Source organism: Lissotriton vulgaris, chromosome 9 (assembly GCF_964263255.1).
Source record: "Lissotriton vulgaris chromosome 9, aLisVul1.2, whole genome shotgun sequence".
Classification (NCBI taxonomy): Eukaryota; Metazoa; Chordata; class Amphibia; order Caudata; family Salamandridae; genus Lissotriton; species Lissotriton vulgaris.
Window position 1 is genome coordinate 188,612,168 of NC_141697.1, and position 72,089 is coordinate 188,684,256.

Here is a 72,089-nt window from a genome sequence, read left to right on the forward strand (position 1 = left end):
TCCAGGCTGAATCTGGGATGCTCTTAAAGATCTGCTGATGGAACATTGGACCTAGGCTTGCTCCTACCCTAAAATCAGAATCATGTACACCGTTTTCTATACATTTATGTGTTTTCACCCATATGAATGCATTGTGCCTATCCGCGCACAACTGTAAGTTAGTTTGCAAACATTGAAAATTCATAAGAAAGTAAGTACTTAACTGTGAACTATGTTTGTGGTCTGAAAAATTATATAAAATTAAGAGTTATTTTTGTAAATTGGTCTTGATTTATTCTTTGAGTGTACTCCTTATCTATTGCCTCTGTGACTACAACAAGTGCTTAGCACTACCCTTTGATAAGCCTAACTGCTCCCCCAAATAGAGCATTAGTATTATCTACTTTTCCCTCTGTGTACTAATCTAGGACTCACTGACCTCTCAGTGAGTCCTAGCACAGTGTACTTCTTTTTAGTGCATTATATTGAGAGACAGCTTCCTACATTGATGGATCAGCGGTGGGGTCTACGACTTTGCGCTCGCTGATCCAATCTGTCAATAAGTGACCACATGAATAAATCCAAAAATTATCTTTAGCTAGTTGTATTTTTCAATTGGTCTATTTTATCAATTTCTAACATTAACTGCTAGGGCCTTGGTTAGTTCCCTGAAACCAGATGTTGGAATTTAAAAGACTTTACTTTAGTGAGGACAAAAGGTATTGGTTAAAGTTTTTTATCTCTCCCAAAAAGGCCCCAACTTTAATGCTACATTAAGTAACCCAGAGAACCAGGCTCAGGAGCTTGACCTGACCCCTTATCTGGAGTTTTTCTACCCTCAGTTAAGGGCCCTCAGTAAAGGTTAAAATATTCAAATTGGCTCTCCTGCTACCATTGATAAGCTTAGAAGGCTTTTGGCAGAATATGAGAGAGATCATCCAGTGGATGAAGATGTGTCCCCTGAGGATCAGATTGAAGATAACCCTTCTGATGAGGTAGTAGGATGCCTTTATTCAGAAACAGATGAGGAGCCCTCAGAGGAGGAGCTTGCACTAGAATGATTGGAAAGGAGATTTGCTCTAGAAGCCCAACTCCTATATATAGAGAAACAGAGAAAGTAGATAGGCCCAGGACCTATCTCTGGTGGCAGCAATACAATTATTAGGGACAGAGAGGAGCCCTTTGACCCTAAAATCCCCAAATGGATTGTTCCTAAATACACAGATGCTGATGATATCACAAAATGGTAGAGAGCTTGCATCAGTAGATAAGTGCCAAAAACAATTGGGGCTACTGTTCTCAGATAAATGTAAGGATAGACTCCTGACATTGAATGAGACAGATGCTGAGTCTTATGACCTTATGAAATGTACCCTGATTGAGGGCTTTGTATTCACCACTGAAGAGTACAGAATCAAATTCAAGTAGACTCGAAAAACAGAGTCAGTCCTGGGTAGATTTTGTAGACTTTTCAGTAAAAACACTAGGTGGCTGGTTGGAAAGGTAACAATGTGCATAACTATGATGGGCTTTACAATTTGATCATGACAGAGTATCTGTTGAGTAATTGTTATCAGGAGAAATTACACCAGTTCCTGGTAGACCTAGGGCCACTTTCTCCTCAAGAGTTGGGGAAGAAGACAGACCACTGGGTCACAACAAGTATGAACAAAACTACCACTGGTGGGTGTGACCAAATCAAAGAGGCCAAAAAGGCCCCCCAAGTGAAAGATGGTGAGGATAAAAACAAAGTCTTGTAAAGGCCCTCAAAACCTGCTCCGGAGGGGTGGGGGGTGGGGGGGGGCATAAACTCTTCACAGACTAAGGGTGGGTACCAGTATAAGAACTGGGATCCCAAAAAGGCTTGGTGTCATAACTGTAGAGCTCTTGGACACCAAACGGAAGACCCTTGCTTTAACAACAAAAAGAATGCCCCTAGTGCACCTGCAGTAAATGCAGTGGTTAGCCTCCAGAAGGGATCACAGGTGGGCTCTGACCATGTCAAGGTGCTCATTGAGGCAACTCTAGTCTCAGAGGTTGAGGTGGATGTAACTACTCTGGCTCTCTGGCCCAGTAATCTGGAACAATACAGACAACAGCCACAAATTAATGGGGTTAGAGTTAAAGTTCTGAGAGATACTGGTGCCAGTGTTACCATGGTGACTGAGCAACTAGTGTCCTCAAACCTGTACCTGCCCGGGGAGACCTATACAGTCCTTAAAGCTTATAATCAGGCTAAGGTGCATTCTATGAAGTTGGTGTGGTTACAATGGGTAGGGGTTACTAACCACAAAAGGGTGGTGGTATCGTCTGCAATTCCTGTACAGTGTCTGCTTGGCAATGATTTGTAATCCTCATTATGGGTTGAGGTAGAAAGAAAAATCCATGCAGCCATGCTGGGTATACCTGAATGGGTGTGTGAAAAGAACAGAGCACAGTGTAGAACCCAGGGTGAACAAGAAGAGTTGGAGGCTGAAATGATCGGCCAACCTTCCAAGAGAAAGGGCAAGAAGTCTGGGAAACCAGTTTTCAAACAGACCCCAGATCAAGTCACATCTCCTCAGGGAGAAGACTTGTCAGCCCCAGAGGGAACTGAGCCCCATGAGCTTGGGCCTTACTTGGAAGAGCTCTTGGGTCCAGGGGGACCTTCTAGGAAGATCTGTGCCAGGGCCCAGGACTTGTCCCACTGAAAACCGGAGGCAGCAAGCTGCTGATAAAGAAAGGGGAGATGTAAGTGGCTCCCACAGGACCTATTGGGAGGAGGGACTTCTTTAGCCTAGGAAAGTGGTAGTGCCTCAGCTGTTTAGAGAGATTCTCCTCACATTGGCCCATGACCTCCCCCTAGGTAGGCATCTTCGCCAGACCAAAACTTGGAGTAGATTGGTGAACCACTTCTACTGGCTAGGCTGGCCACTGACGATCTGCTGGTAGAACATTGGACCTGGGCTTGATACTATCCTAAAAGCAGAAGGTAAAGCTTGAGAGCAGACTACACCATTTTCCATACATTTGTGTTTTCTCCCATAGGAATGCATTGTGTGTAATTGCACGCAACTGTGAGTTATTTTCCAAACTTTGAAAATTCATAACAAAATAAGTACTTACCTGTGAACAAAGTTCTTGGTCTATAAATTATATAAAATTAAGTGTTATTTTTGCACATTAGACTCAATTAATTCTTTGAGTGTGGCTCAATGGTTAGAGCGGCAGACTCTGATGCAGAGGTCTGGCCCGGGACCAGGGTTAAAATCCCCGCCTCGGCGGGTCTTGGGCTCAAAATTCCACGGACCTGATAATTCTCGACTCGGTGCCTATTCAAATCATGGAGTCCCACTCTGCAACTCTTGGCAATAGCTTGCTTAATCTCCACAACGGCCCCCACAACGCTAAGGATGCCTAGCCCCCACCTTGGGGGTGCCCAGGAGTGGACGCCTCACAGGGAAAGCCAGGATGGGTTCCACAGCGGTATTCGTACAAGCGCCTTGAGACCCTTGCGGGTGAGTAGTGCGCTATACAAGTATCAAATTACAAATTACATTACCTCATTTATTGCCTCTCTGAGTACAACAAATGTTTAGCACTACCCTCTGATAAGCATAACTGCTGACCCACACTACCACAAATAAAGCGTTAGTATTATCTACTTTTGAGAAGCATCCTTTACATCGCGGTGATTACACTGTGATGCATTTAGAACGCTGGCATTACAATGCAAGCGTTACATCGAATTCCACTGGAGGGCGCTGCAACCTAAGGAATAGTTAGATTTACTATTACAACACCTTCGCTACTGTACGTAGACTAGTGTTGGAATAGTAAATCTTTCTGCTCCTAAGTCCAGCGCCCTCCAGCGCAAGTCGTTGTAACAACTTGCATTGTAAAAACTGCGATGTTATATACCGCGATCATTTTGATCGCGTTGTAACATCACATATTCTCTACTTTTGCCTCTGTGTACCAATCTGGGACTCATTGGACTGTCCATGCAGTGTACTTCCTTTTAGTGTACTACATAGAAAGCCACCTTCCCACAGTCTGTAAGTGGGTGTGAGGGTGTCTGAGTGGGTCAGTGAGTGGGTGTGTGAGTGTCTGAGTGGGTCTGTGAGTTGGTGTGTGAGTGTCAGAGTGGGTCTGTGAGTGGGTGGGTGTGTGAGTGTCTCAGTGGGACTGTAACTGGGTTCATAATTGGGTCTGTGAGTGGGAGTGTCTGAGTTGGTCTGTGAGTGGGTGTGTCAGTATTTGTGTGGGTGTGTGAGTTGGTATGTAAATGTCTATGTGGGTAGGTAAGCGTGTATCAGAGTGTCTCGGTGGGTCTGAGAGTGGGTGTGTGAGTGTATGCCTGGGCATTTGAGTGTCTGAATGGGTCTGTGAGAGGATATGAGTGTCTGAGTGGGTCTATGAGTGGGTGAGTGAGTGGGTCTGTGAGTGGGTGTGTCTGAGTGGGTCTGTGAGTGGCAGTTTGAGTGTCTGTGTGGGTCTGAGTGGGTGTGTGAAGGTCTGGGTCTGTGAGCAGTCAATCACCTCAGCTTCTTCCTGGAAATTTTGGACTTGATCCACCAAGCAGGGCTGAAAAAAAGGGGGAGGTCCCAAAATGTGTTTTCCCTATTCATTTTTCTATACAAAAATTAGACACAGCTACAGCCAATATGCCTGAACCGAATGACCCCACTCCCCATGGATGATAAACATATATAATAGGGATGGGGCATGTGACCTGCCCCATCCTAGAGCCTTCAACAGGCCCCTGAGATCCCATCCACTGGGGCTAAAGTTTCAAGCAAGGGGGGGGGGCATCAGGCCCCCTCCTCTAGCTTTAGATTGGCACAAGAACCCCACCCCATGGGCCCAATAGGGCTGCATTGTCCTGGGGACCCTATCCCCCAGGGCACTGCTGTTTGGTGCCCAAGAGAGTATAGACATACACTGCCCACACTCTGCTGGGTAGAAAACACAACTTTTGTTCTCTCTGGGTTAGGTATAGTTACTTTAGAGCACCAGTTATAGTTATCTGAGATAACTATAAATGGTGAATTTCAGTGTTTTTTAAATTGAAAATGGTATTTATTGACTGATATTTTCACTGAACTATAACATCCCTCCAACCGTTGTTTTTTCAGTGAATATATATATATTCACAAAAAAGTTATAGTTATCTGAGCTAACTATAACTTACACCCCCCACAATGCACTCCTCATGACCTCACCTGGTACATCACTCATAACATGGTTAGTGACAGCACTGACGAGATCCCTGATTACATCACATGCTGACATCATCCAGGAAAGTAAACTTCAATATACGTCATAAAATATCATTTAGATTTAATAAGAGTAAGAAGAATACACAGGCAAGTGGGTGTGTGAGTAGCTGTATGGGTGAGTGAGTGACTGACTGTGTGAGCGGCTGTATGGGTAACTAAGTGGCTGTGTGAGTGGCTGAGTAGATGTATGTTTGGGTGTTTGAGTGGTTGTATGAGCGATTGAGTGGCTGTGTGAGTTGCTCTATTGGTGAGTGACTGGATATGCAAGTGTGTGTATGAGTGAGTGAGAGGCTCTTCAAGAGGGTGTATGAGTAAGTGAGTGGATGTATAGCACACCCAGTGTCTGTGTGAGCGGCTGTAAAGGTGAGTGACTGCTTGTATGAATATGAATATGTATATAAGTGGTTGTGTCAGTGAGTGAGTGGCAGGGTGATTAGCTATATGGGTGAGTAAGTGGGTAGATGAGTGGCTGTATGGGTGAGTGAGTGGTTGTATGAGTGAGTGTGTAATTGCCTGTATGTATGAGTGAGTGGCTATGTGAGTGGCTGTAAGGATATGTGAGTGGCTGTATGAGTGACTGAGTGGCTATGTGGGTGAGTGACTTGCTGTGTAAGGGACTGTATGGGTGAGCGAGTGACTGTTTGAGTGGGTATTTGGGTAAGTGAGTGGGTAGGTGAGTAGCTGTATTGGAGAGTAAATGTATTTGTGAGTGGTTGCATGGGTGAGTAAGTGGGTGTTCGGTTGTATAGATGTGTGAATGGATATGTAAGGGTGAGTGAAAGGTATGTGAGTGGCTGTATGGGTGAGTGAATAGCTCTGTTATCAGCTGCATGGATGACTAGCTGGCTGCATAAGTGGATGAGTGAGTGAATGGATGTGTGAGTGACTGGGTGAGTGAGTAGATGTGTGAGTACCTGTATAGGTGAGTGAGTGGATGTATGGCTGAGTGGGTGTGTGAGTGGTTCTATGGGTCTGTGAATGGGTATGTGACTGATTCTGCAGGTGTATGTGTAGATGTTTGTGAGGATGATTGGAGATATGAGTGGGTGTGGGAGTGGTTCTGTGGATGATGTCACCAGTGATATCATTTGAGATGTCCTTAGTGATGTCACTGACCATGTCAGGAGCGATGTAATATGTAAGGTCATAAGCAGTGCATTGCAGGGACATAAGTTATAGTTATGTCAAGTAACTATGACGGCGGAATTTCACTGGTTTTGTACCCGTGAAATATAAGTCTAATTATAACAACTATAATGACCCTGTAGCCTTTGTATTTTTCAGTGAATTTTTAATATTTTTTTAAAATTCTATCACCTAACTATAAGGTACCTGTAACCTTTGGTTTTATAGTGAATTTCTACCATTTTAATGCTATTTCATAACTATGCTGGTTATCAAAAATAGAAACGGACACTAGTTACACCTTATGACCATTGGTATAAGGGATAAAGGTCAGAGTAGCCTCAAAAAACTCTATGTTTTTTTTGTTGGAAGAAGGTGCGGTATATCTGGTTCGTCCGCCCCACATTAGAGTTGTGGCAGTTATCATTGGCTACTCCGAAGTGAATGTGCCAGCCTCACCCGAGGCACCTCTGGTCTAGGGTGCAGTGTCCAGAGATTTGAAGTGAAAAAAGGTGCAAAGTAAAGTGTGCAAAAAAGGAAGAAAATGGTCATAAGGTGTAACTAGTGTCCGTTTCTATTTTTGATAACCAGCAATTAACCTTGGGGAACGAAACGGAGACCTCGATCCCTCATCCCTCTTTCTGATTACTCATTGTATAAGCAGCGCACAGCTGCGGGATTACATTTACTTCTACATATATTACTGAATATATAAGGAAGTAATGGAAGGCATCCCTGGATTGAGTTTTGATCCTAAGGAAATAGATGAAATACTGGCAGGACAATCATTGTTACAAAACACAGAACTTATAGAAGCCCTAGAAAAAACCAACGATTGGGATAATCTGACAGATAAAAAGAGAGAACAGATTCGGACCTCCATTCATGGAATAATAATGACAGAATACTTAAGAGTAAAAACAGCACCTAGAGGCCTTTGGGTCAATAATGCACCCAGGATCTTTCTGCATGACCTAGCTTTCAGGATGGATTGGTCGTCCATTTCCTGGAAGTGTACTTTAGACTACCTTGTACTAATTGTCAAGACTGCAAAGAGATTGTCGGATGCCTTATTAAAGGAAATAGAAGAATGTGAGAATGAATTAAAAAAAGGCATGAATCCCGCTATCGTCAAAAAGAGACTGGATGAAATAAATAAAGAAATGGATGAGACCCGTGAATTCATTATGCAGAGTAAACTACAAAAAATCGGCAAAGATCTCAAGAAATTCAGCCGACAAAAAATGCATCCATATATATCAGATGAATATACCACACCGGATACTGGCTCCGACAATGAATCGACAGGGACCAACTCCTCCAATAATTCTGTCACGAGTGCGGATGAGTACACTACGAAAAGAGGACGTAACAACTACAGGAATCAACGCCCGAGAAGGGGGAACAGATGGCAGAGACCATTCTACCCGGGCTTCAACATGCCCTTCTACCCGCCTTTTGTACCACAATATGGAGGGTGGATGGACCCATTCAATCGAGGCATGCACCAGATGCCACAGCCGGGTGAACAACAAATGGCCACGAATCCTAACCTACACCAGCAAGAGGCGCCTTTTTTATCCAGGGGCCAAAACCAAACAAGAGGCCGAAAAAAGTCTATAAGATGGCAGGATCAACAGAGAAACGTCCAGACCAGAAGCATGGCAGCAACATCAACCAACAAGACCAATCCCTCGTAGTGAATCTCTCCGAGTTACAATTGACCCAAGACCAAATAGGAGTCCTAAATAAGGGCCTAAGCTTCGTGCCAACACCTCGACTGGATACTTTCAAATTGAAAAGCGAATTAGCAGAATTCTGTAGAACTCTTAAGCTCAAAGCATTCTTCAACAACACCATGAACAGCCAAACAGCAGGTGATACATCGCTACGCAAAAAATCCACATTCAATCCGCCATACGCCAGTGTCCCTCCTGAATTGCATACCTTTGAACAGTCCTTAATGAAAGGTGTGGACCTTCTAGATAAGAACAAAAAAACCTACCAAAACCTCTCAAAACGAGAGCGAGCCGCACTGGATTCATTGAGAGAGAATGATACAATAGTGGTGAAACCTGCTGACAAGGGGGGTGGCATTGTAATCTTAAGTAAAGACGGCTACAATGACCAATGCCTTTCCCTCCTGTCGGACACAAGATTCTACAAAAAACTAACTTCAGATCCAACAGAAAGATTGCAGAACATAATATCCAGTATGGTCCACGAAGCAGAGACCAAGAATTGGATAACCAAGAAGGAAGCTGAATATCTCATAACCTCGGATCCCAAAATTCCCTATTTTTACTCACTTCCGAAAACACACAAAAACAGGTCCCCCCCCCCAGGGAGACCTATAGTGTCTGGAATAGGGTCAGTCCTCGAGCCGCTCTCAAAATTTGCGGACGAATTTTTAAAACCACTTGTACAACATACACCATCCTACCTAAAAGACACCCGCGATTTGTTGGTACAGATCCAAGCAAAATCATTTGACCCAGCAACAATGACCTTAGTGGGTTTGGATGTGGAATCTTTGTTCACTAGTCTGCCACAAATTGACACACTGCAAGTACTGGAAGATATACTTTACTCTGAAGACTGGCAATACAAAACACCGAGACACTTCATTCTCGAATGTTGTAAACTGGCTCTGACAGAAAACTTTTTTGCCTATGAGGAAGATCTTTATTTACAGACCCATGGGACATCGATGGGCAGTGCCTTTGCTCCATCGGTGGCAGGGCTGTATGTGAGCAACTTTGAGAGTAAGTTTATTCACAATGCAGCTAACATGTTCTCCACTAGCATCCTTTACTGGAAGAGGTATATAGATGACGTGATCCTAATCTGGGACACGTCATCCGACCTAGAACAATTTATCCATTGGCTTAACCATCTAGACCCCTGGCTAAAATTCACGCATACCTCCAGTAATAGGAGTTTGGATTTCTTGGATCTGACAATTTTTGTAGAAAATAACATCCTAAACACAAAAACCTATACAAAACCCACTGCCAAAAACAGTTTGCTCTCGTATCAGAGCTACCACCCAAAGCCACTCAGAGACAATCTTCCTTTTAGCCAGTTCCTCCGGCTAAAACGTAACTGCAGCAAAAAAGAAGACTATCGGATCCAGGCGCAAGAGCTAAGTCAAAAACTGTCAAAAAGGAATTACAGTGCAAGAACAATAAAGTACTGCAAAAAAAGAGCGGACAACCAGCCCAGGGAGTGTCTTCTACAAAGTTACCCAAAAGCACAAGTACAGGACTTGACGACCTGCGTCACTACCTTTTGCCCATCAACTTACGAGGTAAACAAGCTGATAAACAAAAATTGGCATATCCTAAACACTGGAATTTTCAACTGGCCAAAGCCGAGGTTCGCCAATCGCAGAACAAAGAATATCAAAGACGTCCTAGTCCATACCCGCCCCTTGAAAAAACAACAACAATCCGTCACGAGAGATGTGACTATGAACCCTGTGACAGGCCACTACCCCTGCGGGTCCTGTGTAGCCTGTAAAACAACCACAGTATCTAAAACACTACAGCTAACGGAGACACTGGTATGGACACAACGTCAGCATACGAACTGTAATTCATCACACGTCATATATATGATCACCTGCAAGTGTAAAAAAAGATACATTGGTATGACTTGTCGCAAAATAAAGCTAAGGATTGGCGAGCATAAAAGTAATATTCGCTTAAAGAAAAACACCACAAGACTTTGTGCTCACTTCATAGAGATGGGTCACTCATGCGAAGAACTCCACTGGACAGTACTTGAAATGCTCACTGATAAAAGCACCAATTGTGAGCGCCGTCTGTTCGAAAAAGAACAAAGGTGGGTGGAACGCCTTAAAACCTGTGAACAAGGACTGAACGATGCCATCCCCTGGCACCGTTTTGCCTATTAAAAAACATTAGGTATTCTGATGTATTAGTGTCTAGAAACAGCCAACAATGTTATTACAGCTTCGTGTGGTTCAATAAAGCTACCAGAGATGCGATACACTGAAAACCCAAAAAACGCAAAAAACGCAGTAATTGACACGTCCGAGTGACGTTCTAGGCACCTTTAAAAATCTCAGTGCTCTCAACTCAAGCCACACCCCGGGGCAGAGTCAGCACAAGGCGGAATTCTCCTTACACGCGGGTAATGGCGCCGGCAAAACAAGACCTCCAGATACTCCGGTAAGACAAGCTACTCTCTTTAAACTAACGGAGTCCCTTTTATAAACAGCTCTGAGCTCCTCACTGTCTAAAAAGCGATACCCCGGAAAAGCAAAGCTCTCTTGGCCACAGGTAGGCGAATTCGTCTTTCAAACATATCAGCCATGTACTGTTCGCAGCGTTTTAACTAAAATGTAAAAAAGTCTTGCCCGCCCTGCTATATTGATAAGCGCTATATACTAACCATGCAGTGTTTGGATTAAGTTAACAAAACAGCTACGCACTGTCTACAGCGCCTGCCCGCCCCGCCCCCGCCATATTGATAAGCGCTACGATGCAACGCTGACAAGGGCTATATAATACAGCGTGTCTTACTAGTTCCTGCCTAAGAATCCCTACTTAACCTTAGAGATAACCCAGGTTCACCACTCCTACTCTCCTTTTTTGCCTTCTGAATATTAAAGCATATTTTTGGTAAAGAAAAATGTTACTTAACCAAATTAAAGAGAAATGTGATACATTAACGAAATAAGGTGTATGTGTGCATGTTATGTATGGGCAATTTTCGTCTCATTTCAGATTAAGAAGGAAAATTTCCCCAATTGTGTAACCAAAATAAGAGTGTTTGCACGCCAAATTAAGACTACACAAATTGTGTAAGTACCATACCTATATGTTTGTGAGTCCTGACGAAAGCTCCGCAGACCCTTCCTGGCCTAACGGAGCTGAAACATGTCGACGTATTTTAAGAAATCATACTATCAGACCTAGTAACTCGGTCTAACATCGTACCACTCAATTTTTAATGTGGTAGAAACAACCCCCATTAAAGAACTTTCGGGCTGTTTTTCCCCTTTTAACTATTTTCTTCCTTTTTTGCACACTTTACTTTGCACCTTTTTTCACTTCAAATCTCTGGACACTGCACCCTAGACCAGAGGTGCCTCGGGTGAGGCTGGCACATTCACTTCGGAGTAGCCAATGATAACTGCCACAACTCTAATGTGGGGCGGACGAACCAGATATACCGCACCTTCTTCCAACAAAAAAAACATAGAGTTTTTTGAGGCTACTCTGACCTTTATCCCTTATACCAATGGTCATAAGGTGTAACTAGTGTCCGTTTCTATTTTTGATAACCAGCAATTAACCTTGGGGAACGAAACGGAGACCTCGATCCCTCATCCCTCTTTCTGATTACTTATTTCATAACTATAACAACCCTGTAAAATTATTGTTTTACATTAATTTACAGTTTTTTTTAATCAAAACTGTATTACCTAACGTTCCAGTACCTTTGTTTAGTTAGTGAATTTCTACCATTTTTCAAAATGTTATTTTCTAAATTTAACATCCCTGTAACCTTTGTTTTCTTTAGTGAATTTCAAAGGTTTTACAGTTTGTATTTCCTAACTGTAACCTGTAACTTTTAAGAGTGTGTATGTGTGGGTGTATGGGTCAGTGAGTGAGTGTGTGAGTAGATCTGTGGGTCTGTGAGTGCCTGTGTGGGTGTGTGAGTATCTGTGTGAGTCTGTGAATTGGTCTATGTGTGCCTGTGTGGACCTGTGAGGGCCTGTGTGGGTCTGTGTGTGGGTCTATGAGGGACTGTGTACGTCTGTGAGTAGATGCATGAGTCTTCGAGTTGGTCAATAAGTGGGTGCATGAGTATCTGAGTACGTCTATCAGTGGGTGCATGAGTGTCTGAGTTGATCTGTAAGTGAATGTAAGAATGTCTGTGTGAGTCTGTGACTGGGTGCATGAGTGCCTAAATGGGTGTGTGAGTGGGTGTCTGAGTATCTTTGTGGTTGTGTCAGCAGCTGTGTGAGCGACTGGGTCAGAACGGAACCTCACTTTCCCCTTTATCCAACAAGAGTCCACAGTTTTGCACAAAATATCTACCCAACTTGAGTACGTTTTTCTGGTTAATTACCAAAACAGGTCCCTGGATGTTTGTTTCCTGTTCGGGGAAGACCTAGCTTGGCAGTTCGGGCTGGACTGTTTCCATGAGGCACAGGGTCAAGACTAATTTGCATATAGCTGGGTCTGAACTGAGGTGGCAAATTGAGCTAAAGAACAATGATGGATTCAACCCAGATCTGTGACTGGGGTGAGGGTCTGAAATGTTTCAGCACACTGTCCATCATCTCCTTGAGTTTGCTTTGTTCACCCTAAGTTGGCAGGGTATGCCCATACGTGGCTCCCTTGCTCACTTTGCAACTGCATTCAAGCTAGCCTGGCTGATGAGGGGTCTTACCCCGAAACCGGTCCCAAGATGCTTGTTTCCAGTTCAGGGAAGACCTGGCTTGGCAGTTCGGACTGGACTGTTCCCATGAGGCACTGGGTCAATACTGACTTTCATATAGATGGGTCTGAGTTAAGGTGGCGAAGTGAGCCAAAGAACGATGATGGATTCAACCCAGACCTGTGACTGGGAGTGAGTGTCTGAAAAGTTTCAGGGCTCCGTTCATCATCTCCCTATGTTTGCTTAATTACTAACTTCTACCTCGTTGGGTAAATGTACAGTGCGTATTCTACATTACATCTACATAATGGACACGAGGGAATGTCTCTAGTGATCTTGTGTGTGCTTTAGTAATGTAACAGAACATAACATACCATAATATAACATGTGTATTTGTAAAGCACATGTTTACCCGTAGGTATTAAGGCACTGAATAACAGATGTTCATTGTTACCCCACTAAATGGTACTCATTTTGTTAACCTCAGATGGATGAAAGGCTGAGTGGACCCGCCGGGATTTAAACCTGTGTCCATGAGGTCACAGGTTAAACAATGAGGTCGAAGACAGGCCCCTGGAATGAACGTATTAGTCCACTGAGCCACCAGACAAGGATACTTCCTCTCAACTATATGCAGTGCTTCTTTTTTTGGTTGAGATGTCATCATATTCTTCGGCATCAAGAAGGCATCACCAAAACCATCAGGAAATGCACTGGGGGATCTTTTGGTAAGCTGCCTATCATCCTGGCAAAATACGGGAAGACCTTTGCATACTACTAAGTTGGACAGGTTTGGGCTAAATGAGCACGGCTTCCAGATGATGTTGCACTCTTTCATACTTGTAGTAATTTAAAGGGAGAACCATGGACTCCGCTCTCACCAGCAGAAGCCAAGAATGACCCCACTCATCACAGTGACTACAGATTGTGCTCTGATATACCAGTGATGCATTTACCTCCGCAAAGATTTTCAGCTCCTTCTTCATCCCATGGGGCCCACTAATTAGTGGAAACCTCCCCAGGCTGATTTTGGGCAACAGGCCCCATCCCCCGTGGTCCCTGCCAGCTCCCTGCCTCCAGCCCCAGCTGGCATTGCTCCACACGTAGGGAGCAGAAAAAAATTGCTGTTCCATGTACGTGGGAGCAATTCTGTCATTTGTTTTCCTGCCCACATGACAGCGGGCAGGAAAACAGATGAAAACTCCACTCCCAGCGAGCGGGAGCAGTTTTATTTATTTATTTATTTTATTTTATTTTACGTAATTTTTATAGCGCAACAAATACCCTGGGGTGTCTCGGCGCTGTGGAGCTACTGGGGTCAGTCATCCTCTCACTGGTTAAATAACCACGTTTTTAAGAGCCTGCGGAAGCTCATCAGGTTCGGGGCAGTTTTGATGGAATGTGGCAGAAGATTCTAGAGTTTTGGGGTGGCCACCAAGAAACGTCTATCTCCCCAGGTGGCCGTTCTTGTGCGTGGCACAGTGAGGAGGTTGGTATTGGCCGATCTTAATTGCCGTCTAGGAGTGTATGGCTGAAAGGCTTCCGTCAGGAACATGGGTCCTATGCCGTGTACTGCCCTATATGCAATGCAGAGGGCCTTGAATTTAATGCGGCTCTCTACTCTCAGCCAGTGGAGTTGACGAATGCCAGGAGTGGTGGAGTTGCGGCGAGGAATGCTCAGGAGAATCCTGGCTGCCGCATTCTGGATGGATTGCAGCTTTGTTATAACATGCTTCTGGGTATGGAGAAAGAGAGCGTTTCCATAGTCCATTTTGGAGAAGACTAAGGTAGAGACCAGAGTCTTCCCAGCTGAGGGAGGGAGATAAGGCAGCAGCTTCTTAATCTTTTTCAGAATAAAGAAAGAAGACGACACAACCTTGTTTGTATGAAGGTCAAATACCAACTTGCTGTCAAAAATGATTCCCAGGTTTCTGGCTTTTTCCACTGGGACAGGTGGATAGCCGAGCTTTTCCGGCCACCAGTTAGAAGACCATTCTGGAGAGAGTTTTCCAAAGGTCATAACCTCGGTCTTGTCCGAGTTGAGCCTAAGACAATTAGAGGCCATCCAGGTACTGACCTCAAGCATAGCTCTCTGGAAGTTGGCTGCCACAGCGCAGCCGTCCTTATGGATGCCCAGGACCAGCTGGGTATCATCTGCATAAGATGTTAGCCGTACTCCATGTGCCTTTATTACCCTCGCTAAGTCTGCTACATAAATGTTAAATAGCATGGGACTTAGCGAGGAACCTTGTGACACTCCACAGGGGAGTACAGAGGTGGGTGAGTAGAAATCTCCCAGCCTTACAGTCTGGGTACGGTCTGCCAGGAAAGATGAAATGAGATCCTTGGCCAGATCGCTTATGCCCAGAGCTGTGACACGGTCGACTAGGATGACATGGTCGACCGTGTCAAAGGCCGCTGACAAATCCAAAAGGATGAGGACAGCCGCCCCCCCCTGATCCATGATCGCCCTGATCTCGTCAGAGGCCTTGATCAGGGCGGTTTCTGTCCCATGCCCTTTCCTAAAGCCAAACTGCGATTCATCGAGAAGTTGGTGGGTCTCAACGAACTCTGAAAGCTGTCTATTCATCATGGATTCGCATACTTTGGCGGCAAAGGGTAGACACGCAATGGGTCTATAGCTGGCGACGGCTGTAGGGTCTAGGGAGGGTTTTTTCAGAAGGGGTTTTATAACAGCCTTCTTCCATATACTAGGAAATTGGCCTGTCTGAAATGCCGTGTTGCAGATCTCCATAAGGGGGCGTGCGATCACCTCTGTGAGTTTTTGCATCACAGAAGGAGGGCAAGGGTCCAAAGGGGAACCCGATTTAGTGGATGAAATGAGAGTGATAACGTCATCAAGTGAGGCAGGTGAAAAACATAAGAAAGGGTCATAATTATGATGAGAAGGTACCTCTATCACACTACCGCCTCTGCGTTCAGTTTTAATATCCCCTTCAAATGAAGCATATATATCTGCCACCTTTGTGGTGAAGAAGGTGGATAGATCATTACAGAAGGTCTGTGAGGGCTCTACCCCCGGGCCAGAGGGGGAGGTGGACAGAGTCGTAACAACGGAGAACAGCTCTCTGGCAGAGTTGGCGGCGGTTTCAATTTGTGCCGAAAAAAAGACCGTTTTTCGGGCCACAATTGCCTTTTTGTAAGTCATAAGGGCATCTTTATAAATTTGTCTGGCTATGGGGCAGTAAGCTTTTCTCCATCGCCTTTCTAGGTTCCTACAGTGTTGGCGATGGAGTCTTAAATCTTCATTATACCAGGCAGCCGAAGGAGATGCTCTGTTAGGTCTCGTAATATATTCAAAATGCCCTGGGGACGTGGTGGTCCCCAGGGCTCCAAAAAGCCTTAGGAGGAGGGGCACATGCACCCCTCCTTTTTTTTGTATGCCCACATGACCCTGGGACCTGGCTCACCGAGAGGGCTATACTGTAAACAAGCGCAGGAAACAGTGCTTGATTTAAAAAATAATTGCTGCAAATCCATCTCAATTTTCATCATATTTTTTTTTTTATTCTTTCTAGCACTGGTGGGGTCCCTGTGGGATCCCAGCACCTTGGGGGTCAGGGTATTCCTACTCTACCCTCCTCTTTTCTTTATTATTTTGTTTGGGACTCAGTTGAGTCTGAGTGTCAAGATGGCTGACAACACTTACTGGTTGAAGTGTTGGCAGCCAATCATATCTCTGCACAAGATCAGGAGGATTCAAGGAGGGTTTGCGCCCCTAGATATACAAATTTGGTTTTCTTTTAATAACTCTAAAACTACTGAATGGATGTAAACAAAATAACAAAAAGTTTATTTTCTGACCTAATACCTACCTTGCTACCAAATTTGGTGTACTTCTGCTCGGCGGTTCGGGTTGTAGTTGTGTCTAAAATCTCTACAGGAATTAACATACGAAACACACTTGGCCCCTGCTTGATGGATCTCTACAAAACATTCCATGCACAACTAGCAGTATGTGGGCACTCTTTTTGGGAAAATTTCTTGAAGATTCAAGAAACAGTATCAAAGTTATAAGCAAACCAAAACATGCTTTTTCTATGGAAATTAGGTCCTACCTATAACTACCTACTGACGAGCATGAGTTTGAGAATCGATCCAAGAGAGAGGAAGGGGAGGGAGACGGCATCAGCAATGCAGTGCCTGGAATGCCCAGGAGAGATTGCACTCCAACATGGGGACACAAGAGCCGAATATTTTAACATGGAATGTACGGGGCATGGCGAATTACCAGAAAAAAAGAAGGGTGTTGGAATATATCTGAAATGCTACAAAGGGACAATTGTATGTCTGCAAAAACGTATGTATGGGGAGATGCGGTCCCATGTATTAGGAAGCGTTGGCAAGGCCAGATGTACACCACTTCTTATTTTGGGTTCCCAAGGGTAACACTTATATGGGTTGCTCCCAGGGTACCCTTACAGCATAAATGACATGTGACGCACCCGGAGGGACTCTATGTGATATTATATGGAATGTGGGATGGGCGTGAGAGATAAGTTTAATTAATGTTTACGCACCCAATACGGATAGCCCTGACTTTTTCACAACTCTGATGGAGGTAGCTGTCCCATTTCTGGGAGCCGAGGTGATCTGGTTAGGATACTTTAATTGTGTCATAGACGCTAGGCTGGACAGGGGCCCGCCTAGAGAGAATACTGAGCCACGCACAACCAGGGCGATAGTAGTCATCCTGACTGGCCTGCAACTCACAGACATATAGCGAATGCCACACTCCCGCAACAAATCCATTCAGTTCTTTAGATTATTGCTGTATCTCTTCAGGATTGGCCCCAGGGGTAGATGGAATTTCCTACATACCGAGGTACCTGTAGGATAATTCCCGAATAATACTAAGTCTCAAAATGGGAGGAGGGCGAACGGCAATCCCACTGTGGCGTCTGTGTGCAGAGGCACTGTCGGATCCCCCATATGAGGCCACCCTCAGGGAAGCACTCATTCACTACTTCAAAGAAAACTGACGGACCACATCCACCAGAGCAAGAGAATGGGAGGCCATGAAGGTGGTGATCCGTGGGGTATCAATTAGGACTACCAATGTGTTCAACACCAGCTGTAACAGGACATTTGCACGCAGAAACAGAGACTGGGTAGCCTGAAAGCTGTCCTGCATAGGGAGCTGCAGTCTTTGGAAGATTGGAGGAGGGTGCAGGAAGAGCTTATGTTTTCTTTGGGTAGGCTGGTAAAACATAAATACATAGTATATCATCAGCGACTACATTTGGAAAGGGATAAAGCAGGGGCACTCTTAGCGAGACTGATAAAAGCTGAGTCCGCCCCTACCCCTATACTGCAAATACAGAATAGAAAAGGAGAGATGGTCTGTACTCAGCGTACAATTGTAGATACTCTAGCTCACCACATAGACACTGCATGTCTCCCCAACTCAACTACGCCCCTAGAAATGATACAAGATTATCTCAACTGTATTGAGCTTCCCCAGATAAATCCAGAGGAGGCAGGGGCCCTAACAGCCCAAATAACTAATGAGGAGGTATTATCCACTATCATATATCTTAAAACTGCTAAATGTCTGGGTAGTGATGATATCCCAGCAGAATTTTATCAGCGATTTGCACCAATCATAGCTGAATAGCTACTGGAGGTTATTAACGAAGCACTGGAACGTCGATCCATGCCAGGCTCCATGCAGGAAGCACTGGTATCTTTGATCTTAAAGGCAGATCGGAACTCTTTGCAGCCCGGCTCATATGGGCTGATTTCACTCCTAAACCTAGATGTTAAGATACTGAGCAGGATTCTGGCAAGTAGATTGTTGTGTTGTCCCATATGCTGCACCTATTATACCCGGATCAAGCAGGATTTATACCTAGAACAAGCACCACACATAACCTGAGAAGACTTGCACATATATGGCATGCCCCAGTAATACAGCATGAGGATTGCTCCCTGGCTATGCTAGATATTGAGCAAGCATTTGACTCTGTAGAGTGGGCATATATATGGGCTATCCTCTCAAAGATGGGGATGCAACAGGGGTTTCTCCCCTGGGTCGAGCTACTGTATATGAATCCAACAGCCTGGATGCGACTCCGAGGTCTGGTATCTGATAAGTTTGCCCTGTCCAGAGGAACAAGACAGGTATAAACTCTGTCGCCGCTGCTCTTTGCAGCAGCGATGGAACCACTAGCGACCACACTTAGGACAAATATGGAAGGATATGGGATTCCCATGGGAGATAACACACATGTCGTCCTCTCTCTGTATGCGGACAACATGCTGGTGTACCTGAGGCGCCCGGCCCTCTTATATGAATTACGGTGATTCGGATAGTTCTCCGGACTCTGAAATTGCTAATAGTCGCAATAGGTAAAATGGCAGAAGAAGCAAATGCCATATTCCCTGAAGTGGGTTGCCGTGGAAAATAGAGGGTATGAGATACTTGGGGATTCAGCTATGGCAAACACATAGGATGTTCCTATAGCGTAATATTGGGACGGTTTTAAACAGGGTGCGCGCTTTAGTAGGGTTCTGGAAATCCTTGCCTCTCTCGTTATTAGGAAAAGTTTCAATCATAAAAATGGTAATACTACCCCGTTGCCTCTACACATTACAGCATCCTTTCTATGAAATCCCTAAAACCTATTTCTTGTCACTGGACGGCATATTGCTGGAATTGCTATCGGGAAATAATTGGAAACATGTCAAACTGGGCACCCTACAATGGAAGTGGGTGGACGGAGGGGTTGAGATCCCCCGCCTGTACTTCTACTATCTGGCGGCCCAACTGCAGCATGCTTTTGGATTTTGGATGACAGCAGTCATTGGGAGAAGACCCCCCTGGGAGGCACATATGGTAGCAGCACTCTCCCAGAGCTGCTTATGATGGGAGCAGCGGTCGCAGACACATACCCTTACATGATAAGATATGTGGCGAGAGTCTAGGAGGACACAGTTAAGAGAGTAATTTGGAGGCCGCTTGTCAGGTTACACTGTAGGTACACTAACCTTCTCAGACAAATCTGGCGATGCGTAGATCCCAAAGCCCCTTTGCACTACCCCACAGGGGGAGGACAAACACTCCACCGTGCACAGCAGTACGCATGGGATAGGGGAAAAATAACAAGGAATAACGGAAAGAAAACTCTGCTGCCCTCTTCCTAGCTTATCTCCGGGTTCTGGGCTGCCAGGAATATGCGTACACTAGGGTAGTCCCATAAGCCCCTCACAGCATGCTGCAAGTGAAACAACAAACAAGCATTACTACCATAAGCACTCTCACTCACTCTCTCTCTTACAGTGCTAGATGAACTTCCTTCTTTCTTTTCAGTCTTTGAACTTACACTTTACAATTTACAATTTACATGTTCTCCTATGGTAACATCCTTTGTGCAGCAGACAGCCAAAATATGCAGGTAAGTCAAAATAAGAAAGTACAGACAAAGGTAGCGTGGAAATAGTCGCTCCCTGAGAGCTGGTAGAATAAAGCAAAAATGGGTACTGTTGGTGTGACACGTCTCACACTTGCAGGCACAATGAAGAAGGAGCTCAGCAGCGCAGAAGTTCAATGCAGAGCCTAGGTACACTCTGCGCAGGGTGGAAGTGCTGCACAACGATTGCCACTCCACTAGAATAGCCAAGCCGGTTCTGAGTTTACTGCTAGCTGTGGTACCCCAGATACTGGGTAGGTGTAGATATAGGGTCATATGTACGCCGGTGGCATTTTTCCGCAATACAGCACGGTAGAAGCCTATCAGCCTTAGCGGAGCACTCCGGAGTACAGCCACACAGATACTCGGTCCGTGCCGCCAGCCACGTGCGCTGACGCCACCCTTTAATAAATACTCCCTGGTCTGAACCCGGCCCAGGGAGGTGCATGCAAACATTGTAGAGTAGCGGCCGGGTCGCTCACCACATCCCATCTAACGTATCACCTGGGAAATAAATGGATATAACTGATTGTTTAATAAGTGCCCCCCAAGTCCAGCAGTCCAGGGCGAGTGGTGATGCCCGTGCCTCGAACACAGCACTTTCATGGCAGAACCTTACCGCACAAAGTCCCTCAGCCTGGTGTACGGCACTTTCTTGTCATACCGATGGAGTTGACTCCATCCCCCTCCATCTTCAGCCCCCTCCTGAGAACTGCCGCTACAAGGTTCTGTCTCAAAGCTTTCATCCCTCTCCTCCGGTCTGCTCAGGGTGGCATTCATGGTTGGGCTACCATCCCCCGGCTCATGAGCCTCTTCTTCTCCCCACAGTTCTCCTTCAAGTTCCCTGGCAGTCAGGCTCGGCCTGGGTACTTTCTTGAACCAGGAGATGGTATGCGATATCCGTTGGTGTCCTTTCTCCGCCAATATTAGAGTTCCTTGGACCCTCACCACTTTCCAGGGCTCGGGTTCAAAAGACGTGCAGGACTTAGGCCCCGGCTATCGGTCCTTCCTAACTACATAATCCCCAACCTGGATGTTGGCTGGTCGAGCACTTCTTTTTTTGCTGCCCAGTCATTGTTGTTCTGGCGGCGGCGGGCCTGGGATCTTTCCACATCTATTACCGATGGAGTCCATACAGCCCTGTTGGGTATTCCGACCTGCACTGCTCTTTTTAGTAGGAGCTCATGGGCAGCACACTTCGTTGTGCAGTGAGGGGTTTGTCTGTATGCACTCACGAATTCATGTAGACACGTCTCCAGGTGGACTCCTTGGGCCACTCCAATCCGGAGGGCCTTATTTAATGTCCGCATGAACCTTTCCTCATCTCCGTTAGCTTGCGGCCACTGTGGCATTATTTTCCGGTGCCTGCTGCCCAGCTGTTTGAGAAACTCCTGAAATTCTTGGCATTGGAATGGCGGTCCGTTGTCTATGCGCACTTCCTACGGCAGCCCAAGCAGTGTAAATGTTTTTTCAAGCGCCGGTTGCAAGCATTCAAAAGCTGTCGAGGCCACCAATTCTACAACAGGGAATTTCGAATGGCTGTCAACCATCACGGCCATTTGTCGGCCATCTGGGAAACTACCGAAATCCAGACTCACCCGTTCTAAGGGTGACAGGCTGGGCCTCTTGGTGATAACGTGATTGTCTGGTGGATCCGCCCCCGTTATGATGCAGGCGTGACATCTCCTGACCTTGACTTCCACCATCCGATGTAGGCCCGGGAACCACACATTGGTTCGCAGCTGCACCTTTTTTTCTCGATTCCCTGGTGCCCCTGGTGTGCTAGCTCGATCGTGCGTTTTTGGAGAGCCACTGGCCCTACAATCCGGGAGCCTCCCAGAATTACTCCATTTCCTGCCGCACTCAGATCCCCTCGACACCTCCAGATACTCTCCTAGTACTCCTTCTCCTCAGCCGTTCTTCGCTCATTCCCGCTCAGGAACCACTTCCATTGGTTGTCTTGCAGAGTACGGCTCACCCCCTGTAGGCACTCATCTTCCACAGATGCTTTCAGGATATCTTCCAACAGCAACGCTTCGGGGCGAGCATCGTCCAGTAGTTGCTTCACGTATATCTCGGCACCCTCATCTACTTCAGGCCCTTGTGACCCCTTGGGAGCCAGGGGATGTCTTGACAGATAGTCGGCGGGGTTGGACGGTACACAACCTCAAACTTATACTGCTGGGTCTGGGCGGCCCACCTTTCAATTTGCGGTGGTCCAATTCGAGTGGTTCCTGCAAAGAGGGGCACTAGCGGCTTGTGGTCAGTTATTACAATGAAACAGTGTCCGCACAGGTAGAAATGAAAGTGTTGACACGCCCACCGAATAGCTAGCGCCTACCTCTAAATTTGGGCACATCTGGTCCCCACAGCCGTGAGTGATCGGCTAGCATAAGCGATGGGTACCCACTCCTCCTGGTCTGACCTCTACAGGAGCATGGCCCCCAGTCCCACAGGACTAGCGCCCACTATCAGTTCCGTGGCAGCTCCTGGCCGAAAATATGCTACTGTGGCACCTATGAGGAGAGCTTACTTTGCATCGGCAAAAGCTTGTGCCTCTTTGTCCGTCCACTGCCAGGCGGTGTCTTTTTTGGTCAACTGTCGCAATGGTTCAGAGAGAGTGGCCAGTGGGGGGATGAATCAGCCACAGTAGTTGGCCATACCCAGGAAGCTCCTTACTTCAGACGGTGTCTGGGGAATGGGCGCCTTTCTGATGGATTCCACCTTAGCAGGGTCCACCTGTAGCCCTTTCGCCGAAAATTGGTAGCCAAAGAACTCCACTTCGTTTGATGCAGTGTTAGGCCATGTTCCACCAACCTCCTCAGGGTAGCTCTCAACCTCACGTGGTGTTCTTCCAGTGATTTAAAAAAAATCAGGATGTTGTCACGCACATTGATAACTCCCACTAGGCCAGATAGTGTTTCTCTCACAGCCTCCTGGAACACCTCCGCTGCAGAGGACCCCCCAAAACTCAGCCTCTTGAACCGGCGCAGACCCACATGGGTGGAAAATGTTGTGGTGTACCGGCTCTCTTCCACCAACACCAGTTGATGGTATCCCGAGTTCAAGTCTACTTTTGAGAACCACTGCGCCCCGTTCAGGTCAGTCACAATTTCGTTGCTTGTTGGCGTGATGTGTCTCTCGCGGCGGATGGCCTTGTTCGGCAACCGCATGTCCACGCACAGCCAGATGGCCCCTGGCTGCTTTCACCAATGAAGACACCCACGGGTAGGGCCCGATACCTTCTCGATGACTCCCTCCTGTTCTAAACAAACCAGCTCGGCTTCCACCAGCTGTCTGAGGAGGAAGTGCACCCTCTGTTGCAGCCCACCGTAAGGGCACCAGGAGGACCCTGACTCGGCGTGATAAAACAACATAGCCGCCCGAGAAAACGACATGTCCCATGAACCTCGGCGTTATGACGTTGGTGGCGTCATGACGCACATGAGGCGTTTCCTTTGAAAACGCTTCCAGGGCAGCAGAACGTTGCTGCTTACTTTTTTCCTTGAGGAGCCACACTGCGTTTGAGGAGGCTGGTAAGGGTGCCACGAGCACCAACACTTTGTTCCTTCTTTTGGGTCGCAGTGCCACGCTCATTGCCTAGTGGTGGCAGTTTAGGGGGATCTGCGCTGCTCTTGTGATTTCTCCGTTGGCGGAACCAATTGCTTGTTCCTTGCAGAGCAACTTCTCCCGCGGAGCCCTATTTCAGGCACTCACACAGAAGAAGAGAACCATGCTGATTCACCAGGGTTTCCCTCGAATGCTTGCGTGGTATTTCCTTGGTTTGTGGGGGCAATCAAATCTAACACGTTTTTCCTGTTGGCGAACCGCCATCGGCTCTTGCAGGGAAAACAATATTTCCTGTTTTGCAAAAGGGCCAGGCTAGCCCAAACAGGTTTCCCCTGTTGGCGATCCGCCCTCGGTTCTTGCAGGGAAACACCTATTGTTTCTTTAAAGATAAACCGTCACATATTTCACCGCCAGGAACCATTGGCGGCTTTGCCATCATATTGTTTGTTGGGTCATGCAATCTACACGTGCATCTTGAGAAGGGGATCTATCCTCCATGGTCAAAGGATAGAAACGCTACTTTGAAGTCTCTTGTACATAGATTGTTCCTATTTTGAACACAGCCTTTACCCAAGAGGAATTGTGAAGGAGGGCCGGAATTGTTTTCCTGTTGTTGCTAGTATTTGTACACTATTTATTGGAGTCATGTTGGTTTCTTTGTGTATCTAGTAGCAGGGGTATTGAGAGTGAGTAAGAGGACGCACCCCTGTCTCAGCATACAGAATTGTTTATATGGTATGTGGAGGAATCCTGTGTACAACCTCAACTTTGATGTTATAGGGTATTGAGCAACTGCTGATTATGGTATTCTTTCACCAGATTGAGCTACATACTACGGCAAGCCAGTAAAACTTACAGAATAGAAGAAAAGGTTTTCTTTCTTTACAGGTACTTCTCTTAGAATTCGGTTTATCCTTACAGTGGGGTCAGGGTAGGATAGGAAAGAACTGCATGAATGCTCTACTGGTTTATATTTGTCTTGTTGTCTTTCCAGGTCTCCCTCCCTGCTGTCCCCTTCCTTCCCTTCCCCCACTTGACCACATCATAGAGTCTGTGTGTATACGTTCAGACCGTGGTGGTGTCGAGAGGTGGACCATTCTAAGCAACGTACGATCCTGAGGATTCCCGGCCACAACACCCTCCTATGACGAAGTGCAACGGGCTGGATTGACTCGTCGATGTGTGGTTGTACCTCCACTCCTTTTAGACATTCTAGTCCTTTGAACAGTTCAGGGAATTCTTCCAAATTTGATCCGCCTGGGACTGATGTATGTGCTTGGCAAACAGCACTAACCAGAGATCTTCGGCAGTGTGCCAGCCTATTAATGACCCCGCTCGGTCACAGGGGATGTAGAACCGGGTGGCCGTGCTTCTGTCCTTGTACTTCACCTCGGTGTCAACCACTCCTTGCAACGGGATCGGAGTATCTCCTCCATAGGTTAATATTCGGGCTGCCGTCGGTATTAGTTGTGTGCTTGGCTTGAGCCTCTTGACCTGCTCTGTGTCCAGTATGTTGACCGAGGCCCTAGTGTCAATTAGTGCCCGTAAACAGGTATCTCCAATCCACAAGTGGCATGTAGGAGGTGGTCTCCTGGTGATGTTTACCCCTCGCACGTGGAATATCACAAATACATTATGGTCTTTGTCTTCCGTCGTCGACGACTGCTGCCCCCTGCTGTCCCCCTCTTCCTCTTCCCGCACTTTCTTGGCGGACTTCATGGACCCTGATTCCGGAGCTGCTGCTCTATGTCATCCCACTTTGGCATACATTCGCAAAATACCTGTACTTGTTGCATTTCATGCACTGTCTCCCCTGTGCGGGGCACACCCTCGGGGCATGCACCTCCATGCTGCAGTTTCTGCACTCGTGCCTCCGGCACCTTTCTTCTGGATTGGCCCCTCCTGCAGCCCCTCGGCCGTCTGACTTCTTCAAAGCATCGATCCGTTCTTCCTTGATTGGGGTGGGAAACACCGCCTGACCCCGGCGGATTTCTTTGCGAGCGCCATTTCCATTTCACCCGCTCGTGCGTCCGCCAGCTCATGTGACCTTCCCAGGATGAGTATTTCCTCCAGTGTGATCCCTTGTTGTCGGAGAATTACCTTGTGCAGTTCCAGTGACTTGTACCCTGCTATCAGCTGGGCTCGGGTCTTGAACGTTGTATCAACCCCACTGCAGGTGCTAACCAACTTTCTTAATCTGGCATAATACATGTCAATTGACTCGTCCCCCTGCTGTTTGGCTTGGCGCAATTTGAAATGTTCAAAGTCAGGGTTCACTTGGGGGTCAAAGTATCAGTTTAGGGCCTGTACCGCCTTTTCGTAGTCCCTGCTACCTCCGGGGTCCGGCAGGTCCTGGAACAGCTCGTACAGTTCATCACCACCAATTAGTAGCATTAGCGACCTCTTTACCGTCGCATCTGTCTCCCGGGTGGCGAGAAAGTAATTTTCCAGCTGCCCTAGCCATTTTTTACAGCTTGGGGCCGCCATCGCAGGGTCTGCCAGCTGGCTGAACTCCGGGAGGGTCTTTCCGGCTGTCAGGCTCGGCCGCCCTCTGGCCGCTCCTGCGTCGCTGTACTTTCCGGTGAATCCGGCATGGCCACCTCACTTGACACCTCGGAGCTCTGTGGTTACTCGTGGACTTGGATCTCGCCTTGTTGCCAATGTGGTGCCCCAGATACTGGGTAGGGGTAGATATAGGGCCCTATGTACGCCGGTAGCATTAGGTAGAAGCCTATCAGCCTTAGCGGAGCACTCCAGAGAACAGTAACACAGATACTTGGTCCATGCCGTCAGCCACGTCCGCTGACGTCACCCTTTATTAAATACTCCCTGGTCCAAGGGAGGTGCATGCAAACATTGTAGGGTAGCGGCCGGGTGGCACGCCACACTAGCGAGTGAGCATAGAGATGACGCACTCCTCAGAAACACAATGCCAGAGTCAAAAGTCTCGATGACTCCTGGTTCCAATCGCGCACTAGCGGGACAACAGGCAACTCAGGGAAAGTTCAGAGCACCCGGCCCCTACCGCACTCACGTGGGACCCCAGGGGATTCAGGGAAAGGTCTGTCAGCATCAGTGCGTGGGCAGACAATGACAGAAATTACTGGCAGCTCCAAGGTAGCTGCGAATGAAATGTGGCCAGAAACGAGCCTACCAGGCTTCTACTGTATCCTCCTCATGCCGTGTCAAGTGCAGCTTCTCGTAACGGCTCTGTTGAAGATTCAGGATGACAATAACTCAAATCAGATGACAAGCACCGGATTCCCCCTAGAGGAAGGCTATATATAGCAGCCCAGCCTCCAGGAAAGAACTGTTTGCCTGCCCAGAAGCATGCTGGTTAGTATAGTTCCCCTACCTACCCCAATGTATACAACTCCTGGGTGGGATCATGACAGTGCCCTATTCTCCTGACATGCCACTGTGGGTCATAAAACCGTTCAAAAAAATTGCAGAGACCAATGTCCATCCAAATATGGAAAGACGGGGGATACCTTACGATGGGGTATCTATACAATAATGGTACATTTATGACCTGAGAGGAGGCAGCGACTACATGTGACCTGGGTATGGGACAATTTCTACAGTAAGGCAAGATCACGGCAGTGGAGCGGGAGTTATGGAATTCCATCCCAGAGAAGCCCCTCCTCTACAGCTGTTCTCACCATCATAATCTCAATGAAGGGGGCGATACTTAATCTACTATATATATATATTACCTACTGGCGGTCGCCAGTAGGTAGTTATAGTTAGGACCTAGTTTCCATAGGAAATTCACAACATTCTATTTGGAATAACTTTGGCGCCTTAGGCGAATCTTCAAGAATTTATCCAAGAGAATGGCCTGCTCGGTTCCGCTCCTTCCCTGAAAGTTTTGGGGTGATTCGTCAAGTGGGGGCCGAGAAAAAAGGGGGGTCCTAAAACGTGTTTTCCCCATGCAATTTTTCATAGGGACCTTTAGCCAGGGCTACAGCCCGAACGGCTGAACGGAATTACACGAAAATTGGCAGAGAAGTAGAGTTCTGTTCGCAGATTTTGCTTTTTGTTAAATGGTGTAAATCCGTTCAGTAGTTTCTGAGAAAATTGCAAGTAAAATCATAGTGATATCTATAGACGGTGTTCAGCACACGTACGGAAATCCATTCAATTACGAGAGCGAGCTGCATGCTGATTGGCTGTGAACTGTGTGTCAACACTCGAAACCAGGAAGTGTTGGCGGCCATCTTGTGAGTCGGTAGAATCGAGTCACAAGAAAACAGTAAAACAAAGTTGAGAAATAAGGCTAGGGGCAGGCTAGAAACATTCGGAACCTCTCGGCTTGCTCAGGGGGTCTTACATGGATGTTTAGGTTCAATTATTTTTTTTAATAAAAAATGATGGGGTACTTGTGCAGTACATGTACGCGGTGGAAAAGGTGAAAAAAACTAGAAGTCCGTTTTATTCATTAGGTACTGGGGGGCAAATTACGGGGGTACGTTTTTTGGCATATTGGGGGTTTGTAAGGTGCCCCGAGCACTGGGGAACGGCACTCCTCTAGTTTTATTTTGAAGTATGCGGGGGGGGGTTACGGTCCCACTCCCCACAGTCTCGGGGAGCGGCACCCAACGGTCTTTTTAAAAAAAAATATGTTTTGAGCTCTCTGTTTCTCTCTCCCCGTACACGTCGTGGGATACGCCACCTTTCTAGGGCAGTAATATGTAAAATGACCTTCCAGCTCCGGGTACCTTCATTGTCTGGAGTTTTTTATTAATGTTGGGAAGGTGGACTTGATAATACGTCCTTGTTAATTCCCATAGAAGCGCATTTTCAGGTGTTAACATGGGCTTCCATGGGAAATAACAAGGCCGTATTATCAAGCTCATTATCGCAGTTTTATCTGCAGTTTCCTGTCAATAAAACGGCGATAATTTTAACACTGGTCCTTGATAATATGCACCTAAGTTTACTGGTCAAAAAAAAGAGCAATGAGCCATATTATCAACAAAAGGTGATACTTTATAGCCGCTTATATCGGCAGGAAACTGCTGATAAAGCGGCGATAATGGGCTTGATAATATGCCCTTGTGAATAACCATAGCAGCCCAGGTTAACATCAGAACCTGGGCTGCTATGGGAATTTACAAGGGCCTATTATCAAGCCCATTACCGCCGCTTCATCAGCAGTTTCCTGCCGATAAAAGCGGCTATAAAGTATTGCCTTTTGTTGATGATATGTCCTTTCATTTGAATTATGGTATGTAAAACTTTCCTTTTTTTTTGTGTAGCAGTTGTACTCTCTATGCATGCGCAGCCTCGTTTCGAAGTCCACGTTTTTTTCTTTTTCTTGAAGTACAACAATCAAACCTTTCTTTATTTCAGGTAGTAAATTTGTCGCTTTCTTTTTCCCCGGTCGTGTGTGTCATCCGCTGCTGTACTTTTGTAATATATTAATAATCATACTTTTTCTATACTTATTTGAAAGGTAGTGTTGAGGCGCCAAACGTTGATTACGTACTCCGTCCACCCCCATTTTAGTAGTTTTTCACCATTATTTTTATTATATCTGTTACTTAGAACTCAGTAGTTCTGTCTCTCTCTCTCCCCGTACACATCGCAGGGAACGCCACCTTTCTAGGTCAGTGATATGTAAAATGACCTTCCAGCTCCGGGTACCTGCATTGTCTAGAGTTTTTTATTAATGTTGGGAGGGTGGGCTTGATAATACGTCCTTGTTAATTCCCATAGAAGCGCATGTTCTGGTGTTAACATGGGCTTCTATGGGAAATAAAAAGGCCGTATTATCAAGCTCATTATCGCTGTTTTATCGGCAGTTTCCTGCTAATAAAACGGCGATAATTTTAACACCGGTCCTTGATAATATGCACCTAAGTTTACTGGTCAAAAAAAAGAGCAATGGGCCATATTATCAATAAAAGGCGATATATTATCGCCGCTTTTATCGGCAGGAAACTGCAATAAAGCGGCGATAATGGGCTTGATAATATGCCCTTGTGAATAACCATAGCAGCCCAGGTTAACATCAGAACCTGGGCTGCTATGGGAATTTACAAGGGCCTATTATCAAGCCCATTACCGCTGCTTTATCGGCAGTTTCCTGCAGATAAAAGCGGCTATAATGTATCACTTTTTGTTGATAATATGCCCCTTCATTTCTATTATAGTATGTAAAACTTTCCTTTTTTTTGTGTAGCAGTTGTACTCTCTATGCATGCGCAGCCTCGTTTCCAAGTCCACGTTTTTTTCTTTTTCTTGAAGTTCAACAAGCAAACCTTTCTTTATTTCAGGTAGTAAATTCGTCGCTTTCTTTTTCCGGGTCGCGTGTCATCCGCTGCTGTACTTTTGTAATATATTAATAATCATATTTTTTCTATATTTATTTGAAAGGTAGTGTCGAGGCGCCAAACGTTGATTACGTACTCCGTCCACCGCCATTTTAGTTGTTCTTCACCGTTATTTTTGTTATACCTGTTATCGGAAACTGCTCATAAAGCGGCGATAATGGGCTTATTAATATGCCCTTGTGAATAACCATAGCAGCGCAGGTTAACATCAGAACCTGGGCCGCTATGTGAATTTACAAGGGCCTATTATCAAGCCCATTACTGCTGCTTTATCGGCAGATTCCTGCTGATAAAAGCGGCTATAATGTATTGCCTTTTGTTGATAATATGCCCCTTCATTTTTATTATAGTATGCAAAACTTTCCTTTTTTTTTGTGTAGCAGTTGTACTCTCTATGCCTGCGCAGCCTCGTTTCGAAGTCCACGTTTTTTTTCTTTTTCTTGAAGTTCAACAAGCAAATGTTTCTTTATTTCAGGTAGTAAATTTGTCGCTTTCTTTTGCCGGGTTGTGTGTGTCATCCGCTGCTGTACTTTTGTAATATATTAATAATCATATGTTTTCTAAATTTGTTTGAAAGGTAGTGTCGATGCGCCAAACGTTGATTACGTACTCCGTCCACCGCCATTTTAGTAGTTCTTCACCGTTATTTTTATTATATCTGTTACTTAGAACTCAGTAGTTTTCAATCCTAGTCTTGAATATCTTACTATAGTATTTCAACATTATTTTTGTTGTGGAACGTCATACCGCTCCCCCACAAAATAAAATAATTATGTAGTGTTTTTAAATTAACTTTTATTAAATAAATAATTGTAAACGAAACTGAATTATAACTATAATAGAAGCAACTAGAAAAATAACTTTAAAAAACAATATTATAAACAAATTGTTAATTGGACTCCAGAAGATGTCCAATTGGTAATCTGCAAAACAAAAAAGAAAATTAGAGTTTAGAATTATGTAGATGTGAGTAAATAAGCTTAATAAGCATTACAAGTTTTGGTTACTCTACAGTTTTACGTGTGCAGTGTGCCTCGTACATTTCAGTTCTGTTATACTTCCGCGTTCAAGTGATGTCTATATGGAAGTGGCTACTGCGTTACTGACACCCGTTATGCGAACTTATTTCTAATGTATTGCTATGAAGGCTTTGTAGATCTAGGCCTCTGTGCTTACCGTTGTATAAACCTTGCGGCCAAACATTACAGGCAGTTTATTCCACAACTTCACTTGGGCTGTTCTTCTACATGTCGAAGCTGACAGCAGTGTCTATAAGTTTAAGAGAGAAAGAGAAATGATGTCACAGATAGTGAGAGAGAGAAATAGAGAGAAAAGAACATTAAAACTGTGTCGCAGAGTCTGGAGTTGAGATTTTTTCTTGAAAAGTCAGACTTAGATTTACAAGCTTCTTACGTCACTTTACCCTTGTTAAAAGTGACTGAAAAGTGGCGTAATAAGGTTGTCGATCTGTTTGTCAGACTGTTGTAACCTATCTGTTGTCACTGCTCGGAGGTAATTATAGATTTTACAGAGAAGCTGCTGTACACTATGCACTCTGGGCCATAACATCAAGCCTGGGCGACAAAATTATCGCCACTTTATCGGCAGGAAAGTGCTGCTAAAATGGGGATAATGGGTTTGATAATATGCTCTATGGAATTCCAATCGAAGCTCATGTTAGATGTCCTTCACATCTAACATGAGCTTCGATTTGAATTCCATAGAGCATAGCAGCACTTTCCTGCCGATAAAGTGGCGATAATTTTGTCACCCAGGCTTGATAATATGGCCCTCTCTCCTTTCACAAATAAAGGTAACACTACAGTTTTACGAGTGCAGTGTACCTGGTACATTTCACTTGTTATAGTGCCGCGTTCAAGTGGTGCCTACATGGAAGTGTCTACTGCGTTACTGACGCCCGTTATGCTGACTTATTTCTAATGCATTGCTATAAAGGCTTTGTAGATCTAGGCCTCTGTGCTTACCGTTGTTTAAAGACTGTGGTGAAACGCTTCGGTTAGTTGAGTTCACAACTTGACTTGGGCTGTTCTTCTACACGTCCAAGCAGACAGCAGTGTCTATAAGTTGAAGAGAGAAAGAGAAATGATGTCACAGAGAGTGAGAGAGAGAAAGAGATAAAAAACAACATTAAAACTGTGCCGCAGAGTCTGGAGTTCAGATTTTTTCTTGAAAAGTCACATGTAGATTTACAAGCTGTTAGCGTCACTGTACCCATGTTAAAAGTGACTCGAAAGTGGCATAATAAGGTTGTCGGTCTGTTTGTCAAACTGTTGTAACCTATCTGTTGTCACTGCTCGGAGGTAATTATAGATTTTACAGAGAATCTGCTGTACACTACGCACTCTGGGTCATAATATCAAGCCTGGGCGATAAAATTATCGCCACTTTATCGGTAGGAAAGTGCCGCTAAAGTGGCGATAATGGGTTTAGGAATATGCTCTATGGAATTCCAATCGAAGCTCATGTTAGATGCCCTTTACATCTATCATGAGCATCAATTTGAATTCCATAGAGCATATTCTCAAACCCATTATCGCCACTTTAGCGGCACTTTCCTACCGATAAAGTGGCGATAATTTTGTCGCCAAGGCTTGATAATATGGCCCTCTCTCCTTTCAGAAATAAAGGTAACACTACAGTTTTTACGAGTGCAGTGTACTTGGTAGATTTCACTTGTTATAGTGCCGTGTTCAAGTGGTGTCTATATGGAAGTGCCTACTGCGTTACTGACGCCCGTTATGCCAACTTATTTCTAATGCATTGCTATGATGGCATTGTATATGTAGGCTTCTGTGCTTACCTTGTATAAACAGTGCGGCCATTGGAGGTCATCACTCGACTTGAACTCTGCTTCTATATGTCAAAGTATATTCAATATGTTGCAGACAATTCCATTGCTGTTGCTCGATAGGCCGTGGTTGCTTCTGAAGGATGTTTGCTGAAGGAAACAAAAGGACATTTTGATAAGTCATTGTATACTGAGTTGCGTGAATATATTGCAGACAATTCAGCTATTATAAAAACGTTACTGCTTTTGGGAAAAAAAATTAAATATGTAAATTAATACATTATATAGGAGTGCATTCGTCTAAAATATTAAGTCGCATTTTTGTATGTAGTCAGCTACAATCCTTTGACTTCTTCTGATGCGTACTCAAGTGTCACTGCTCACCTTTTGTGGAAACAAGTTTATTCATGACGTAGTCGCGATCTTCAACAAAGAAGTGTCATACGTGTTGCCGAGTCTTGATACATCTATGGCTCCCGACATACTCGTGCTCCCCTCATCATCATCATCACAGGTTCTTCACCCGCTCAGTGCTTCGGGCACTACTAACTCAGTGACGAAAGAGGCCACGCATGTAGTAGTGGGCCCTTTGGTCGGTGCATGCTTTGGGAACAACTGTAAAATGGCGTACAACAGTTGTGCTCCGTCTTTTTTATAGATAGGGTCACGTGTGTAGTGAGTGATGTGCTGAATGGGTGTGGTGTCGGTGTATACCAGGCATGAGGGAGTGTGTGTGCCGATCTGACAATGAGACTTGCAACTAAGAAATCACTACAAAGGAAGTTTGGGCCTTGTACTTTTGTTGTGTTTTCCTGGTAGCGTAAGAGTGGCCTTCTTTTTTCTATGTGATGTTATAGAGTCACCATGTATGTGACCTACTTTGTGACACATTTTATTTTACAATGCGTTTGAAAAACCAGTTGTGGTAGGGTGTTTTTTAAATTAAACTGTGTACTCTGGTTACGAGTTTGTTGAGTGTAGAAGTATATATTTATTTTTTTCAATTTTGTATTCTATCATAATTTTGCTGACTTTTCTGCTTTAGTGTGCAGTAGTATATTATTTTATAAAATGAATAACAAACTGTTGAAATCATGTTTGAAATTAGAATGTAAGCATGTAAGCTGCTCTCTGTGAGAAATAGCAATGAAGGCTCCCGCAGGAAGTGGGAAGCCGGCTGGGATCGTGGAGGCCTTGCAGCTGTTACCACGGTCCGCAACGTTAGATTTGAGCCCCGGGGACGTGGTCCTCGGGAATCCACACTGTAAGCATCTTGAAGAGACGTCTGGATGCACTATGAAGGTCTCTGTAAATGAAGTGGCAGTTTTAAAAGTGAGATTGTTTCTAAAATGGTAGATAACATGCAGTTTTGGAAAAAGAAAAGGATTGATTAGTTGTTCGAGAACATTCTGCACTGAGCTACGGTGAATGTTTCTGTGTTTTAAAAGGCTGATTTTTATTGGTTAAGACATTACATAAAATATTCTCAAGTGAAGCATACTTGGTGTTTTAATTTGCAACAATGTATGATGAACTTTTCACCTGTGTGCTGAGTTAGGTGTTCCCTGAAGTGTTTCTATGGGAACTGGCAGATTGTGGAATGGAGGAAGAATGGAAAGTTTTGTCAGTTGGAAAGGGTGCAAAGGTTTAAGCAATATAAATGTGTTTTGTTTTGAATTTAATGTGGGAATAAATGTGATTTTTTATTTATTTGTATATGTGTGTAGATTGAGCGTGTAGTTTGATCGGAAAAGTTTGCTATTTGCTATAGGACTTCTTGATCCCGTAGGACTGCTTAGGGGGATTTACAATGATGTCCAAGTTCAAAATCTTTGATGGCCTTTGTTGAGCCTTTGATGGCCCTGCGGAGCACCGTCTCCGAGGGTCGGCTCTTGTAGTGTTATAGGGTGCCTATTCGTGGGAGTCTGCTGTTTGCTATGGTTGGGCGAGAGTTCTCTTTGAAGTAGGAAAGCAGATTGTTTTTTGTCTGAGAGAGCAGCAGGCCCGGCTCCAGGAATTTTTATTTGGGTGGGCCAAGGGCGCATTCGGGTGGGCCACTGTGGGCCCAATTTGTCACTTCTAGAGGTAGCCTACAAGCCCTAGATTACAACATATGTACTTGCAAACAGGCAGCATGAGACAACGGATTGCTTCTGTGTGTATCCAGAGCATGTGGAGAGTTATTTGAAAGTAAGACCAATGTGTGGACCTAACTGCAAACCCTCGAATTCCAGCTGGCCAGGCAGTAAGAGCAATGTCTGGAACCTAACTGAAAACCTTCGAATTCCAGCTCCCTGGCTTCAACACAAGTAGTTGAATAATAAGCATATTATGAAGCATTCCAGATTAAGGAAGTCCTTATTACTACACAAAAGCCTTGACACCATTGCACTAGAAAGGCTGGCAATTTACTCGTTGCAATTTGCCCAACACTTATTTCTCTGCACAAATGTAACTTTATACATTTTATTTTGTTGTCATTTTTTTGCAAAGTACTTTCATAGATAAAAATTCTTGAAAAACAGTAACATATTAGAAAAAGGAGAAAGGAGTATTTTTGAAAACTGCCAGCAGTATTCACACCGACCATTTCAAAACTTCCAGTTCCAGTCAGAGGTAATCTTCTATTGTTGTTTGAAAACTCCCTTACAAACTCATGCATACATAGGTTTGCAATGAGCTCTTTCTCATGTGGTAAAATAGTCAAATTCTGTTTCCAATCACAATTCATTGTATGTCGGAAAGGTGTGAGGACGCGGGATAGGTTTGAAAAGGAGCTCTCACAGGCTGTGGTTGAAAGCCGTATAACCAGCACAGATACATACATTTCATGAAGTGCTGGGAAAGCTTCAGCATAATCACATACCAGTTCACAAATGGTGGCAACATCGGCACCATCTGGGACTTTCTTTTGTAACAATGGTTTTGAAACAGTTAGTTCTGCTTAAGGTTTGAGCCAGATGCCTGGTTCAGCTCAAGGTCCTCTTTGATCCTTGTGCTCCAAAACAAGCCTAGCTTTCATTTGGCTCCTGCCTGCTGCCCAGGCTGTGATGTCATATGCCAAGTATGAAAGGTAAAGCATTAATCTGTAATGCCAAACAGGAGAGTGAGACACCTATCTATTGAGTGAATTGCACAATGTGAAACTACAAAACCTGGGATCAATCTTGGCTTCCATGCTTGACCCAATTGTGTGATCCGAGCCAAATCTTTATTTCCAACAGCCTCCTTTATTCATCATCACATAAGAGTGCACCTTCAAATACATGTGTTGTAGCTGTGCACCATAGAAAACACCTTTTCTGTTTGATTTAGTATAGTATAATAATGCTTCTTCTGCACTAAGAATCTAAGCCACAAGTAGGTCACACATAACAGCTGGCCTTTTAGTTCAGATTTGATAATACAGAAATGGCACTGGAGGCAAAAATCCTAGTTGATGTGCAGCGAGTGAATTGTGAGTGAGGTTTAACATGTGTGTATTTAAAAAGTTCAAAAACAGTAGGGCAATAATCAGCCCGGAGGCAGTTTTCAAGACGGCAAAGCAGGAGTACTAGAAGTCACCATTTAAATGTAATGTAAAGGACTTTAGTGATTATTAGTGCAGAAATAGCAGGGCTGCAAATCAGGACTAAGATGCGTTATAAGAGCTCAAGAATCCAGAAGTGCAGGAACTCTATTTTCTCAGTACTTATTTGGCCCAGAGAAGTGTAGTACTCTCTATTCAGAGTAACTATTTGCTCCTGAGAACATGCAGTAATCTCTTCCCGGAGAACCTATTTGCTCCTTAGAAGTGCTGGTACTCTCTATGCAGAGAATCTATTTCCTTCAGAGAAGTGATGTTATCCCTCTGGAAAATCTCTTCAACATTTAAGAAAGGACTTTTTTAATATTGAAGAGATTTCACTGATGGTATGCTGTACAATTTACAGTGCAAACTTTCAGTTCTCGGCTTGTTGCTAGGGTCTTTGAACCAAGCCAAACAGATAACTCAACTGCCTCGGCTCTTCCTGTTAATTTGTTGTCCCACCCATCCATAGAGATGGGCCCATATATCTAGCAAGGCCTACTTCAGGGCCCTTCTTTATCTTTCCTTAGTCCTACAAGGTCCAGTAAAATGCATTATTTTGCAAATCTTTCTAATCGTTAACACTCTGAAAAAGTGTTTCGCTCCCAATGTAAGGTCTCTTTCATGGGAAGAGGAGGTTACTGAGGTGGGAGTATCAGGCAAGTAACACTACTCAGCCTCCCTCGTTGCCAGCCTTCAGAGCGAATCTCTCTTCATTAATACATCCACCTGACCCACACTCTGCAGCACACTTCCTTCAAGGCCTGATTATCAATTTTCTACCATCCTTCTACCGTGCACCTTATCTCACAGCTAATCTTGGTCCCCAGCCCCATATCAGCCACCACCCGACTTCATTTTCCTTATTAAAATACATCTTTTACAGTTATTTATCAAGTTTATGTGTGTATATCTTTGTTGCTTGTAATGCTTGTAATGAGACGTTTTTGCTTTATTGGTACTTATAAGTAAATGCTTATCCATAGTCTAAATTTGTTGAGGAGCAGTGTTTTATACAGTGCTGAACTTTTGACCTCGGTTGACAGTTGACTTTTGCATGATCTGTTGGGGGTAGGGTAGAAAGTTATGTCAGTTGGAAAAGTTTGGAATGTTAAATCAATAGAAATGTGTATTTTGTTTTGAATTAATGTGTGCAGAATTTTAATTGGTTATTTATATGTATGTATGTGTTAAATGAAAGGGTAAAATGTTCCATTTGACGGTTCTGCTGCAAACACGGAACTAGAGAGATTCTTTACAAGAATATCCACTGTGTGAGTGGTATTCTTCTTAGTCTACAAATCAATTTGAAAGGTGAGTTGATAAGTTGTATGGGAGTGTGTGCGGTGCATCTTTGTACATTAAGGAATTATGGGGTATATCAAGACAGGCGATAATATTATTGCCGCTTTATGGGTAGAAAACTGCCGATAAAGCAGCGATAATGTTATCGCCTGTCTTGATAATACGTCCCTATATTCGTCCGTTGTTAAACCTTTTATAGTAGTAAATGTGTTTTGCTATAATGCATGCTGTTATGTTTTTTTGTTTAATATCAATTTGTGCGTCTCTGTACATTAAGGGATTATGGGCCATATTATCAATAAAGGGTGATACATTATCGCCGCTTTTATTGGCAGGAACCTGCCGATAAAGCAGTGATTTTGGTCTTGATAATATGTGCTTGTGAATTGCCATAGAAGCCCAAGTTAACACTAGAACCTGGGCTGCTATGGGAATTTACAAGGGCCTAATATCAAGCCCATTATCGCTGCTTTAGCAGCAGTTTCCTGCCGATAAAAGCGGCGATAATGTATCGCCCTTTACTGATGATATGGCACTGATGGGCATATTATCAAGGACCGGTGTTAAAATTATCGATGTTGTATGGGCAGGAAACTGCAGATAAAACGGCGAAAATGGTCTTGATAATACGCCCTTGTTAATGCCCATAGAAGCTCATGTTCTGGTGTTGACATGGACTTCTATGGGAATTAAAAGTGTGTATTATCAAGGCCAGGCACGGCCCGTGGAGGAAGTTGCAGTGGGACAGGCGGGGCGGGGGAGGGGCAGGATGGGGGTGATAAACAACACAATCTGGATGATTGTAGGTAAGTAACCAATTAAATTAATAAAACGAATTTCGGGCCATATTAACAACAACATAAGGCGATACATTATCGCTGGTTTTATCGGTAGGAAACTGCAGATAAAGCAGTGATAATGGCCTTGATAATATGCCCTTGTGAATTCCCATAGCAGCCCAGGTTAACAGCAGAACCTGGGCTGCTATGGGAATTTACAAGGGCCTATTGTCAAGACCATTATCGCCGCTTTATCGTCAGTTTCCTGCTGATAAAACGGAAAATAATGTATTGTCTTATGTTGTTGATAATAAGCCTCTTCGTTCCGTGCCCTGCATCGCATTTTGCGATGCAGGGCGCGCTACGAAATTCGGGGCATATTATCAAGGAGCGGTGTTAAAATTATCGCTGTTTTATCGCATTCGTAGCGTATGCTGAGCATGATTAGCAGTAGAAACTATGGTGCGAGCACTCTCTCTCTGTCAAATCAGAGCAGAGGGCGCACTATGAAAATTGTTAGAAGTGGTCACTTATTGGAGATCCGATTCAGCTTTGTGGCTTATTGTGCGATGTTAGCAGGCATTGCTTACATGATTACGGTAACTGAGCGTGTGGTTTGCTATAAAAAAAGTTGTGTTTAGTCCTTTGTTTGGGAAGCTGGATGTTTGCATCTGGCCGTCGATTCCGACCTTGAAAGAAGTGTCAACCAAATGAGCTGTATAAGAGCGCTATTGTCTCAAAAAGAGGTCGCTCTTACATCTGCTAGAGAAACATTTGTCCTTCATGTAGTAAACACCCGCACAGAAGTGTATGCTTTATTGAATACAGACGTGCCCCGGAACTATCTTTAATGCGTCCTCGAGTAGGGGGTTAGCTTACTTTTTTAAAGTTATAAGCATTGGCCTTGTGACTTCTGTAGAAACTATATTTGGTGTCTTGTCGGTGTTTTTTCATTCGATTTTTTACAGTATCTTTGGTGAATTGTGCTTAATGCTCACATTAGTTGCCGGTGTGCTTGTATTAATTTGTTTACTTAAATATGGATGCTCATTTTGCAGCAGACGACAATATTTCTTGGTTGTTGCTGGTCCACAACCGAATGCTTAGTTACTATGGAGCGCTGCCTCTTGCAACGTTGAGTGCAGCTTATGGATTATCGTTTTGATTCTCCTTTTTCACATGTGTTCAACCTGTCTTCCATTGCCTGAGCTGCGATTTCGACTGGGCCCTGGATTTGTGTCTCTGCAGTACGGTGTCTCCCAACGCGGATTATGATCAGCTGATGAGCCCCTTAGTGCTCATGAATTGCTCTGTTCTGGCGGCAGGATTATGGTTTTAGCAGCGACACATGGAATATTGGCACGTTGGAATGTTTTTGCAGTGGCGCATGACTTCTTGGCACGCAGTTACATTGAAGATGACCCGAGTTTTCCTCCGATGGTGATAGAGGCTCCGGTGGTTGAAGAACATGTATGTTCATTTCCACTATTGAATTGGATGGCTGAAATGTTTTCAGATGGAGAACAATGACTTCCTGTTGGAGGCTGTTGCTACATACTGTGCTTAAACGCAGGTGGAATAAGGCTGTTTTATTTTTCTACCTATTCTTTATTATTTAGTTACTGCTTTTTATCAAAGATCTAATCATTTTTTTTGCAAAATTGAACTTGACTCTGCTTTTTAGGCTTGGAGTCTGCGTTCGTAATTTGCCCATGTTTACATTATGTGCTTTGGTCAAGGAAATGTGTTGTGAGCTGAGCCTTGCGCTCACACCGTGTTAAGTTACCATGGGTTTATTAGAAGCTTAACCGCCATTTTTGTTTTCCTGCTCTGGTTTGTACACAACATGCACTTGCAATATTGTTTAGAGAAGGCTGAGTATTTTGCTTTATATGAGAATAATTTGATATACTACATTTGTAGACTGTGTCACTACTTTAGTGTGTATAGTGAGAGCATGAAACATCAAGGTTATGATGGATACTGTGTGTGTTATTTGGAATGATGTTCGCACGTTTGAGCCATAAGAGATATGCAGCTGTGGCATCACTTATACTTGCGAGTTTAGTAATGAAGTGTGCAAGCATGATTACACACAGTTTGAGAACATTCGTATCTTGACAGTTTGTCAATGCACTGCTGATGACGTCACATATTACATCACTCATGCTTTGAACATTTTAGCTTCTATTTTTAAATGTGTGTATCAAAGGTTATATTACGCTGAGAGGAGGTCTACCACTCTTTTACAAGGATGATGTCATCAGTGATTTCATCAGTGATGTTATTTCAGATATCATCAGTGATGTCATGAGTGATGTCACTGACCATGTCATGAGTGATTTAATATGTGACGTCATCAGCAGTGCATTGCGGGCGCGCGAGTTATAGTTAGCTGAAGTAACTATAACGGGGGAATTTCATTGGTTTTGTGTCAAACCTATGGTTTTTTCAGTGAATTTCATAGGTTTTGTAAATGCTACTTCCTAACTATAACGTGTGTAAAACCTTTGGTTTTTTCAGTGAATTTCATAGGTTTTTTGAATGCTACTTCCTAACTGTAACGGGTTTAAAACCTATGGTTTTTTCAGTGAATTTCATAGGTTTTTTAAATGCTACTTCCTAACTATTACGCGTTTAAAACCCATGGTTTTTTCAGTGTATATATATATATATATATATATATATATATATATATATATATATATATATATATATATATATATATATATATATATATATATATATATATATATATATATCAAAATCGAAAAGGTAACCCTCTTGTGGATGAAGCCCAGAGGCAAATGATTTCTCCGCCTTTATTCAAACTACTGCATACAGGGAACTTCACAGGTGACTGTCATCTGTAATTGCATCAGCCAGACCGGTTTCGGGACATCGGTCCCTTCTTCAATGGCGTTCCGTTAATGAAAGGCAAGTTTTCTTCGCGCATCTTTATTTCCGAGATCCTGCCCAAGTGGGTGTGGCCAAGTAAATGGCATTCTGGCTCTCGTAGTGCTGCGATGTCTTCCTCTTGTGAGTCCGCCTTATTCATTCAACAGATTATAAAAGTTTTTAACACCCATGTGGGTCGATGTTCAGTCCTGTTCGCAACCCCTGACGTCTTACTCAGCAGTTCGAGGGAGGTTGTCTCCCCAATATCGATGAAAACCGGCATGGCTTCATCTTGGGACTGCGTGCTGCAGCGGGCTTCCTCCGCGGCTGGGGCTCAGCCGCTTACATCAAAATCGAAAAGGTAACCCTCTTGTGGATGAAGCCCAGAGGCAAATGATTTCTCCGCCTTTATTCAAACTACTGCATACAGGGAACTTCACAGGTGACTGTCATCTGTAATTGCATCAGCCAGACCGGTTTCGGGACATCGGTCCCTTCTTCAATGGCGTTCCGTTAATGAAAGGCAAGTTTTCTTCGCGCATCTTTATTTCCGAGATCCTGCCCAAGTGGGTGTGGCCAAGTAAATGGCATTCTGGCTCTCGTAGTGCTGCGATGTCTTCCTCTTGTGAGTCCGCCTTATTCATTCAACAGATTATAAAAGTTTTTAACACCCATGTGGGTCGATGTTCAGTCCTGTTCGCAACCCCTGACGTCTTACTCAGTGCTCTCGTGCAAACGAAGAGGGGGATGCGGTGCCGCCAGGGACCTGCCCTGGTATTGGACCTGGGTCAACTTCGAAAATAAGCGGACTTGGGGAACCTTAGCCCACACAAACATGTGTTTTAATTGACAAATTATAAATGACTCTAAATTTAGGAACAGCAGCAAACTACACTACCCACTGGAGGGAAATAAACATTAGCCTTTGGAACTGCAGATACCACAATGCCATACAAACAGGAAGTAATCCTGACATTCAAGTACCACCGGAGGATGTGAAACCTAACATCTATCATTGGACTGCAGTAACCAACAGTGCACAATCGGTGTAAATGGCTCACCTTGAAAAAGTTCGAGCAGAACGAAACGCGTCGGAAATGCCACATGCTGTTCCTGTTTAAATAAATTGGCGAGAAAACAAGGTTCGTGTTGCGACTCAATTCCTTTCCGTGAAGGGAGAAGTGTGAGAATTAATATCGGCTGGCTCCGCCGAAGAGAAACGCACCACCAGAAGAGCGCCATCATCCTCCAGCCTGGAGCCTTCCTGCGGACTCGTGCAAACGAAGAGGGGGATGCGGTGCCGCCAGGGACCTGCCCTGGTATTGGACCTGGGTCAACTTCGAAAATAAGCGGACTTGGGGAACCTTAGCCCACACAAACATGTGTTTTAATTGACAAATTATAAATGACTCTAAATTTCGGAACAGCAGCAAACTACACTACCCACTGGAGGGAAATAAACATTAGCCTTTGGAACTGCAGATACCACAATGCCATACAAACAGGAAGTAATCCTGACATTCAAGTACCACCGGAGGATGTGAAACCTAACATCTATCATTGGACTGCAGTAACCAACAGTGCACAATCGGTGTAAATGGCTCACCTTGAAAAAGTTCGAGCAGAACGAAACGCGTCGGAAATGCCACATGCTGTTCCTGTTTAAATAAATTGGCGAGAAAACAAGGTTCGTGTTGCGACTCAATTCCTTTCCGTGAAGGGAGAAGTGTGAGAATTAATATCGGCTGGCTCCGCCGAAGAGAAACGCACCACCAGAAGAGCGCCATCATCCTCCAGCCTGGAGCCTTCCTGCGGACTCGTGCAAACGAAGAGGGGGATGCGGTGCCGCCAGGGACCTGCCCTGGTATTGGACCTGGGTCAACTTCGAAAATAAGCGGACTTGGGGAACCTTAGCCCACACAAACATGTGTTTTAATTGACAAATTATAAATGACTCTAAATTTCGGAACAGCAGCAAACTACACTACCCACTGGAGGGAAATAAACATTAGCCTTTGGAACTGCAGATACCACAATGCCATACAAACAGGAAGTAATCCTGACATTCAAGTACCACCGGAGGATGTGAAACCTAACATCTATCATTGGACTGCAGTAACCAACAGTGCACAATCGGTGTAAATGGCTCACCTTGAAAAAGTTCGAGCAGAACGAAACGCGTCGGAAATGCCACATGCTGTTCCTGTTTAAATAAATTGGCGAGAAAACAAGGTTCGTGTTGCGACTCAATTCCTTTCCGTGAAGGGAGAAGTGTGAGAATTAATATCGGCTGGCTCCGCCGAAGAGAAACGCACCACCAGAAGAGCGCCATCATCCTCCAGCCTGGAGCCTTCCTGCGGACTCGTGCAAACGAAGAGGGGGATGCGGTGCCGCCAGGGACCTGCCCTGGTATTGGACCTGGGTCAACTTCGAAAATAAGCGGACTTGGGGAACCTTAGCCCACACAAACATGTGTTTTAATTGACAAATTATAAATGACTCTAAATTTCGGAACAGCAGCAAACTACACTACCCACTGGAGGGAAATAAACATTAGCCTTTGGAACTGCAGATACCACAATGCCATACAAACAGGAAGTAATCCTGACATTCAAGTACCACCGGAGGATGTGAAACCTAACATCTATCATTGGACTGCAGTAACCAACAGTGCACAATCGGTGTAAATGGCTCACCTTGAAAAAGTTCGAGCAGAACGAAACGCGTCGGAAATGCCACATGCTGTTCCTGTTTAAATAAATTGGTGAGAAAACAAGGTTCGTGTTGCGACTCAATTCCTTTCCGTGAAGGGAGAAGTGTGAGAATTAATATCGGCTGGCTCCGCCGAAGAGAAACGCACCACCAGAAGAGCGCCATCATCCTCCAGCCTGGAGCCTTCCTGCGGACTCGTGCAAACGAAGAGGGGGATGCGGTGCCGCCAGGGACCTGCCCTGGTATTGGACCTGGGTCAACTTCGAAAATAAGCGGACTTGGGGAACCTTAGCCCACACAAACATGTGTTTTAATTGACAAATTATAAATGACTCTAAATTTCGGAACAGCAGCAAACTACACTACCCACTGGAGGGAAATAAACATTAGCCTTTGGAACTGCAGATACCACAATGCCATACAAACAGGAAGTAATCCTGACATTCAAGTACCACCGGAGGATGTGAAACCTAACATCTATCATTGGACTGCAGTAACCAACAGTGCACAATCGGTGTAAATGGCTCACCTTGAAAAAGTTCGAGCAGAACGAAACGCGTCGGAAATGCCACATGCTGTTCCTGTTTAAATAAATTGGCGAGAAAACAAGGTTCGTGTTGCGACTCAATTCCTTTCCGTGAAGGGAGAAGTGTGAGAAATATATATATATATATATATATATATATATATATATATATATATATATATATATATGAACGAAAATTCGTCACCAGCCAAGGCAGACGCCTCAGCCCAACACTCCAGCGCTGACGAAAGAACGGACCCAAATTTTCAGTGCTTAAACCTTTGTGTTTATTTCAGCAAGCCTGCCGCCGCCATAACGCGTTTCGCCTTTACAGCTTGATCACATGGCCAGTTGCTTACAGCCAATGCCATACATTTAAAGTGCAAGTGCGCGCGCAAATCATTACAAAAAATTCAGCAACATAGAAAAAATACTACATTTCCAAGTGCTATCAAATGCATGCCAATATTATGTACATACTTTGATTGAAGTACAAGTGGCTTAATATATAAAATATAAATATATATTTACACTTTAAAAACCACTAAAGTTGTTTTGAATAACTGTATGAATACAAGTTAATTATATCGTGAACATGAACCCACAACGTTATATGCCATAGATTCATACAGATGAGTTGTTCACAAAAGATACTCACTCCCCAAATGTACAAGGCACTTGGCAAAAAGAGATAAAGCCCCAGTGGGCACAGAATATTGTAATATAGCGCCACAGTATTACACATTACATTCAGACATTGGCAAAAGTGTTAAGTGAATGAAATTTCCTAAAGTGCTCGTGCTAGTGTTCAACCAATATTTGAAAAAGAAATCAAAACTTATTCCAAAAGAAACACATGTTGTGTTAAACTCATGGTTATACTCCATGGACTAATATATATATATATATATATATACATATATATATTCACTGAAAAAAACATAGGTTTCAGGCACGTTATAGTTAGGAATTAGCATTTAAAAAACCTTAGAAATTCACTGAAAAAAACATAGGTTTCAGCCACGTTATAGTTAGGAATTAGTATTTAAAAAACCTTAGAAATTCACGAAAAACCATTGGTTTCACCCATGTTATAGTTAGCTGGACATTTCTCTCATACAAAACCATTGAAATTCCTCCTTTATAGTTAGTTCAGCTAACTATAACTCGCGCGCCCGCAATGCACTGCTGATGACGTCACATATTACATCACTCATGACATGGTCAGTGACATCACTCATAACATCACTGATGACATCTCCATTGATCTCTTCCTCTCCTCTCGGTTCTTTGGTTCACTGTCTGGAGGAGATCATTAAGACTGATTACTCCACCACCAGGGATCCCTTGTAACAATAACAGGTACGCATAAATAAGGAAACATATTGGAACATATAATGCTTATCACCCAGCCTCTGCTCTCTCTTACTTTACTCCACCTTTCCTATCTTCCTTTTTAAAACTGTAATTCTCCATTGACTCATCCACTCCAGGGGCCAGTGCTTAGGGAACTAGGAGCTATGGTTTCTCCTTCTACCCTTTGGTTTATTAAGAATTTTCCTATTGAAGCCCTTACTTCCCCTCTTATTACTCCTTCCAGTTGTGTCACCAATGACCCGTTTATCTTCCACTTCTAGTTGCATCTTCTCCTGAAACTAGCCACAGATGGCAGCCCCACCACACCCTTATTGTGCTGGACTCCCATTCTCAAATTTTTTTTTCAATGCATGAGGAAGGCCGACCCGTTCTTCCCTCACCGCCCAAGAGAAATGAAGGAAAAACTATGTTTAAAAAAAACCAAACAACAATAACGAAACGGGGAAAAAACGAGATTGAAATGTGACTTCACAACACCTCCCCGCCACCCAACTGGCAACCTATGGTTCTGCTCCTGAACCATGTTGGGAGTCACAGGATGGAGCGCCAGTGCCCACCAATCTCCTTCTCTCCCAGCTCCGGTGAGCTCCAGTACATTCTCCAAGGCTGTGTCAGGATCCTCCAAGCTACTCTGTATCTTAGAGGAAATCAAGTTCCCTTTGTGGTTCAGAGTCCCGTGAGGGTACTACACCTCTGCCCTGGGCCACCAGTTTCCAAATTGCCCCTTCAAGCATTTTTGGGCATCTTCCTAGAGTGTCAACTGCTCCAATGGAATATAGCTTCTGGGTGGTGAAGTCTTCTTATTCTGTCCTGTTAATCTTTGCTCTTTTTCGATTCTCTCCTTGAGCATGGTTTTTCTTTTTCTACTATATATTGAAGTCTTACTTTTTTTCTAACCTTTTGTTCCTCTTCTGTTTTGTAGGATCCTGTTCGCCTTCAGGCCAATATGGACGACATGAGAGTATCTTTACAATCAGGGCACAAGTCCTAAACAGCATTTGCAAAGCAATCGGTCTCACATTTGTTAAAGTAGGAGCTGTGGGTGTTGAAAATAACAATGTTTTTTACTTTTTAATTTTTTATTTGCAGTTGAGTAATTATATTTGCATAGTGCTATTGCCATTGGTATAAAACAGCAAAAGTAAAAAACATTGTCATTTTTAACTTTAATAGCTCTAACGTTAACAAATGTGAGACCTATTGCATTGCAAATGATTCTTTTTCAAGCCATGCTGCAGGATGCAGTACCATATGTGGCTAAAAAATTCATATGGATTTGCAACATAATGTTGCAGTACCATATGTGGCTAAAAGATTCATATGGATTTGCAACATAAATATGTTATAGGTATTAAAGTGTAAAAATAATGTAACTGCATATTTATAAAACACTGCAAAGAAAAGCAATGTAGATTGTAAGCTAAATGGTTAGTATAACACAGATGATTTTTAGTACTGGAGGTTATAAAAGACAAACCACATATTACAGAACAGACACATTTTACAGCACACCCAAAACCAACATCATTGCGCAGAATAAAGAATATGTATATATATGTATATGTATATATATATATATATATATATATATATATATATATATATGTATATATATATATATATATATATATATATATATATATATATTCTTCATTTTTTATTTTTTTTTAGAGAGCACAGCAATATACATTGATTCCTTTTTAGCACCCCGAGTTAGAGATCTTGCCTCCTATATCCAAAACACTCATGATTTTTTAAGACTGATTGAAGGCATCATATGGGAATATGATATGCTCCTGATAACTGTGGACATAACGAGTTTATACACATGCATTAATCATGATGATGGACTAAAGGCTGTTGAATGGTTCCTGAATAAGAGCCAGTTGACATTTTTGAAACATAACAAAATGCTCCTAAATATGATCACCTTTTGCTTAACACCATCCATGCTGGTGACGAGCTCAGCTCGTCATGGAGTACAGCTGAGCTGTACTCATGACGAGCTGAGCTCGTCACGGCCGTTGGAATGTTCACACGAGGGGCTAATTTCCCCGCTGTGCTGAACGTTCTAAAAACGGGTGCGGCCGTGACGAGCTCAGCTCGTTATGAGGGCAGCTCCGCTGTGCCTCATGACGAGCTTAGCTCATCACCAGCATGGGGGCGCTGCACGCGCCCCCTCCCCCCCGCACAGCGGGGGGAAAACACCCCGCAGCAAAGGGGTTAACTAATAACATCTTTACATTTGCAGGCCAAACTGATCAACAACAACGCGGGACCGCAATGGGCAATTGCTTGGCCCCCAGCTACTTGAATCTTTTCGTGGGCTGGTGGGAGAAGTACGTGGCCTGGGGGGAATCCAATGACCTATGGATCGACAAAATAACTTTGTGGGCAAGCTATATAGACGATCTTTATGCTGTTTGGCGTGGCAGCCGCTCTTTGGCCAAGGAGTATGTAGCCTCGCTGAACAACAATGATCTGAATTTAAGATTCACGAGCCACGTCATTGATACTTCTGTGACATATCTAGATCTGGAAGTGTACATTGAGGATGCCACCTTGTTGACTCCTCTGTTCAGTAAACCCAGGTCAGGAAATGCTGTGTTACATGCAGGAAGCCACCACCCGAGAAGTCTTATAAAGAACATACCTTTTGGGGAGCTATTGCGCTTAAAGCACACCTGCACTACGTCTCAGGACTTTGGTCAGGCCAAAGATCAGGCACTACAACGATTCAAAGAGAGAGGCCATACCAAGGCTGATCTACATCAAACAGAAACCAGGGTAGAGAAGATCAATAGGGTAGGTTTTATAGTAGTGAAGAGACCCAGTAAAATCACACAGGAGGGCCCTGTGAGAATGATAACTGGCTACAACGAGAAGTCAATCAACATCCTACAGATCTTCAAAAAGGATTGGCATATCCTGCTAACAGTTAACATCCTTAAGAATAATCTTCCTGCTCGCCCACTGGCGACATACAAACGATGTCCCTCATTGAGGGACCATCTGATCCATAGTCACTATAGCTCAATCCCCAAGGTTAAGAACCGAATGAATATTGCAGGTTTCTTTGCCTGTTAGCGGTGTAAGGCTTGCAAACACAGTAGTAAAATGAACAATTTCCAGGGCAGACCAGGGGATCCAAGGCCTGTCCGAATGATCAAACAGTTCCTTGATTGCAACTCTGGATTCACTGTCTACTGCCTGACATGCCCCTGCTCTAAACGATACATCGGGAGCACTATCCACCCAACAAAAAAACGCATCCTTGAGCACATATGTGCTATTGCAAACAAAGATGCATCTTATCCAGTTGCTCGACATTTTGAAAAATTCCACCAAAGCAATCCGGACCTCCTCACATTCTACTGTATAGACCAGGTAGAAAGACATGAGAGAAGTGTAGACAGGGTGCGAAAGCTTCGGATTTTGGAGTTGAAATATATTATTGACCTACAAACCAAAGCACCAATAGAACTCAACAATGATGAGTAGATGTGGGTGTACTTAGACTGAGGAGAGGAGCACATAAGTTTATTCCACTACAAACTGAAATATGGAATATCCCAGTCAGAGACACCACTCTCACAGACCTGACATTTTGATTGCTCATTCAGTGCTCAATTGTGAAGACAAAGGGGTCATGACGATCGTTCTGTGTACACAAACAAGAAGAAATTATTTTCTTTGTAATATATTAATTCTGTATTTATAGAATGCAGAATGATTAATTTTTGGAAATCATCCACTGACATGTACACAAGAACTAAACAGATATTCATTGTATACACACAAAAGCAAATACCTCTGCTTTTAGCATATGAATTTTGATTTTACAATCATTAAATAATCATGAAATTGGATAAATATCTAAAAATATGTATACATGAATTTTCTTAATCCCTGAAATTGCAATCATGTTTTTAATACTATGCACATGTCACTTAAGCACACTTTTTTGCATGATCACTATGTAAATAGCACGTTTTAAGATGGCCGCCATGAATTGTACATCCAATGCTGCGTAAGTCCATCTTCTATGTCTACCAAAAAACATGTGATGTATTGCCATCAAATACTCCCATCAGGCAAAGTGAAACTGACATTGAGAAAGCCGAAAGACAAAATGTGTCTGTCAGGGGGGTCTGCACAATAAAGCATTACGTTGGAAAAACTTTCTGAGTGTGCTTTCCACTTGGGCTACAAATGGGTTTGCCTTGTTTGCGGAAATATATATACATAATATATATCTATATATATATATATATATCTACATACGTATAGCTAAAGTAGAGTAGAAATGCATTTTATTTATCAAAGAAACAGTTTATTACAGAACTAGGCCGAAAAAAAACTTTGGCAAAAATAAAGGGAGAAATGTGCCAACTTTGAAGCTGGGGATTAGTTTGAGTATCGCAGTGGTCCCAACATCTCATGTTCCTGGGCAAATATAGCTTCTTTATATATAAAAATATATGTTATGGCCTTAACTGCTGCTATTTGAATTCACTTTACTATGTTTGGGTGCATTTTTGCTATAATAGCAGGTGTTCATAATTAATACTGTGATGTGCCCCAGAAAACCCTGGCTCAAATTGAGCACTAAATTAAAGACTAAAATTGTTTAAAACAAACAGCATGTTACACAGCTCTACATATAAAAAAAATACCTATTCTACAGCGTCACGGGTTGAACAAGCAAAACACATGTTGTGCAGCCTACAATAACAAACGTGGCGAGGCCTAAAAGCATATGTGTTTGGGAAAATCCTGTAATGTTTTTGTCTGTATGAAAATGTATTATGTCCTTAAGTGATGTTTAAAGAAAGTGTAATATCTTTGGGTTAAATAAACATATTTGCAGTATGGATGGTACAAACATTTTGCAGAAACCTATAGTAAAGTGCAAATGTGTTCTGAAAGCAGGATGTTAATGTATCCAGCAAGGAAAAAATTTAGCCCATTGGCTAAACGTTTTCAACAAACTGTGAAATGAAACAGCATGTGGTAAAATATATGTTCTGTTTACTGTCTGGGTGCAAATTAACCCTATAGAAAAGATGGTGATGCTGATAATTATCAAAAGGCCTTCCAATATAAGTGGGAAACAGTATACTTAATGGCTTGGGTTTTGAAAACAAAAGAAAGAATGCTATGTGTGCAGAGTTGACTTAAACCGCCATTCAAGCCAAAGAAAAAAAAGAGTGTTGTACAGTAAATATGAAAGAAAACATTATTTAACCATAGAGACAGAATATTTATTTATGTTAGAAAATGTATTATAGTATTAAGTGGTGTGATTTAAAATTACTTTCACTACTTTTGGGTGATTTCTTTGCTATTAAGTGCCGCGGTGTGCACTGGAAAACTCTGGCTAAAATTAAGGAGTAATTTTGATACAATTAATTTCACTGTGAAATGTGTCCTAGGGATAGGAGTGTAAGAGAGGGAGGGGGTAAAACAGATGACAAGGGAAGAGGAGGGGAATGGGAGAAGGAGAGAAAGCGTGGAGAGAGTGGCTAAGAGGCAGACAAAATAGGAGTAAGCAAGGGCGAGAGTGGGAAGAAATTGGGAAAGGAGTGGAAGAGAGAAGGAGAAAATGTTAAAAGGAAAAAAGTGTGAAGGGATAAGAGCAGAAAAGAAGGAAGGGATCAGGTGAGATAGGTAAATGAATGTGCTGTAAAGAAGGAACAGAATGTGGGAGAGAAAGGTCATTGTGGAGGGATGTGGCATAAGGGAGAAAGATGACGATTCTATGGTTGGGGATTACATTTTAAGTAGACCCAAAAATGTTATTTACCCTGTATGTACGTATATTTATTATGTGCTTAAGTGGTGTTATTTAAAATCACTTCAATACCTTGGGGTGATTTCTTTTAATTATAAGAGTATGTGTTCATTTTTGAGTGGGGTGGTGCGCACTGGAAAACTCTGGCTTAACTTAAGCACTAGTTTAAAGGCTAATATTGTTTACATAAATAACTGTGTGCACATTTACCCCCAGTACATACTAAAAATAAAATGTAACAAGCATTGGAAATGCAATAGGTCTCGCAGCATTAGAGTTAGTGCTTTTAGAATTGTTTATGGGTTTTTTTTGTAAATCTTTAGCATTTTTGTTTCCTGTAGCCAATGCTAAAGAATTACAAATAAAAAAAGCCATAAACAAATCTAAAAGCTCTAACTCAAATGCTCCGAGACCTATTGCACTGTGTGAGGGTGAGGGGTTGAGGGTGAGTGAGGGTGAGGGTGAGTGAGGGTGAGTGAGAGTGAGGGTGAGTGAGGGTGAAGGTGGGTGAGGGTGAGTGAGGGTGAGTGAGTGAGGGTGAGTGAGGGGTTGAGGGTGAGTGAGGGTGAGTGAGAGTGAGGGTGAGTGAGAGTGAGGGTGAGTGAGAGTGAGGGTGAGTGAGGGTGAGTGAGAGTGAGGGTGAGTGAGGGTGAGGGTGAGTGAGGGTGAGTGTGAGTTAGGGTGAGGGGTTGAGGGTGGGTGAGGGTGAGGGGTTGAGGGTGAGTGAGGGTGAGTGAGGGTGAGGGGTTGAGGGTGAGTGAGAGTGAGGGTGAGTGAGGGTGAGTGAGGGTGGGTGAGGGTGAGTGAGGGTGAGGGGTTGAGGGTGAGTGAGGGTGAGGGCGAGTGAGGTGTTGAGGGTGAGTGAGGGTGATGCTGAGGGGTTGAGGGTGAGTGAGGGTGAGGGGTTGAGGGTGAGTGAGGGTGAGGGATTGAGGGTGAGTGAGGGTGAGGGGTTGAGGGTGAGTGAGGGTGAGGGATTGAGGGTGAGTGAGGGTGAGGGGTTGAGGGTGAGTGAGGGTGAGGGATTGAGGATGAGTGAGGGTGAGGGGTTGAGGGTGAGTGAGGGTGAGGGGTTGAGGGTGAGTGAGTGAGGGTGAGTGAGGGGTTGAGGGTGAGTGAGGGTGAGTGAGGGTGAGGGGTTGAGGGTGAGTGAGTGAGGGTGAGTGAGGGTGAGTGAGGGTGAGGGGTTGAGGGTGAGTGAGGGTGAGTGAGGGTGAGGGGTTGAGGGTGAGTGAGTGAGGGTGAGTGAGTGAGGGTGAGGGGTTGAGGGTGAGTGAGGGTGAGGGTGAGTGAGGGTGAGGGTGAGTGAGGGTGAGGATGAGTGAGGGTGAGTGATGGTGAGGGTGAGTGAGGGTGAGTGAGGGTGAGGGTGGGTGAGGGTGAGTGAGGGGTTGAGGGTGAGGGTGAGTGAGGGTGAGGGTGAGTGAGGGTGAGTGAGGGTGAGTGAGGGTGAGTGAGGGTGAGGATGAGTGAGGGTGAGTGATGGTGAGGGTGAGTGAGGGTGAGGGTGAGTGACGGTGAGGGTGAGTGAGAGTGAGGGTGAGTGAGGGTGAGGGTGAGTGAGGGTGAGGGTGAGGGGTTGAGGTTGAGGGTGGGTGAGGGGTTGAGGGTGAGTGAGGGTGAGGGGGTGAGGGTGAGGGTGAGGGGGTGAGGGGTTGAGGGTGAGTGAGGGTGAGGGGTTGAGGGTGAGTGAGGATGAGTGAGAGTGAGGGGTTGAGGGTGAGGGGTTGAGGGTGAGGGGTTGAGGGTGAGTGAGGGTGAGGGTGAGTGAGGGTGGCTACGGTATGGGATGTCTCATATTAAAATTACGTGTGACCTGTGAAAACGTGAGTGAGATACCGGCATGCCATGTTCTCTTGTACAAGCGCAATCGGGTGTTCAACAATGCCATAGTGGGCCGGTTCATGGCTACGTGTTGTATCATAAAAATAGTGCAAATGCTCATGTTTAAAAACGTCAAAGCCAAAGGAAAGTGCGATTTAATTTTAAAATCAAATAAGTAGAAAAAAATATATAATTAACAGCCATTAGGTTTAAAACAGAACCAATGCAAGGAAAGGTGTATTTTAAAAGGAGAATAATGATGTTAAAAATCGAACACAACACATAAGGAGGTCCAAGCCCAACGAGCGTGTAATACAAAATAGCAGGTAGCCAAGCAAAACTATCAAAAGTCTATTGTCATTTAAATGAACCCCGGCTGATGCTAGAAAATGGCCAGGTGCTCGTGCTGTGATTTAGCGCTGGTATTGAGTTCCATGCTGAAAAAATCAGGGCGAATGGCGCACGCAGTGCACAAGACCACGTGACCATTCGAGTTGATTTTGCTTCCGCTGAACTACATAATCTACTCCAGAAGCAGAACTCGGACCAGCGGCGGCTCGTGACAGCCTGGGTTACAAAATCGTGCCAAAAGTCCTCCTAGTGACCAGAAAACTGCACAAGGGGATGCCAAATCTCTTGAGCGCCAGTTTACATTTCTGGTGCTTCACAGGGGAAAAATTGCAGCACGCGGCGATTGGCAGAATTTGGCACCCCACATTTCAAGAGTAACGCATGGTAGGCCAAATTTCACCAATTTTGTGAGCGGAATTAAATTTGCCACCTGGGACTAGTGAAAACCAAATTTTGTAATGCACTGATCACTGTCAGCTAGTGATTATGATCACCAACTGTTTTGGGCTGACATTGCAATTATCCCTTGATTGTCATTTTCATAATGTATGTGTAACCTTGAGTCATGGATTTACTGCCGTATTTTTTACTCTATTATTTTGGGTAAAATAAACAAAAAAGAAGCCGGAGGGAAGAGAGGGGAGGGGGGAGGAGAGCGAAAGGATCGGAGACACGGCGACACGGCGGGTAAAATAAACAAACAAGCGCGTGTTTCCTGGTGACTCAAAGGGAAAGTGATAGTGGATTTTTCTTAGTTACGGTCACTGGAAGTAGCATTTGAGAGCATTCTTTCTGACTTGCAGTTAGAGCGGCCGTAATACAGTAACAGGAAGGTAAGATAGAACCTCCTTTGTGTTTTAAACGGCACAATCTTGACGCGACATGCTACTGCTTGCAAATTCTTTTATGCCGTATTTTTTACTCTATTATTTTGGGTAAAATAAACAAAAAAGAAGCCGGAGGGAAGAGAGGGGAGGGGGGAGGAGAGCGAAAGGATCGGAGACACGGCGACACGGCGACACGGCGGGTAAAATAAACAAAAAAGAAGCCGGAGGGAAGAGAGGGGAGGGGGGAGGAGAAATGCGACACGGCGGGAAGGGGAGGGGGCGGAGCGGGTCAAATAAACAAAAAACAAGCTGGAGGGAAGAGAGGGGAGGGGGGAGGAGAAATGCGACACGGCGGGAAGGGGAGGGGGCGGAGCGGGTAAACAAAGCCGGACGTGCACGCGCTTTTAAGCTCAATGCGCATGCGCATTGAGCTTAAAAGTCATGGGCACTGCAAGGAATCGCCACGATTCCTTGCAGTGTGGATAAAGAGCGGATAAGTCCCAATACTCTCGCCTTGCTCGATGCGCATGCGCATCGACAGGCGAGACCTAAAAAGCTTGGAGTAAAGCAGAGAGGTCTTAAGTGAGGTTAAGTAGAGTGGAGTAAAGAAGAGTGGCATTGAGCAGAGTGGAGTGGAGTGAAGCAGAGTGGTGTGAAGTAAAGCAGAGTGATGTTGAGTAAAGCAGAGTGGTGTGGAGTAAAGCAGAATGGCATGGAGTAAAGCAGAGTGGTGTTGAGCGAAGTGGCGTGGAGTAAAGCAGCGTGGAGCAAAGTAAAGCAGAGTGGTGTGGAGTAAATCAGAGTGCCATGGAATAAAGTAGGGTGGTGTTGAGCAAAGTGGCGTGGAGGAAAGGAAAGTAAAGCAGGGTGGAGTGGAGTAAAGCAGAGTGGCTTCGAGTAGAGTGGAGTGGCACTGGGGGAAGTGGAGTAAAGTGGAGTGGAGTAAAGAAGAGTGGAGTAAAGCAGAGTGGAGTAAGCAGAGTGGCATTGAGTGGCGTGGAGTAAAGCAGAGTGGCGTTGAGCGAAGTGGCGTGGAGTAAAGTAAAGCAGAGTGGTGTGGAGTAAATCAGAGTGGCATGGGATAAAGTAGGGTGGTGTTGAGCAAAGTGGCGTGGAGGAAGGCAAAGTGGAGCAAAGCAGAGTGGAGTGGAGTAAAGTAGAGTGGCTTCAAGTAGAGTGGAGTGGCACTGGGGGAAGTGGAGTAAAGCAGAGTGGAGTGGAGTAAAGCAGAGTGGAGTAAAGCAGAGTGGAGTAAGCAGAGTGGCATTGAGTGGCGTGGAGTAAAGCAGAGTGGTGTTGAGCGAAGTGGCGTGGAGTAAAGTAAAGCAGAGTGGTGTGGAGTAAATCAGAGTGGCATGGGATAAAGTAAGGTGGTGTTGAGCAAAGTGGCGTGGAGGAAGGCAAAGTAGAGTACAGCAGAGTGGAGTGGAGTAAAGCAGAGTGGAGTAAAGAAGAGTGGAGTAAGCAGAGTGGCATTGAGTGTCGTGGAGTAAATCAGAGTGGCGTGGAGTAAAGCAGAGTGGCGTGGAGTAAAGCAAAGTGGCATGGAGCAGAGTGGAGTAAAGCAAAGTGGCGTGGAGTAAAGGAAAGTGGTGTGGAGTAGAGTAAAGCAGAAAGGAGTTGAGCAAAGCAGAGTGGCATAGCAGAGTTGAGCAAAGCAGAGTGGCATAAAGCAGAGTTGAGCAAAGCAGAGTGGCGTGAAGCAGAGTTGAACAAAGGAGAGTGATGTAAAGCAGAGTGGCGTAAAGCATGGTGGCGTTGAGCATTAGTAGAGTATATATATATATATATATATATATACATATATATATATATATATATATATATATATATATATAGCTAAACTAGAGCAGAAATATGTTTTATTTTAGCAAGTAACAGTATATTATAGAACTAGGATGAAAAAAGCATCTGCAAAATAAAGGGAGAAAGGTGACTTTGAAGCTAGGGATTGAAGTTCAAGTGCCAACTGTGCGCAGTTAAAAAAGATTGCACACTGTCAAAAGTAAATTTTTGCCACAATACATTGACACCAAGTACACTGAAAAAATCAATTCAAGCATATTTATTACACTTCCCGAACAAAAGCAATATTGTTGAAAATAAAGAAAAAATATAACATAGATAACTTTCACTTCTGCACTTTATAGAAGACAAACAGCATATTACATAAAACGTCCGTTACAAAGCACAGTCTCAAAAAACAGTGCACAAAATAAAGAAAATGTATGAAAACTACAACAGAAATACGTTTTAATTTATCAAACAAACAGCATGTTAGCAACAGAAATACATAATTGTGAATAAAATCCTAAAAGAGATTTCCTAGAAAAGTATTTTGAAGAAAAATAAATAGGAGGGAGGTTATGTATATTATGTGTGGTTACATCATGTTGACTTCAAAGCAGGGATGATAGAGCGCGCAGTTCACCCGTGTCACCTGATTCACCAATTACTTACACGCACTGGGCCCTGGCGTGCATAAGATTTAATATACCATTGACATTTGGGGTGAACTGGGTGATGGCATTCGCTGCACGCTTCTATGAGTAATTAAGGTTTGGGTTACACCTCTGCTTACCATGCACCTGACTTACCACAGGCACAACTTTCCGACGGACCTGGAGCTATAAGGGAAAATAGTAGACAGGGAACCTAGAAAGACATATTCTTTATACTTCAGTACATACTTATCCACAATTTCTGTAAAATGACCACAGACACCTGATGAAGTTTAAAACTTTATAAGAGTTCAAAGAAAAGATGCCAAGACAATAAGCGATATGCAGAATAATATATCAAACATCAATATCATCACCAGCAAGTAATTTTGTATTAGAATTATTACCATTAGAATATATGGGAAGACTAAGGTAGGAATTTAGAACAGGACTAGTCACTGCAACTTTATACTAGGAACAATAGGACGGGGATGGGACCTAGAACATGTACTTAACCTAAATGCTTAAACTATTCTTACTAAATTCACTGCAATCGGCTAAAGGAAAGGGAAAAATTGGAACACACTAATACAATATAACAGTTTGGCAATTTTCTAAAGGTGGGGAGAGAAATGGAACAATTCTACAACAATTGCATATAACTTGTTCTCAAGGTGATAGAGCAATATCACAGGCAAGAGTGCTTTATTAAGGAAAAAATAGAGAGAGAGAGAGAGAGAGAGAGAGAGACGCAAACCCACAGGTTAATATTTACCTAGGTCTGAGAGAAGACTAACCCTGGCCACGGGTCAGTTGGTAGGACGGGGACAAGGACCCTCAGGAAGGAATGCCAGAATGTGAGCAGGTACAGCTCACGGACAGTAAGGACAGGATACCCCTCAGGATTTGGATCAGGACTGGGCTCACCAAGGTACGACCAACACCCACAGCTTCGGACAGCAACGCCAGCGTTACCCCTTTCTGCAAGTAATCCGCCAGTAACCCCGCTTGGGCTTTCGAATTTCCCAGCAAAGTGCTTCGCCAGCACTTAGGATTTTTTCCACCCCTTAGGAGTTTGTGGAAAGTATGGACAGAGTGCTCCGCAGCACCTCAGATTGAGCACCTATAGAGTTCGTAGGGTCAGTGACAGGTCTGCTACTCGGACAAGTCGGACAATTTTCCTAAGCTAAACTGGGGCAATTATACCATTCTGGGGTCCCTCAGACCACCCACTAATGTTGCAAGTGACAGTTTCCCACATTTTGATTGGTCAGGAGAGGTGGTGCGGTCATTACCACCTCCTAAAATTCAACGTTCCCACCATGAAATTTAAATTTTTCTATCCGCCCATTAGGTTCACGTTCCCATCCATAGAATACAATAGAAAATCTGAGTGCACAGGACATTGCAACAAAGTCAGTTATTCTCAAGGTGAGTGTCCTCATCATGTGCTGGTTTTCTCAGGCGCATTTGGCTTCGGGAGCCAGCTGGCTGATTTCAGCTTCTGCGCAGTTGGGTTTCTCCCAGGTCACATGGAAATACCCAGAGGAGCTTCAAAGATGGCGTAGCTTACGCACTCCCAGCCCCCAGAGACGCGGTACATGGAAAGTAAGCGAGAACAAATTAAAATCACATATAAAATGATCACACTGTATACCATGATAAAATCTAACCAACCCTTATCCTATAATGACTATAGCATTATTGTTTAGTGCGAAAAGACAGATAGGCTGAAGCAGCAGTAGCAAGCGGAGAGCGTGGTGAGAGTCAAGCGGTCATTTTTGCAACAGTGCGCATGAGCACAAACTCCCTCCAGAATGCGAGTGCGTCACATCACATGGGTATGACCAACGCATGCGCAGACTGAATTTCAGCGAGGCAGCCGGTTCTTTAGTGCAAGCTTCGTTAATATGGAAAAAGACATACGAGCAAGCATCCTGGGGACACCCGCGTGTATGGGAAAACGTATAATAGATGACGAACAACAGTGTTAATATGATTATACAGTTTAGGCAAGGGTTTTGTTTACGAGCAGGGCGCTTTACATGCGAATCCCTGCTCCATCAATCCCCTCTTTGATGATATTTACTATCATCACCACATAGAAGGAAACAGATGCCAACTTTTCTCATTCATCCACATCACTCATCTCAATTTCAACGAATTTATTGTTGAGTTTCCTTTCAGCTTCTCTATGAGAGTGGTGATTTTTCGCCTTTTTGTAAATTGCACTCTTTAACTCTTCTAATTCTAGTTCATCAATGTTTCTTTTCACCCCCCTCTGATTCACTGTATACTTCTTTTTGCACTTCTGGCATTTGCAGCAGATAAAAATGATCAATACAATTATACCTATTACAACTATTGGCATCAGTATTTTCCACAAAAGATTTCTACCTAGGTTAGTAAACCAACTACCTATAGAGGAGAGACCTCCAGTCAGTCTCGTCCAGGCACTGTCAACCTCCAATGGTTTGAGTTCTTTTTCCAAATTGGTTATATTTTTCACATATTGTTTTAGTTCGATACTTTTATCGGGAATGTAAGTGCAACAATGTTGCGCTTTCAGCATTCTACAGACTCCGCCCTCTTTTGCTAATAGGGTGTCAAGGGCAAGACGGTTTTGTAAAACCATTGATCTGATCGCAACCATTTCGGTATTGACCATCAGGAATCCAGCAGCAGTGTCCGTTGAGAGCCGGTCCACTACTGTAGACAATTTGCAGATTCTATGGGTGTTCAGAACTACCCCCATTCCAGGTATCAGTGCACTAAAAATATCACCTATAATTTCGCCTACACTTTCGCGTTTACTACGCACTAAGCCATTAGTTTCTTCATCGCTTCCAGCTGCATTATTCACATGGTATATTTTCGGGAAAACAATGCCAAAGTAGCAGCTTCCATACCAGTGATCCGGCAATTTGAAATAAGCCTTGTTCCCACATATATAATATATTCCGGGAAACACAGGTTCTGACCCATTTTTGAAACCCCAACCTCCAATTACCTTGTAATTATGTTCACATTCGCTGGAACCGATGAATACATTGTTATAGTACTCTGTCTTTTCCCTATGGATACAAAGTTTCCCCTTTCGTTCAAAATCCAGCAACAAGGCAGGACTAGCTTCGCTTTGCGAGGTGTTATCCATGTGCTCAGCCCACCTAGGGACTCTATCCTTTTCGTCATTTGCCTTTTTCTGAAACTTTTCTCTCCTTCTGTCTGCCATCTTTATAAACATCTTTTCCTGCTCTTGCAGAGAACAGGTCAGATTAGATTGTCTAGCTTCGTCTAAATCTATGTTCCCTATAGTCAGAAAATATTCTCCCATATAACGGGTCACGTCACTGGTAGTATGTACACGGTTCAGATGTCCTCTAATAGGAAGTTCAGAAAATACTACGTCATCATTCGAATAATAGTACTGCAAAGTGCTTCTATAGAACAAGCTAGCTAATATACTACAGGAGATTCCATAGGTTAAAGGTAGATGGTGGTATGTCACGCCTTCAGCCACTGAGGTAGGTAGCTTCATGCAGACATAACAGTCTTCTATTTCCATAGCTTCTACATAATGCACCAACAAGTTAGCAAAAACGTTCAAATGCGTCCTGTTTCTCATTTTGTGAAAGTGTAGTCCATCCTCATCTGATGCTTCTAAATTAGGTCGTGTGTGTGTCAAGCCTACTTGTTTGTCGCGTCTTTCTAAATTTCGTGGTGTTTCGACAGTCTGTACAACCCCTACGTCTACTGCTTCTGGTTCAGTAGGGGACAAATTTGGATTTTTGCTTATCATAAAAGGTAGGAAAACTGTTAGTGCTATCCACATTATTATTAGCATGGCTATACTACACAAGCATATTTTACAGCAGGTTTTAAGACACCCACATCTGGACCTTCCAGAGACACTCGGATCAGACATTTTTAGCTTACAGGTGGCTTTTGCTACCCCTCTTCGTTTCTTTGCACCAAAGGCTCACTTTGATATTCTCTCAAGGAGGGTCTTCGTCAGACCTCCGATCAGCGATGGACTCTTCGTCACTGTTGCCACTGTGATGTGGTTCGTCTATTTCCTCCAACACAAAGTAAGTCCACTCAGGGCTTCGATACAGTCGGTTCTGTTTCTTTAGTCTGTCGCTTTTTCTCAGCGATTTTCCTTGGGCCGCCCTTCTTTCACTTTCAGCCCTTTTTCGGTCTTTCAGTTTTTCTTCGACTGTCTTTAGTCTGAGCCTTAGTCTCTTGACGTATCGGGGTGCACTTCTGCCTCCTTTCCTCCCAGTAGTTGAGGAGACTTGGCCTTCTTCGTGCACTCTCTTTACTTTTTGTTGTGGCACCTCTGTTTTCCTGCCTGTCTGACTAGTTCCTGGTCTTTCATCTACTTCTGCTGCCTGGTCCCTATTCTGACCCTGCTCAGATTCAAATCGCACTTGCTTTTTATTTCCGGTTACTGTCGTTTCCGTTGTCTGAGCACTTTGATCTAGTTCTATCTGTTCCGTTCATGCTCTTCGATCTCTTCGCTTTCTTCTGCATGAACGTCAGCTCTAGTTTCTAACTGTCCCTCTCCACTTTCTGGAGTCTCAGGAGGAGTTTCGGTGTCCTTATCTGACCCTACTTGGCCTAATTCCTGATCAGGTGTGATGTGATTCTCGTTGACCTGATCTGCTTCGTCTATTTCTAGCTCACCTGGACTATCCCACTCACTGTCTAAGTAGGAATATTTCCTGGTTCGTATTGGATCATGAACCTGGTCGTCAGCAGGGAACCACTCAACGTCTCGACTGGTGCTCGGCAGTTCGATGTCAGCTAGTTCTGGACTCTCCTCCTCGGGAGCTTCCTCAGCTGCGCTGCCTTCAGCTTCAGTCGCGTTTTCTCCAGTTACCCGCTTGGTGTGGCTGGCGTGGATCCACTTCGGTATGCCCGCACACTTTACAGCAGTTGTAGTGACGAGGATCACTTGTCGTGGCTTTCCCCACCTGGGTTTCAGGCAACTGCTCCGGGTGTGTTTCTTTAACGCCACCCAATCTCCTGGTTGCAAGTTGTGTGCTGGAGTCTTTGGCCACTCGTCTTCTGTCTCTCCAATCTGCTGAGAGATAGAACGCACTTGGTCACCCAGCTGCTTGCAGTATTCTAGCACCATATCATCAGAAATGCTTAGCAGTTTGTGTCCGGGTACCCATGCCTGTCGCATCACTCTTCCCATCAACACTTCATGGGGGCTCAGGCCAGTCTTTCTGTTCGGGATACTTCTCAAACTCATCAGCACAAGGGGTAAAGCCTCTATCCAGTTCATTTTTGTGGAATCACACATTTTGGCCAATCTGGATTTCAGGGTGCCATTTATTTGTTCCACTACTCCAGAAGCCTCTGGATGGTAGGCACAATGCAGTCTCTGCTTCATTTTGAATGCCTTACAGAGTTCCTCTAAGACATCGTTGGCAAAATGCCCACCTTGGTCCGTTTCGATCGTCTCTGGGATTCCATACCTAGGTATCAACTCCCTGAGTAACAATTTTGCAGTAGTTATGGCATCATTTTTCTTAGCGGGATAAGCTTCCACCCACCGGGAAAATAGGCAAACTATGACTAAAATGTATCTATACCCCTTGCACCTAGGCATGGTTACAAAGTCTGCCTGCATTCTGACAAAGGGACCTACTGCCTTTCCAACCGTACTTTGTTCTACCACAGTCTTTTTCCCTGCATTGAACTGCTGACACACTAGGCACCTCTGGCAAAGCCTTTCCGCCTGGTTCCTGAACTTTGAATTACAGAACACCTTGTCAAACACTCGACACATCGCGTCTCTTCCCATATGTGTTGGTTCATGTATCATTCTGATCATGGGGTCGATCAAGCTATCAGGCAGTACAGGCACCCCAGTCGGATTTACCACTACACCATCATCTCTCAACTTGCACCCATTTGCGGCCCACCTTCCTTTTTCTTGTCTGTCTGTTGCCTGTTGCAAATCTTTTAATTCTTCCCACGTTGACACATTCTCAAACAACATAAGTTGGCAGCTGGTTCCACTCCACAACGCAATTTGGAGTGACATGTGATGTCGGGCACAGAACTGGGCGATTTGGTCAGCGTACCTATTACCGGCAGTCACATCATCATTTCCAGATCTGTGAGCCGCGCATTTGACCACAGCCAATTCTTTGGGCAATTGGATAGCTTCCAGTAAGTTATGCACCACCTTTCCGTTTCTGATAGGGGTGCCTGAGGAAGTCATGAATTCTCTTTGCAACCACAATTGGCCGAAGTCATGAACAACCCCAAAACAATACTGGCTATCTGTGTAAACAGTTATTCTCTTGTTCTTACCCCTCTTACATGCTCTAGTTAACGCGATGAGCTCTGCCACCTGTGCAGATTTCACCTCGCTCAGGTAAGATGCTTCTATGGTTTCTGTCAATGTAACCACAGCATAGGCAGCACTCAGGCCCCCACTCTCATGTCTTAAACACGAGCCATCCACGAACATTGTCTTATCCCCATCGAGTAGTGCTATTTCACGAATGTCTGGACGGGGCTTTGTACTGAACTCAGTCAAATCGATGCAATTATGTTCCCCTTCCTCTTCTAGGTCTACATCCAGAGGGACAGGTAACAGTGTCGCTGGGTTTAAGACATTGCACCGGGAAATGGTTACATTTTCAGCACCAATCAAAATTCTTTCATACTTAGTCAGCCGACTAGGTGTGAGGTACTGGGTCTTAGTTCTAGTCAGCAGGATAACAACAGAATGAGGAACATATACAGTGACGTGATGTCCCATGACAATGTTCTCACTCTGTTCCAGACTGACGCAAGTAGCAGCAACTGCTTTCAGACACCCCGGTAATCCAGCAGCCACCGGATCTAGGGTGGCTGAAAAATAGGCCACCGGTCTCCTAATTGATCCGTGCTCCTGGGTCAGGACTGAAAGAGCACAATTCTCTCTTGTGTCACAGAAAAGCTCAAAAGACTTTGAGTAGTCAGGCATACCCAATGCAGGAGCAGTACATAGACAGTTTCTCAATGTTACCCAAGCATTCATGCTTTCACTGTCCCAGCTAACGGGGTCTTCTACTCCTTTCTTGGTCATTTTTATCAGGGGTCTTGCTAGCGCGGCAAATCCTACAATCCATTGTCTGCAGTAGCCCACAACCCCTAAGAACATTCTCACTTCTTTCTGAGTTCTGGGCAGTTCCATGGCTTTAATGATTTTGATCCTTTCGGTAGTGACTTTCCTGATTCCTTTTTCTATCTGGTGCCCCAGATACTTCACTGAATTTTTGCAAAATTGTAACTTGTCAGGTGACACTTTATGTCCTCCCTTTCCTAGGTGATTCAGCAAGGCAATGGTGTCGGTGACACAGTCTGTCTGGGTCTTAGATGCCACCAATAGGTCATCTATGTACTGCACCAGGACAGATTCTCTCGGCAGCACCAGAGTTTCAAGGCACTTCTTTAGTATCTGGTTGAAAATCGATGGACTTTCGGTGTACCCCTGGGGGACACGATTCCAGACATAGATATGGCTGTCAAATTCAAAACTGAAAAGGAACTTGCTTTCTGGATGCAATGGGATGGAAAAGAATGCATGACACAAATCGATGACAGTGAACCATTCTGCATTCCAGGGAATCTGATATAGTATCACTGCAGGGTTGGGCACAATAGGACAGCAAGGCACGACAATCTGGTTCACCTTGCGCAAATCTTGCACTACCCGGTACTTTCCACTAGGCTTTTTGATCCCAATGATAGGCGAATTACAGGGGCTGCTCATCACTTCTTCTATTATTTCCGCTTCGAGCAGCCTGGTAATTTCAGTCGCTACTCCTGCTTTCACTTCTGCACTCATTTTGTACTGTCTGGTTTTGGGGTATACAGCATTCGTTTTTATCGCTATTTTAACTGGGTCTACATTCGCCATCAAGCCTACATCTTTTCCTGTGAAATCCCACACTTCTGGAACTACCCTTAACTGAAGTTCTTCAGGTAAATCCTCAACTGTTAACGGCTCGATATCAGAATCTTGTCTGACTAACATCAGCTTGTACAAACCATCTTCATCGGGGGTCTGAATTTCGACGCCTTTTGGTGTGCAATAGATGGTACAATGCATCTTGCACAACAAATCACGTCCTAGCAGATTCACAGGACTAGAATCACAGACCACAAATCTGTGCATTTCTTTAAAATTTCCTATAGAAACTTCCATGGGTTCAGTTACTGGAGTACTTATTATTTGATTTGAGACGCCCACAACTTGGATCGCTTCTCCCGAGAGGGGTAGGTTAGGAACATCCACTGTTCTTACAGTAGATCTGGTAGCCCCAGTGTCCAACAGAAAGGTGACGTCTTTTCCCTCAACCTTTCCTTCAATGTATGGTCCAGTCTGGTCTACCGGTAAGGAGGCGCCAAGTACGCACCCCTCATCCTCCCCTCTCAGGCCCCGTCAATCTTGATCTTCACAGAGGAAGGTATCATTTAACAAATACTGTGGAATGACTGCGTTTCTTTCACTCTCGACTTCCCATACTTCCGCCCTCTCATTCTGCTGACCCTGACTCTTAAAATTCTGTCTTGGAGCGCGAGGTCCTGGAGGTAATTTTACCTGTTGCTGGTTCTTTCTCGTCCCTTCTTTCGGCACCTGTGGATTTAAACCATTTACAGGGGCATTACCGGCCTGCAGGTGTGGACACTCGTCTCTCCAATGCCCTATCTGGCCGCACCCGTGGCAAGGGAATTTTTTCATAGCCTCTTCTCTACTCATTTTAGTTCGGGGCTTTCCTCCTCCCCCACTAGTGGTATTCTGTGAGTTCTTATTAGAATTCAAGTTGCTTAACTGCTGTTCTTGTTGTTCAGCCAACTTCACCTGAGCCCACATTACCTTCTCCTTGAGGGCCTTTCTTTTGTTTTCGATTTCATCTTCACAGTATTTTGCGTATTTCAAGACATCATCTATTGGTTTTCCCTGCCAACTGATTTTACTGTCTCTAATCCATTGGGAGATTTCGGGCCTTAATCCTAGCACAAATCTGTAACTGAAATGTGTCATGTCTTTCATGTCCACATTATCGATACCGCTGTATGTTTTAAACACTTGCAGTAGCCTTTCATAATAGGAGTGAACAGTTTCATCACGTTCTTGGGTGGTTCTATCTATTCGGGTCCAATCTGTTTCTTTTGCGGGAACCTTTTTCTTGAGATATTGTATGACTTGCTCATACTTCCTCATTACCTCAGGTGCAGGCGCTCCTGTTTTCTCATCTCTGGGAAACTCCTCACTGGGCCAGTCAATTTCAATTTTACAGTCGGTCCATAGATCTACAGGGACCACAATGTTGAAAAACCCATCCAGGTCTTTCAGCAGACATTTCTGAACTTTTATGAAGCGTTCTACCTGCCTGTACCAATCAACAGGCTTCTCCCGTAATTTCGGGAAGTCATTTGTAAATGACACAATATCCTGTCGGGACCAAGGGACATGGACATATTTCCCTCCCGGGACCTCTCTCATGGGACACAATTTTTCTGCGGGATTCACTTCTTTCAGCATATATTCTGACGTTTGTGATTTCGCTCTACTGTCTTCCTTTTTCTTTGCCCACCGGGTTCTCCATTTTCCCACCTCTCCCCACTTTTGCAAAAGTTTTAACAACTCCTTTACTTGGATCTGTTTTCCCATCACATTCAGGTTTTCTAAATCTTTGTCTGAAAAGTCTACTCTGTAGGGTTTCTGAAGAATTTTGGAGCGACTAACATCAATTCCCATTTCTGTGGCTGTATCCATTATCCTTTCATGGAGCATTCTAGCATTTCGGGTAAGATTTTTACTGATAAACAATAATTCCTCTTCATTGTATGAGCTTAGGCGCTCAACTCCTACATTTCCAGCCATCATTTCTTCTATCTCTATTCTCAATTTATATATCTCTAATGCTTTAGGTTGGGGAGTGGTCTCTTTCTCCAGTTCCTTGGTCCATCTGTCTAATTCTTCTGGGGATACTACAGTAGCACTCCTAACCCCAGATACACCTTCAATCAACACCTCTTTGGGTCTAGTCTGACTTTTTGCCCCCGCTGTACTAGCCCTAGGCTCTCTAATGGGCAAATCCATCAACACCACAGATTCACATTCACTTTCTTGATCTTCATCTATAAATACTTCTTTCCTCGGGGAAGGGACGCTAGGAGTAGGCAGCACTGGGGTGATAACAGGAGGACGGGGACTAGTCAGGTCATTTCTATACAGTGGAATTGCTGGGCCAATAGTTACTGGAATAGTCAGAGACTCAGGATGGGGATGTATCTGGGCAATAGTTCGAACCAAATCCTCTCGCTGTCTAGCCAGGGCTTCCTTTTCCTTTTCTCTTAGAGCCTTTTCTGCAGAATTGTCGTGCAATACCTGAGGTACCAAGGGAGGGTAAATACTTGGAGCAGTCGGAGTGACCAATCGGGGTGGACCTTCTCCGAACGGCTGATAATTTGGGACCGCAGATTTAGGTCTGCAAAACCCATCCCTGTCACTGGTTTTACTGTCTGTACCTGTTCCATCTGTATCACTATCCCCCCTACATCTGGGATATTTTGAAAAAGGGTTTGGAGAATGCACAAATTCTGACTCTGCAACATAGGGAGGTGGATTTTTCATTAACAAGTCTTCCAGGTGCTCATCTTCTGAGTCCCCTGCGGGCATTATGTGATGGGTCTTTTCTTTACATTTTCCTTTCTTCTCTTCTAATACCCCCATCATGGGAAATAATCCTTCAGTCAACATTGATTGCCTCCACTGTTTCATTTTCTGCTCTTTGGTTGGCGTTGGAAGCCTGGGATACCATTTACTTACTCCCTTATCCATCCGGGGTTTATCTCGCTCTGCAGCCTCAATCTCCCATTCCTCCAGAGCTTCGTACTGGGTCAGCCTAGGTCTAGGGTGTAATTCATTCATGCGGGTCCTTAAGTTAAACAAAATCCGACCATTAAATGTACCTTCAACAGGGAATGCTAAGACTCCGTCCTCGGCAGTATATTTTGCCCAATTTTCTAACCAGACACAAGTGTGATACCCTTTATCAAACAACATGAAAGAAGCAGGGGTGTTTGGCGGGGGAATGAGAACGCCTTCCCTCGTTCTAATGGGCTTGTCAGTTTTGAAAAAATTCTTTATTTTATCAGAGAATGACATTTTCCTCTTTACTCCATACATCATGTGCGGTCTACCTCGTATAAGCTGATCCTTATGAAATCCTAAGTACTTTGGATTCGGTATGAAATCTGGATACCACATGCAACTCTCCAGACTCGCTTCTAACTCGGCTTGATTAATTTTGTTTACCTTTGTGCTTCCAATGCTAGCGCGACTTATTTTTCGCACTACCCAATCAGGTCAGAGAATACAAAAAATCCTTAGCCAATGGGTGCGCGGCCTTTTCGCGAGACAGCGTCTCACGCTTCGGCACTCACCCCTCCTTCACAAATTCAGCTCCGCTACACACCCGCTGTCTTGACCAATACCAGCGCGGCACGGAGTGACGTCAGAGCAGCTCTCCGACTGACTCCCTCCTTCACAAGGTAACGGAAACTTTTTACTCTCTCTAAAGTGCAAACGTAAAACTTGGTTACTAACACACAACGTCTGCCACTATGTCTGAGCGTTCTAAAGAGATAGAAAAACTTCCTTTCACTGCAAGTAAACCACTTCTGTCTACTTCTCATTCACTCTGGATAGACTTCTTTGCCTAACCTCACACGCGAGTAATATAGAACCCGTTATTCTTCCGACTCATCCACTTTCGTCAGGGATATGTACTGAGCCGGGATTTCACCAGTGAACTATTTTACTTACCAGTCAAGCCTCGGAGACCCTACTACTCCTTCCGTATGCGACCCTTACTAGGTGATATCGCAATGAAAGTTTTATACCGGACTCGTAGCTATCATTTACTCAGATGCAACAAAAGATCCTAATTAGTGCTTCCAGTTATTCTTAACCCTGCACTAATGACTCAAACCCTAGTGACTTCAACAGCTAACCGGATTCTGCTCACCATTAGCCAAATACTTCCCCGGGGATTCGGACTACACTGAACACTTACAAACAGTTCTGGGTTAATTCAACATGCAATATCTATAGCAGCAATGCAAATCATATACATTTACACAAAAAAATCTTAAAAACATTTCAAAAACATTTAAACCAATACAGTAGAAAATCAGCAGCACATTTTGTTTTTACGGTTTGTTTATCAATTATCCTGTCTACCTAATCTAACTAGTCCAAACCATCCTCTGCTTGCCAGAAAATTACTGATAGAGCGCGCAGTTCACCCGTGTCACCTGATTCACCAATTACTTACACGCACTGGGCCCTGGCGTGCATAAGATTTAATATACCATTGACATTTGGGGTGAACTGGGTGATGGCATTCGCTGCACGCTTCTATGAGTAATTAAGGTTTGGGTTACACCTCTGCTTACCATGCACCTGACTTACCACAGGCACAACTTTCCGACGGACCTGGAGCTATAAGGGAAAATAGTAGACAGGGAACCTAGAAAGACATATTCTTTATACTTCAGTACATACTTATCCACAATTTCTGTAAAATGACCACAGACACCTGATGAAGTTTAAAACTTTATAAGAGTTCAAAGAAAAGATGCCAAGACAATAAGCGATATGCAGAATAATATATCAAACATCAATATCATCACCAGCAAGTAATTTTGTATTAGAATTATTACCATTAGAATATATGGGAAGACTAAGGTAGGAATTTAGAACAGGACTAGTCACTGCAACTTTATACTAGGAACAATAGGACGGGGATGGGACCTAGAACATGTACTTAACCTAAATGCTTAAACTATTCTTACTAAATTCACTGCAATCGGCTAAAGGAAAGGGAAAAATTGGAACACACTAATACAATATAACAGTTTGGCAATTTTCTAAAGGTGGGGAGAGAAATGGAACAATTCTACAACAATTGCATATAACTTGTTCTCAAGGTGATAGAGCAATATCACAGGCAAGAGTGCTTTATTAAGGAAAAAATAGAGAGAGAGAGAGAGAGAGAGAGAGAGACGCAAACCCACAGGTTAATATTTACCTAGGTCTGAGAGAAGACTAACCCTGGCCACGGGTCACGTGGTAGGACGGGGACAAGGACCCTCAGGAAGGAATGCCAGAATGTGAGCAGGTACAGCTCACGGACAGTAAGGACAGGATACCCCTCAGGATTTGGATCAGGACTGGGCTCACCAAGGTACGACCAACACCCACAGCTTCGGACAGCAACGCCAGCGTTACCCCTTTCTGCAAGTAATCCGCCAGTAACCCCGCTTGGGCTTTCGAATTTCCCAGCAAAGTGCTTCGCCAGAACTTAGGATTTTTTCCACCCCTTAGGAGTTTGTGGAAAGTATGGACAAAGTGCTCCGCAGCACCTCAGATTGAGCACCTATAGAGTTCGTAGGGTCAGTGACAGGTCTGCTACTCGGACAAGTCGGACAATTTTCCTAAGCTAAACTGGGGCAATTATACCATTCTGGGGTCCCTCAGACCACCCACTAATGTTGCAAGTGACAGTTTCCCACATTTTGATTGGTCAGGAGAGGTGGTGCGGTCATTACCACCTCCTAAAATTCAACGTTCCCACCATGAAATTTAAATTTTTCTATCCGCCCATTAGGTTCACGTTCCCATCCATAGAATACAATAGAAAATCTGAGTGCACAGGACATTGCAACAAAGTCAGTTATTCTCAAGGTGAGTGTCCTCATCATGTGCTGGTTTTCTCAGGCGCATTTGGCTTCGGGAGCCAGCTGGCTGATTTCAGCTTCTGCACAGTTGGGTTTCTCCCAGGTCACATGGAAATACCCAGAGGAGCTTCAAAGATGGCGTAGCTTACGCACTCCCAGCCCTCAGAGACGCGGTACATGGAAAGTAAGCGAGAACAAATTAAAATCACATATAAAATGATCACACTGTATACCATGATAAAATCTAACCAACCCTTATCCTATAATGACTATAGCATTATTGTTTAGTGCGAAAAGACAGATAGGCTGAAGCAGCAGTAGCAAGCGGAGAGCGTGGTGAGAGTCAAGCGGTCATTTTTGCAACAGTGCGCATGAGCACAAACTCCCTCCAGAATGCGAGTGCGTCACATCACATGGGTATGACCGACGCATGCGCAGACTGAATTTCAGCGAGGCAGCCGGTTCTTTAGTGCAAGCTTCGTTAATATGGAAAAAGACATACGAGCAAGCATCCTGGGGACACCCGCGTGTATGGGAAAACGTATAATAGATGACGAACAACAGTGTTAATATGATTATACAGTTTAGGCAAGGGTTTTGTTTACGAGCAGGGCGCTTTACATGCGAATCCCTGCTCCATCAGGGAAACCGTAGTGTGTACTTTCCATACCTACTTTCTACTCTTGTGTGGTGTATGTCTTCCTATGGAATTCTGTCATTGTATTCTGGTGATCCAGATTCTACTTCAGTGAAGCGGTTGGAGCTGAACTGAAGAGATGCCTGGACTCTAGCACCAGTGGGTCTATTTGTAACATTAAGAATAAATAAGTTTAAAACCTATTTCTGCCTCCTTCCGCTCTTTACATCTTGTCTCAGTATAAATGTCAAAGTGCATTGGTGCCTCTAATTAATGCCACACAATATGGAAAGTGATAAAAGGTGTCAGCGCTTGACGGAAACCAGGCCTTGTTTATGAAGCTCATATGGTAGCTCA